This window comes from Arachis ipaensis, chromosome B8, assembly GCF_059453495.1.
Source record: "Arachis ipaensis isolate K30076 ecotype BB chromosome B8, ASM5945349v1, whole genome shotgun sequence".
In the NCBI taxonomy this organism is placed as follows: domain Eukaryota; kingdom Viridiplantae; phylum Streptophyta; class Magnoliopsida; order Fabales; family Fabaceae; genus Arachis; species Arachis ipaensis.
In genome coordinates, this window is record NC_142443.1 from 123,855,673 (window position 1) to 123,927,761 (window position 72,089).

General features: G+C 32.9%; 3 protein-coding genes, 1 long non-coding RNA gene and 1 other non-coding gene across 9 annotated transcripts; 4 read left to right on the top strand and 1 right to left on the bottom strand.

Annotated features, from left to right (window-relative positions):
• Positions 1-5,988: 5,988 nt before the first annotated feature.
• LOC107611405 (GDSL esterase/lipase At1g54790-like) lies at positions 5,989-8,415 on the top strand. Its single transcript, XM_016313333.3, has 5 exons — positions 5,989-6,226; positions 6,854-7,054; positions 7,160-7,329; positions 7,426-7,696; positions 8,168-8,415. The coding sequence occupies exons 1-5, from the start codon at positions 5,989-5,991 to the stop codon at positions 8,413-8,415; spliced, it is 1,128 nt and encodes a 375-aa protein (XP_016168819.3).
• A 5,865-nt stretch (positions 8,416-14,280) lies between these two features.
• On the top strand, positions 14,281-17,578 carry LOC107613729 (pentatricopeptide repeat-containing protein At4g21065). 5 transcript variants are annotated; one of them, XM_016315855.3, is made up of 4 exons: positions 14,299-16,349; positions 16,457-16,590; positions 17,059-17,184; positions 17,394-17,578. In XM_016315855.3, exon 1 carries the CDS (start codon positions 14,331-14,333, stop codon positions 16,083-16,085), a length of 1,755 nt encoding a protein of 584 aa, XP_016171341.1. In that variant the 5' UTR covers positions 14,299-14,330; the 3' UTR covers positions 16,086-16,349; positions 16,457-16,590; positions 17,059-17,184; positions 17,394-17,578. The 5 variants fall into 5 exon arrangements, with proteins under 5 accessions (XP_016171343.1, XP_016171339.1, XP_016171341.1 ...); XM_016315857.3 differs by lacking the exon at positions 16,457-16,590 and having other exon boundaries at positions 14,281-16,349; XM_016315853.3 differs by having other exon boundaries at positions 14,292-16,590.
• A 4,239-nt stretch (positions 17,579-21,817) lies between these two features.
• On the top strand, positions 21,818-26,647 carry LOC148549714 (uncharacterized). Its single transcript, XR_015896537.1, has 3 exons — positions 21,818-21,853; positions 26,229-26,452; positions 26,550-26,647. It is a non-coding gene; the product is annotated as an uncharacterized LOC148549714 (long non-coding RNA).
• Positions 26,648-41,807: 15,160 nt separating this feature from the next.
• LOC148549715 (small nucleolar RNA R71) lies at positions 41,808-41,916 on the bottom strand. Its single transcript, XR_015897849.1, has one exon. It is a non-coding gene; the product is annotated as a small nucleolar RNA R71 (small nucleolar RNA).
• Positions 41,917-49,577: 7,661 nt separating this feature from the next.
• Positions 49,578-52,673, top strand: LOC107611838 (uncharacterized). Its single transcript, XM_088497197.1, has 3 exons — positions 49,578-49,906; positions 51,137-51,595; positions 51,998-52,673. The coding sequence occupies exons 1-3, from the start codon at positions 49,777-49,779 to the stop codon at positions 52,537-52,539; spliced, it is 1,131 nt and encodes a 376-aa protein (XP_088353323.1). The 5' UTR covers positions 49,578-49,776; the 3' UTR covers positions 52,540-52,673.
• Positions 52,674-72,089: the final 19,416 nt, after the last annotated feature.

The following is a 72,089-nucleotide window of genomic DNA, read 5'->3' on the forward strand; positions in this document are numbered from 1 at the left end:
ATCTGCACATCTATCTTCCTCTCCCTCTCCCTTTCCACATGGCCATCACTACTGCCACCATAACCATCACACCTTCTTTTTCTCTAAATCACTATCACCCAACTACAAACTAAATTCAACAACATCAACTAAATTCAGCAAGAAATTCAACAATTTTAGCAAATTCAGCAACAACAACAACAAAATGAATCAACAGCAACAACAACAACAACAACAACATCCACAAATAAATTAACAAAAATTTCAGATTTAACAACAATTCACCAATCATCAACTACAACTTTAGATTTAAAATCAGCAACAGCAGAAATTAAAAAAAAAATTAAAAATAAAGAAATGATGGTTATGGTTATGTTCTTCAAACATAAAAAAAATAAAAAAAGGAAGAACGAATAGAGAAGGAAAAAAGTCATGGTGCGGGAAACTACTATCATCAACCTCTGGCCTCCGCCGCCCTCAGTGTGCCGATTCTATCCTCCTTCTTCCTCCCTTTCTTTTCTTCTTCCTCTTCCTTCCAACTGCCACCCACCGTCGCCCTCCGTGGAAAGCCAGTAGCCATTGCAAGCACCGCCCACCACCTTTGATTTCTGGACAAGGATGTAATTGAACGCCTCCCCATCGAACACCTGTTCTCCTATCATAATGCTTCCCACTCCAATTCCACTTCCCCTCTCACCCATCCCGACGCCATCTCGAATCAGACGGTGATAATCGCTCTGATACAGAACTACCGCAGTGCTTCGTCGTCTCCCCCAAGGAGAATGAACCAAAAACAAAAACCTTTTTCTCAGTCCTTTCTCTCGCTTATCCAAATTTCAGAGGGAAACACAAAAACAAAAATAAAAACTTTTTGCATAATCGTGCTCCAATTCAGACCCAAATTGAGTTTCTTCAGCTGATGAATCCTGTTCCATCAAAGTTACAATCTTTTATGTGTTTTTGAACCATGGAGAGTGAAGGGAAGGAAAAGTTTGGTTTTGATAATTTGGTGAGAAAATTTGGTGGAGAGCAAGAGTCTGGAAAAAGAAAGAGAGAAATAGGCTCGGTGATGACGAAAGGGGTTGGGGGTTAGTGGAGAGGCAGAAGGGTTTTTTTATGAGCAAAATCATCCAAAAAAATTTATTTATGGACAAAAGGATAATTTTATAACGTTTTGTAACGTTGACGATGATTTTAATACGAAAAAAAAATCGAGGACGATTTTGATTTTGACCCAAAATCTTAGGGACGAAAAATCCTTTTTTATTTATTAAAAAAAATCAGTTGTGTATGTGTGGCGGATACAACTCAGCATAATTAATTAAGGTGCTATGCTGCTGCCAGCTGGTTCAAGTAGTTGATGAGTAGTTGTAACTTGGAAGTTAGTTATTTACTGCCAGCTGGTTCAAGTAGTTGATGAGTAGTTGTAACTTGGAAGTTAGTTATTTAATTTGAGTCAAGTTTTATTAATAGCGAGAGTTAGAAGTTACTTGAGTAGGTTAGCTTGAGTTAGTTGTATATAAACTCTGTTTCGTAGCTTAAGTAGTGTTTGTTTTTGAAGACAAGACACAAAGACATGGACACGAGTATACATGTTCATTGTTTAATTATTAAGACACAAAATTAAGAGAGACACGGTTATACATGAATACCCATAAAATACATGTAATTTGTGTCTTTTCAAGAAGGCAAGACACAAATAAAATTATATTTTTATACTATTTTATCCTTACCTCATTTTTCTCGTTTCTTCTCCACGCACTTTCCTCCTCCATGAATAAAGACTCTTTTCTCTCTTCTTCATCTTTCTTATTACTATATATATTGACGGAGTACAAGTTACTGAAAGTAGAGTACATTTATTTTTATAATTCATAATTTTATTTTTACATTCATCTTTACAATTCATAATTTTATTTCTCTTTTTTTTTTCTCTGCTTTCTTTAATCTTCTTGATACAAACTTTAATAATATATATCTATATAAAATTTTATTTTGTTGTTTGAATTTGCTCTAAATTATGAAAATAAAATTATAAATTAATTTTGCTGAAAATACAAATCACGTTGAAGAAAGAAGATAAAAGAATAGAGATGCGGTTAATGAATTTTTTTATATATTAAAGATAAAATAGAATTTTTAAAATAATGTGTACTTTATCTATTATAATTGTCAAACATAATACTTTTTTGACTGTGTCTTTATATATGTGTGTCTGTCTCAATATTTATATCTTTATATTTATGTCTCTTTGTGAGACATGAACCAAACGGAGCCTTAATAATTCCGTGGGACTGTATGTATAGACATATATAGAGTACTGTTTTAGTTGCTGTTTCTTTACTACAAAGGGAAGCTCTCGAAGGTGCTGATGATATAAAATATAAGCACCGAGGGAGTAGATAGAATTTATGAGCAGTTTATATTTGTTGCACAAATTTATGCTATCTATGGTGTGTCATGAATCATGATGATCAACCAGTTGGAGTAAAAATTGAGAGCATCAAGTGCTAAATCGTGATCATTTATTATTATTAAATTAAATTAATGATTATAAATTTTACAAAGCCACATCCACAATAGACACTTCCTTTTTTCTTCCTGTTACTCGATTCCTTTTCTTGTATTGATGAACTATTTGTTGCTCTAACTTGTGATGCGTTTTCTCTTTCAAATTGTTGAGTGAATCTTGCTATGTATTTTTTTTCCTTTCTTAGAATCCCAAATAAGTTACTGAATACTAATTGATGCCTGTAAGTCATTGCTTTCATATATTTGTTTTGCCATTCTTCTCTTCTTATGCAAATAAACAACAATGTAGCACAACATTTCTATTTTTTTAATTTACAATACAATGAGAATGAAGCATGCTGATATCTATGAATTTGAATCCATCCGACTACACATCATCTGAGAAACAAATCTTTGCATCCTGCCATACAAGCATCAAACCAAATTGTTAAACAAATCGAATACCAAACATATATACTATAGAAAATTTAATTTTATGAATTTAATTTTTATATATTAATAATATGAATAATTATATATAGTAGCCATTGAATTATATATGTTTTTTATATATAATCGTTCGTACAATGATTGTAAAAAAAATTACTTAACTTTTACTAACATAATAATATTTATAATTAAATACATGTAAGAAACTCCATTATTCTCAAAACTAAATTCTTAATTCTATCTACACATTAAAATATTAAAGAAAATATAATGTTGTAAAGGAAGTTCATGCAACTAAGCATTATTCATCTAAATCATTGAGGAAACAATTCTCAAGCTTAGGTCCCAAACAACTCACAAGCTGAATCCATTTTAAGAAGGAAACAACTCTCCTATGTCAAAATCCGCCCAATAATCATTGCTACTTCTTTGGCAACTGTTATGAACTCCTCTTGATCTTTGCATCTTGATCCAAACGCAGCCCTTGAAATGATTGTATATGTTGTTGAAACCATTTCTTCTGTGAAGTTGATCATGCTTTGTGATGATCCTTTATTATTCGAGCTAATAATTCTTTATAAAAGTGGAAACTCTTCTACAGTCGACCTTCACATGAAGTTATTTTTGGATGGATGACTGTTACTATTAGTTTTAAAAAAATAGGTTTATTTTATACAAATAATTTAATTAAAAAGCCAATTGATATAGCTATAATGTTAAATTTTTTACTGTATTTTATTTTAAAAATAAATTGACTAATTTAAATTGAGAAATTATAGTTAATTATTTATTATATAATTTTTTTAACCAAAATTATAATTAAAAATTATTAAAAAATAAAATTATCTAGTATATTAGATTAGTTCAATGTTAATAAGATTTTTTATTTTTATTATAAAATATAAAAAAATTTAATTCTAAAAAAAATCATGTTATTGTTTAGGATTTAATTTTTTTTATTGTGTTTTCATAAAATTTACACAAAATTCACTAATCACATCGATTAAACTTATTTATTTACGTAAAGTTTGTTTATGAACTCAACAAACTTGTTTGTTTTAATACGAATTGAATTGTATTAGTATATTTTTATTTTTTAATCAATTTAATTTTATTTAAATAATTAAAATTTTAAATTATAAAATTTGTATAAGTTTATAATTTAAAATTTAAATAGATATAATTTAAATTAATAATTTATAAAATTATATGTATTCATTTTATTGTACTCATATGATTAATTATATTTATTCAATTTAAAAAAAACGGTTCTTAATTTTTAACTAACAAATAAATATATTTATATTATTTTTAAATTAAAATTTTTTAAATAAATGTACTCTTATTATTTTAATTTTTAATTTAAATAAACATATTCGTATTATTTTAAATAAAATTTAAAATTCATATAAGTAGGTTTATTTAAAATTTAAAATTTTAATATTTTAAATAAACATACTCTTGTTATTTTAAAATTTTTTAAATTTAAATAAACGTACTCATATTATTTTAAATAAGTATATTCTTTTAATTTGAAAATAATATGAATGTATTTAAATAAAAAATTAACAACCGTTATTTTTTTTAAATCGAATAAAATATGAGTACATACAATTTTATAAATCATTAATTTAAATTATATCTATTTAAATTTTAAATTACAAACTAATACAAATTTTATAATTTAAAATTCTAATTATTTAAATGAAATTAAATTGATTAAAACATAAAAATATACTAATAAAATTTAAATCGTATTAAAACATAAACAAGTTTGTTGAGTTCATGGACAAGCTTTACGTAAATAAATAAGTTTAGTCAATGTGATAAGTAAATTTTGTGCAAACTTTATGAAAACACAACAAAAAAATTAAATCCTAAAATATAACATGATTTTTTTTAGAATTAAATTTTTTTTATATTTTATAATAGAAAAAAAATTGATTAATATTGAGTTGGTCTAATATATTAGATAATTTTATTTTTTTAATAATTTTTAATTATAATTTTGGTTAAAAAATTTATATAGTAAATAATTAACTAAAATTTCTTAATTTAAATTAGTCAATTTATTTTTAAAATAAAATACGATAAAAAATTTAACATCATAACTATATATAATTGGTTTTTTAATAAAATTATTTATATAAAATAAATCAATTTTTTTAAGCCAAAATAATAATACGTATCATTCATCTAAAAACAATTTTATGTGAAAGTAAATTGTAAACCGTTTCAAAAATACGATACGAGTAAATAAGTTCAAAAAACTTAATAGGACGAAAATTCATGTCTCAATTTAGATTCATACACAATTTTCTTTTTCTTATTGATTTGACTTTATAATTTTGTTCGTTTCAATCAGTATCCATTGTATTATCATATCAATGTCTTTGCTGTGGACAGCGTATTTTTTCCTAGGAAAATCATTTTAACACATTTTATTATTATTAATTAGTTTTACTAACATCAAGTAACTCTATACAATATATGGACTATCAATTTCAGATTTTCTGTCACCACTTATGAGCAAAATGACATACAATAACACCATTATTTTATTTAACTTAATATATATTCATAATTTTTTATATGTAATATTTATAATCATGTGTTTATATTATTTAAAATTATTTATATATTTCAATAATAATTAAAGAATACAAAATAAAAAAACAAATACATTAAAAAAAACAAATTATAATTTACTTTTTTAGTTCTCAATGTTTGTAATATTGTGTAGGTTCTTGTTGCAACTTGTAACCAACAACAGAATTAAATGACTAATTCTTCTGAATTAAATAGTTGCATGTGAAGCCTACCAATGCAACTTAATTAACTATATGTGCTGGTTACATTTGTTATATACATAATAATAGCAGCTTTACAAAAGCAAGTAGTTAAATTAATTAGCATCTATCTATTTATGGCTAATTGTGGGGTTGGTTTGTTATGTACATTACATTTTATAAATACAACCAAAAAAATCGATAGGCATATTGCATTTAAGAATTGTAGATTGTAATAATCGAGTCTCAGCTACACAAGATGATGATTTCCAAGAATAATGTTGTGGCTTTCCAAGTTTTGTTATTTCTCATCTTCTGCTTGGGTGTGGTGAATTCAGCTAAGTTTAGGTACCCATCAGTTTTTAATTTCGGTGACTCGAATTCGGATACAGGTGGACAAGCAACTTTGATGGGCATGCAATTTCCGCCAGCTCCAAAAGGAAACTTCAAAGTTTCTGGAAGATGGAGTAATGGCGGTCTCATTCTTGACTTTCTAAGTAATTAACATTTTCTTGCTATCTATTTAAAACTTACATTACTACTATTAATTACTATAATCATAATAGTTACTTGGATAAGTTATAGGCATGAAAATTGAATAATGGTAAGATTTTTTTTTTTTTTTTTTGCTTTCTTGTGTTGATGAAAATAATTTCAGTCCAAATATAATAAAAATATCATATAAATGTCAAAAAATAAAGTTAAGATACTCTTACTAAACTGTCATTATTTAAAAAAAAAATCAAATAAGAAACACACACACTGTCTCTCTCCATTAAGCACATTTATACAATTTAAAATTTTTATTGATTTCTCATTGAATTCTAACTAATTGTTTATGCCAACTTGAACCCTTTTTAAAATTGACATCGAGGAGTGCTAGGGGACCAGCAAATTTTGTGTTTTGTAACCATCAATTGGCCATCAATAATATTTTTAATGGTATGAGATTAAATCTAATGGTGAGAGATCACTCACTTCTTTTTTGATGGTTAAGTGCTGGCCACAAAATACAAAAGTTACTGATCCCTGGCCTAGACTTTTCCAACAAATTATTCTAAACTTTACTCACAGTTTCTTTTACTAATAATAGTTATTTGTTTTCCTTTCATTGTTGTTTACAGTGAAAAAGATGAGGTTGCCAACCCTCAATCCATATCTATATTCATTAGGTTTGCCAAATTTCAGTAAGGGCTGCAATTTTGCAGCAGCAGGTTCAACTATCCTTAAACCCACTGATATAAATGTTACCCCCTTGAATTTAGAGACTCAAGTGTCTCAATTCCTTCTATTCAAAGCTCGAGCTCTTCAATTAGTTTCTAAAGGTACTTATTTTGATCAACTATTTGCACAACTAATGAATTTATTATTTAATTATTTGATGCATTTATTCACATTTAATTATATTTGTCTCGATAATAATGATTTAGATAAGAAACTCAAGAAGTACTTACCAAATGAGGATGCTTTCAAAAAGGGGTTGTACATGATTGACATTGGTCAAAACGATCTTTCTCTAGCATTTAAAAGCAACAAAACATTGGATCAAGTTCTTGCTTCAATTCCAAACATCATTGGATTATTTGAAACTGCAATAACGGTTTGTCTCAAACAATATCTACTAAAAACTAATTAATTCTGCTAGAGAGACGACGAAGAATCTAAACAACGTATGAAAATGGTTTGTTTGATACAGAAACTGTATGAAAATGGTGCTAGAAGTTTTTGGATACACAACACGGGTCCACTTGGATGTTTGGCTGTGAATGTTGCCAAATTTGAAAGTGATCCTTCAAAGCTTGACGAACATGGATGCGTTATTTCATATAACGAAGCTGCTACCACATTCAACCTACAACTCCGTAATCTTTGCGACAAATTCCAGCACCAATATCCCAACGCAACCGTGACACATGTTGATATCTTTGCTATAAAATTAAACCTCATCACAAACTATTCTAAACTTGGTTAGTATCTCTTTGTTCATAGCAATATTCTATAGATTATCGAATAAATCGTATTATGTGTATACTAAAAATCAATCACTAATTAAGTAAATCTAAATATAATACATATTAAAAATATAAAATATATATTACAAAATATGTAAACAATATATATATTTATACACAATATATACTCGTAAATTTAGTGTTGATTTTTAGTATATACATAATATTTTTATAAAAAATTTAAAGGTCAATTTACTATATATTCGTCAAAATTAAAATTGAATTAATTTGATAAAATTGCCTTTAAATTAACCCATTTTTTTTTTATAAATATCAAGTTCTTTTTATGATTTAAAATTTTCATAGTCACAAATAATAATTTATTTTTTATTGACTTAAAATGCGTCAAATTCAACTGCAAATATAGGGCTTTAGTAATTAATAAAAGCTAAGGTAATTTATTTTTGTGCATATATTTATTTGCAGGGTTTAAGGAACCAATAAAGAGTTGTTGTGGAAATGGAGGAAAACTGAATGTTGAAGTTAGTTGTGGTTTAGCAAAGATGTTGAACAATGGAAGCATAATGATGGGATTGCCTTGCTCTAATATGGATGACTATGTAAGCTGGGATGGTATTCATTACACTGATGCTGCAAATAAGTATGTCGCTTCACAAATTCTTAGTGGAAAATACTTTGTGCTCCTTTCTAACCCAAAAGTCTTTCTCTTTTAAAGGACAAGTTTTCATTGTCCAATTTGTATGCTACAAACCATTATTTAATTATGTATACTAATATCTAGTGAAAGAAGCAGTTGATTAATAACCTTGAATGACAGTCACGTACACTCTTACTTATTTTTATGCTTTTAAAGATTCGTTGTCAACATGTAACAAAGTATGGGTGATAATGTTCTAGGATTGGTAAGATAATTAATAATTACATTCAAGATTCATGATACCGAGTAAACCATTCACCATCTTTTATATATATCAGTGCTGGCTGAGTTAAAATTAATAAATAAACAAATAAAATAAAATATTCTCTATTCCAAATTTTTTAGTGAGCTTCGGAGGTTAGGTTGGCTCTAAGTGTAGTTCATAAAGTTGTTTATGAGGCATATAAGGTTGATGGTATGGTGAGTATAGGTTAGACTCATGTGGAGGTGTTTGGTGATATTGTGATGTGGCTTGTGAGTAAGGTTGATCATAATGTTGAGTTTGATTGGTATTGATGTGCATCAAGAGAGGAATAGTAGCTATAAGGATATAGAGGAGGTTCTTACCAAGATGGTTGGCTAGAAGCATATGACTCCTCACTTAATTGATTCCACAATTCATAATGCATTCCATCATTGAGGTTCTCATTTTCTACAACACCATAACAACTAAACTCCAAGCCAAAATGATGAGAATTCATAGAAAAAAGAGAGCAAATACAAACAAAAGCTAATAAGAGAAACTAGAACAAACTCCTAACAACTAACAAGAGCAAGCAACTAATCAACCAAAAATAAGCTATTCACAATATTCACATATGCATAATAGCCAACAATAAGTACCATTGCAACTCCCCGGTAATGGTACCAAAAACTTGATGATGACCTAAAGTGGGTTTGGAATTTCTCTCAAAATAGAATTTCTTCATTGTAAGTATAATCCAAACCCAATAATTGACCATCAATCAAAGTTTAATTCAAAGATGTCACAATCAACACAAATTAACTGGAAATTTGAAATTCCGGATCGTTCTCCTTAGGAATTGCAATGAAATGCTCAATTATTGGCTATGAGATAAAGGAATTTGAGGGCAAGAGACAAGAAATGTAAATAGTAAGGAATTAAATAAGCATGCAATAACTAAATATCAAAAGCAATCAAACTCAAGGCAATAAAGCAAAAGAAAGAAAAATTCAAGTGCTAAGAAACCTCTTGGCAAGGAGTGAGAGTTAAAGTTACCTATCCTAGCCATTGACCACAAACATATGATAATTATGAAAAGTCAATCCTACTTAGTCAACCCTAACGTCGATGATAAATCAAATAGGCATAATTAATCTCAATCCATAAGTCTTAGTTAACTCACTAATTACTTTAGTGAAAGACTAGCGTCAATGGAAACCAAATTAACTAACTACCCTAATATATCAATCCAGAATGGATATCAATGACTCAAGGTCACCAAAGTCTTCAATTCCAAGCCAAGAGTGTGAAAAACTATACTAAAACTAACCCAAGCATTTTATCAAACACTTGGTGTGCTTGAAAAATAAAAGAATATTAAATTGCAATCAAAATAAAATCTAAAGCTACCAAGTGTAAGATAATAATAATAACTCAATTAAACATTAATAACCATTAAAATATCAAATTGTATTAATAGAAATTAAAATTAATAAGAGTTCATTAAACTAAAAAGTAGCTCAAATGAGAAATTAACAAGAGAAATTAAGAGAATTAAGACAATAAAGCATAGAAACATAAATGAAACTACACTAGAACAATAATTAAAGAGAGAAATTGAAGAGAAATTAAACTAAGAAATCCTAATTTCTAGAGAGAAGGGGGGAGCTTCTCTCTCTAGAAATATCCTATAACATGATACTAATCTAAATCTAATTGCTCCCCCTTGTTTCCTCTTGAATTAGGGTTGAAATAGCTCATAAAATGAGTTGGATTGGATTCTGGAAGCCCAAAAATCACTACCAGCATTTTGCATTAAATGAGGTCACGTGCTGGCACCTGTACGTACGCCCACTTGCTGATTTTTTCACTTGTGCATACGCACAGAAAGTTGTGCGTACGCATGACTGCATGCTTCCACCTGTGCATATGCACACATAGTTGTGCATGTGCACACTTACTGAAAAGCTTCAAACTCCATTTCTTCATGGATTCTCCACTTTTACATGCTTTTTCTTCATTTCTTCAATCTAATCTTTGCCTTACAAGGCTGAAATTACTTAACAAACACATCAAGGCATCAAATGGAATCAAAGTAAATAAAATTTAGCAATTAAGGGCCTAAAAAGCATATTTTCACTTTTAAACACAATTTAGGAAGAATTTACAAAATTATGCTATTTCATTAAATAAATGCAAGAAAAGTTGATGAAATCTACCCAATTAGAACAAATAAATACCATGAAATGTGGATTCATCAATCACCTCTGCTGCTAATGAGACTCAAGGTGACAAGAAGAAGAGATCAGTAGAGAAGGAGACAAGAAACGGGATCAATGACAAGCAACAGGGGCAGGAACTTGAAATTACAGTAGAGAAGTTAAATGGAATCTACAATTTTGTTATCAATGATGTAGCAATAAAAAAACTTAAGGCATCCTTGGTAGGACACTCTCATTGTCAAGCTATTGGAAAGAAAAATATCGCTGGCAGCCCTAACTAGAAGGTTAGAAACTATGTTAAAAAAAATGGAAGTATTGAAGTTATAGGTTGGAAATAACTTCTTCATTGTTAAATTTTTTTCTCAAGACATGGATTTCGCTCTATTTGGGGGTCCATGGAGAATTCATGACCATGATCTCACTATGAGGTTCTGGAAACCAAACTTCAACCCCCTCTAAGCTACCATTGAGGTTGTTACAGCCTGGTTCAGATTATCCGGATTAGCTATAGAGTATTACGAGGAGGAAATACTGAAACAGATTGGGAATATCTTGGGAAGAACCTTGAAGGTTTACTAAGGAATATCTGAAGTATAAATATCTTAGAAATCAGTCTGGTATAAGCGAAAATAGTAAAAATTCTTTATTGGCTACCTGAAAGAACATTGTTAGTGCCTATGAGCATCTCAAGGAAAGGCTTCATTGGAATGTTGGAGATATCCACAAATCAGTTTGGTATGATGAGTGGACTCCTTTTGGTAAGCTTTGCAATCTTGTTCCTTATGTGCATATTTCTGAATCAGATTTCATAATGGCTGACCTGTGGAAAGGGGTATCTTGAGATGTTGATAGTCTTACCACGTCTATTCCGCAAGAGATTAAGCAGTTTATTCGTGGTCTGAGATATCCTAGTTCAACTGAGTTAGAGTCACAGTGAGAGTGGTAGCCTGCAGCAACAAAAAAGTATAGTGCAAGGGAGGGTTATATATGGTTATTAAAGAAAACCTTGAATTGGAATGCCAATAACAACTGAAACTGGCTGTAGAATACTAACATTCCGGAGAAGTTCAAATTCAATATGTGGCTTGGCTTACATGATGCTCTACTGATTGAGACCTTTCGATTCAAGCGGCATTTAGCTTCTTCAGATATGTGTAAGAGATGTAACAAGGCGCATGAAATAATGGAACATTGCCTTATAGACTGTGAACGATCAAAGACAATTTGGCATATGTTGGATCCTAGTATCGACAGCTGGTACTGCTCTTGAAGAGTGGTTTTGAAAGGCCTTGGCTGACAATGAGGCGTCTTTTGGTGCAGGACTTTGGTGGATATGGAGACATAGGTGCAATAAAATATTCAATGCTGACAACCCTTGGACAGACCACAAGGTTGTTGCCTTGGTCAGAATTACCGCCAAGGACTTACAGGTTTACAAGAATTGAAACTATACCTTTAAGTCTCTCCAAAATTGCCTGTGCTGGAAACTACCGGCAGATAACAGTTTTAAAGTTAATTGTGATGCAAGCTTGTATTTGAATTCAAATGTAGCGGGATTTGAGTGTATTATTAGAGATTCTAAAGAAGGTTGGATCTTGGGCTGCTCTGGAAGCATTCCTCCCTGGTCTATTATCAGATGTGAATTATTTGCTGCTTGAAGGGAGTTGGTTTTAGCTTGAAATTGCGATTTGAGGGATATTATATGTGAAATGGATTGCCTTGACACCTAGTTAGCAGAACCGGACCGGACCGGTCGGTTCGACCAAAAAATCGGTGAACCGGACCTAGTACCGGTCCGATTTGACATTTGGATCGTGCAAGGTATGAAATCGGAACGAACCGGTCAAACCCGGAGTGAACCAGTCAAACTCGGTAAGACCGGTCAGACCGAACCGTTTAAAAGTCAAAATTATCCAAAATCAGACCGAACCGTTTAAAAGTCAAAATTATCCAAAATGTGTGATATGGGGTTCGAACCCCTATCTTTTGTAAGATAGAAACCTTCCCTTGCTACTGAACTGTGTTGATTTTCAGTAATATATGTGCAAATTATAATATATATAGATATCTTTCATCAAATAGTTTACTTTTATTTAATTTATTTTAATTTTAGTTATAAACTCACTTATTTTTTCTTTTCATAATTATATAATATATTAATATTATTTTTAATAAATACATATAGCAATTTTTTATTTTACTTATATTCAATTAATTTTAATTTTAAAGTCACTCATTTTTAAATCAATTATATTTTATTTAACTATAAATTTTATTAAACTATATATATATATATATATATATATATATATATATGATAAAAAATTATTAACTATAATTTATTTTTTCTTTTTATGATTATATGATATCTATTAATATTATTTTTTCAACAAATACTTGTAGTATATAATAATAGGTAAAGACTCACATAAAATTATCTTCATATGAAATTAATAATTGAAAATCGTTAGATGATATTTAGTTAAACTTGTCAAATCATCTAACTGTTTTTAAATATCAACTTCACATGAAAATTAACTGTATATAAGTTTTTACTTATAATAATATAATAATACAATAAATATAAATTAATTAATAAAGTATTAAAATTTGAAAATGAGAATTATTTTTATAAAAACAAAATAAAAGTACTTATAATAAAGAAAAAATAATTAAATTTTACATAATTATTTAATTATACTGGGTTAACCGGTTCGACCAGTGACCCACCGGTTGAACCAGTAATCCAGTGACCCAGTAATCTCACCGGTTCGATTATGACAACTATGCCTTGACATTCTGCTCATCATGCATGATCTTACAAGTGGGTATTCATCTGATATAATAGATTTGGTTCACAAGATTCAGGAGCTTTTATTTCGACCTTGGCTTGTTTATGTTGAGTGGGTGTCCCGGGAAGCAAATATAGCTGCGAATTGGATAGTTAGATATGGTGCCAAGAGTAACTCTGATCATGTTATTTGGTTCGAATCTTGTGTTGATATCCAACAAATCATCCGTTCAGATATAAGATAGTGTTTGCTTTATTTTTTTACATGTTTACACACACAAAAAATTGATTAATTTTTTACAATTTCTTAAGATTTACTAAATAAATAGATGAATTGAATTAACTCAATTAACTAAATAAGTAGATGAAGGAATATTTGTTATTGATTTTGTTAATTTAATAATTTTTTTTTGTTTCTTGTGACTATTTTAATGAGTTTAATAGTGATATAATGATTAATGAATAATAAATTGTTAATAATTAATAAAATTAAAAGTTATATTAAATTTTAATTTATGTAGTGTTTTAAATTTAAAAAATATTTTAAAATTATATTTAAAGTATTTATTTATAATTTATTATTTTATTATAAAATAAATTTTTCTATTAAAACCACAATTAAATTGATTAAACTAATAAATTAATAAATCAATAATTAAAAGAGCGATTTTTAAAACCTTGGTCATTCCATTCGTATGAATAACGGAAAGACGAAGTGGCGTTGACTACTGAGCATGAGTGGATGCCTGGATGGTGTTGTGATGGAGCTGAGAAGCATGTCCGACGCGCTCCAATTGCACGCGCAACTCCTGAAAGGGGGCACCCAAAACGACGACGCAGCGCGCAACGTCTCCAAGCTCTTCACTTTCGCCGCCCTCTCTCCCGGCGGCAACCTCTCCTACGCTCGCCTCCTCCTCCGCTCCATCCCCCGCCCCAACTCCTATTACTACAACACCATCATCCGTGCCTATTCCCGCAGCCCCGACCCCACCCACCACTTCCACGCCCTCTCTCTCTTCCTCTCCATGATCCACTACCAACCACCCCAACCCGATAACTTCACTTACCCCTTCCTCCTTAAGTGTCTTGCCCGCTTGAAACTCACCCCACAAGGCAAACAGATCCACGCTCTCATCACTAAGACGGGTTTTGGGTCTGATCAGTATATCCAGAACACCTTGATCCATATGTATTCTGAATTCGGCGAGTTGGGGTTTGCTCGCGAGGTGTTTGATAGAATGCCTCTTAGGGATGTGGTTTCTTGGACTTCAATGATTGATGGCCTTGTCAACGCTGATCGCCACGTCGACGCCTTGGCCTTGTTTGATAGCATGCTGAAGGCTGGGATAGAGGTCAATGATGCCACGGTGATGTCTGTTTTGAGGGCCTGTGCTGAAACCGGAGCTTTAAGTGTGGGGAAGAAGGTGCACATGATTGTGAAGGAGAAGAGGATTGATTCTAAGGCGAATGTTGGCACTGCCCTTGTTGATATGTATGCTAAAAGCGGGTGCTTAGAGAGTGCACGGAACGTGTTTGACAATGTTGTGGACAAGGATGTTTTTGTTTGGACCGCCATGATCTCTGCCCTTGCTAGCCATGGAATGTGCCAGGAAGCTATTGGGATGTTTGCTGAGATGGAAACCTGTAGGATAGAACCTGATGAGAGGACAATGACAGCGGTTCTCTCGGCGTGTAGGAATTCAGGCTTGGTTAATGAAGCTTACGTGTTTTTGAATGATGTGCCAAAACGTTATGGTATAGAGCCTACAATTCAGCATTTTGGCTGTGTGGTGGACCTCCTCGCGAGAGCAGGGTGTTTGAAGGAAGCCGAGGATTTCATTAATACAATGCCTATCAAGCCTGATGCAGTTCTTTGGAGGACCATGATATGGGCCTGCAAACTTCATGGGGATACCGACAGAGCAGGGCGTCTCATGAAACACCTCAAACTACGAAAGAGAACTGCTGATGATGATAGTGGGAGTTACATACTCGCTAGCAATGTTTATGCGTCTGCTGGGAAGTGGTGTAACAAAGCAGAGGTGAGAGAGTTGATGAACAGAAGGGGATTAACTAAGCCTCCAGGGTGTAGTAGGATTGAAGTTGATGGCACTGTATGTGAATTTTCTATGGGAGATTATAATCACCCTGAAGCAGAGAAAATATATAACAAATTGGATCAGATTGTAGATGAAATTAGAAAGGAAGGGTATAATCCGAGAGTATCAGAGGTGTTGCTTGAGATGGATGATGAGGATAAAGCCATTCAGTTACTTCATCATAGTGAGAAGCTAGCTCTTGCATATGGATTAATCAGGAATAGGCAGGGTTCCGAAATCCGGATTGTGAAGAATCTAAGGTCTTGTGAGGACTGTCATGAGTTTATGAAACTAGTGTCTAAGATCTACCAAAGAGAGATCATAGTAAGGGACAGGATACGTTTCCATCATTTCAAAAATGGTGACTGCTCTTGCAAGGATTACTGGTAGCTATGGTATCTGCTTTGACCATGGAAACATTCGAATTAATGTTCAGTGACGATGTGGACATGATTGAAGATCATGAATGAAACTCATTAATCAGCAATGGCACAGTTCTGATCAGATACATGAATGTATGAAGTAAACTGATTATATTGGTCATTGATAAATAGATTGGTTGTATGAAGTTAACGGTTTGAGTAAAGGGATATGAAAGGGGGAACCACGTTTATTTTTGGAGTTAGTTGTTCACTCGATGATTTATTGTACATGGTACAGTCAAGTGATTAACTTGTTCTCCTTCCGCTGCTTAGTGCTTAATTTCTGTAAATTACATATTGTTTAGATAAGATACTGATAATATACTAATCTCTTGCCAGTTGATGTGAGGCCAGGAGGGAGGTTGGTTTGGGTACCTTTGGTTCCGATCGAACTATCTTTTCTGAAAAAATCTTTTTTGCTGCATTCCTTTTGACCTCCACTTCCGTCTCTTTATGCTGCCTCGCTTCTCTTGGTATTTGCCCAGATTTGCCCTTTTAACTCTTTTGTGTGTTGGTTTGTTCCTCTGATCATTCGGTTTTCTTGATCTTTGTTTTGGATAGCTTCTTGGTTGCATTAGGCTCTGTTATTGAGCCCTATCTTTATTGAACTTTGTTTGGCATTCCTGCTTGAACTGTGCAAATTTGGTGCTTTGTTATCTTTCATGATTGTTGCATTTTTTTGTTAGCTTTCGGTTTCATTTCTTGACGTACTGCTCTCCAAATTCTGTCTTTGCTTTTCTTTTGTATTCTCCTAATTTTTTGTATTCTTTTTTGGTTTTTTTTTGTTGCCTTTCGGTTTCAGTCGTTGATGGATAGCCCTCCAAATTCTGTCTTTGATTGTCCTTTGTTTTCTCCTAATTGTTTTTTGTTAATTTTTAAATACACGTGTTATTGACCGGTTTAGTTTTCATTCGTGAGTCTAATATGACTTCCGTTGGCAGGTTGCATCTGGTGGATGATCGGCGTTTGTCACTTTGTTAGCTGTCCAATGCGGTGTCTCTTCCTCCTTTTAATCTCATTCCTTCTTTAGTTCATTGAACTGGCATCTCCTTTAGCATGCTTGATCCGTACGTTGCCCTTTTTTTTTTTGTGGTTTTGACTACTACTTCTTTGTTTGTATATATTCTTGGCTGCATTAAGCTCTATTATTCTGTTCTAGATTCCCTGTTAATTGTTTGGTTACCTTCGATTGCCGGTTCAATTGAATTTAATCGTTTCAAGTTTCATGGTTTTTTTATTATGATATTTAGACCTCTCTTTTTACCTTCGTTTTCAGGTTTCCATGATTTTTTTTTACCGATGGGAGTAGAGTTCCTGGACTTGATGATGCTGGAGTTCATTGAACTGGTATCTCCATTAGATGCTTGATCTTTAAGTTGCTTTTATTTATTTATATTTTTGACTACTTGGTCTTTGTTTGTATACCTTATTGGCTTTATTATGCTCTATTATTCAGTTCTAGGTTCGCTGTTCTTTGTTTTGCTACCTTTGATTGCCATTCCACTTGAATTTAGTAATTTGAATTTGGAAGATTGGTGGCGGTGGTGGCGGACGAAGATCCTCAGTGATGAGGAGAAGGATGATGGTGAACACGTTAAAGAAGGAGAAAAGAAAGTTAGCCAACATAATTTTTGAAGCGATGAGAAAATGGGTGGTGGTGAATGGTGAATGGTGAATGGTGAATGATGAAATTTAGCCAAAAACATATTAATTATCCACAAAAATTCAGCAACATTTTCTTCAGGTTACCCTCACTCTTTTTTGGTAGATCCTTTTATGGTACAACAACTTTTCACAGGACAACACAAATCAATGGTATCTAACACAAGTGGCACGGTGTCACTAATTTAACAGTGGCACCACAAAATTCCAACACACAGTGATGGGACCCAGAAAATTTTAAGAGTGGGGGTAAAAATATATACACTAAAATAAATTTTATTGAACACTATTAATTATATAAAGATATAAAAATTAAAAAAAGTTAATGAATACTTTTATTTTTATAAAAAATATTTTTTTATTTCTAAAATTTGAACTTAAAATATTTTAATTAAATTATAGATAACTTGTTATCTTAACTAATTTTTTATACACATTTAATAATAAAAGACTGACTCAACTGTCACATTAACAACTAATGACACACTAGTATTTATATTTTAAAACTAGAATTATATATAAATACTAAAAAAATTAAATCTGTATATAAAAGTATGTTTATATAAAATAATATAACCTTAATTTACAATTTTTTTTTCTTTCGTTCTTTTTAAAATAATTAAGTTTGTTATATATTTTTTAATTTAATTTGATATAATGTTAGATGAAAGATTTTATTCATCTGTTTAATTATGTATTGTAATTAAAATATTTTATTTTTACTATTTTCAAAAATAAAAAATATATTCTAAATTAGTAAATTAATTAATTTATTTTAAAATTTTATATGCAACACAGGTATATATAATAGAACAAAAGATAAAAAATAAATAATAAAGATGAATAAATTGAGAATAAAATAGAATATATAAAATTATGAAGAGAAATATTAGATTAATACCTAAACTATAATTGTTTGAATTAAAATTTGTTATTGAAAATATCAAAAAGAAAAACAATGAAATTGGAAGATACATAGAGTCATAAAAAGTTATATAAAAAAATATAGAGAATTTGAAATTTACCTCTTGATGAACAGAAGATGACTACTAAACAAGGAATAGAAAAAATGTTAAAAATATAAAAATAAAAAAAGAGTTTAAGAGAATAAAAGAATAACGATATAAAAATTAAATTTAATTAGATTAAATAATAATAAAAATAATAAAAAATAAAAAAATTAATTTAAGATTTTAACCAATTGAATATAATTTATTTATAGTGAGATCATTTAAAATTTAAAATAGAGATATATTATTATATATAACTATTTTGAAAAAAAAAATGAAAAAGCAGCGGGGCAAGTGCCCCTTCATTGTCCTTACTGAGTCCATCCGTGCCTGCACACACACATATATTTGAGTCAGCTCTTGAGCCATTGAATTAAGTATATCCAATAATCTTAACTTAAGACTTAAATTCAAGTCACAAGTTTATGAACTGAGATTATCTAGTTATTAATGAGTTGAGTTCAAAATGTCTCATAAATTAACTTAACTCACTTTTAGTTTTAATTATGATGAATTATTTGTTGTATATTGAAAACAATATATTTTAAACTAAATTAGCATATTAACAAGCAATAGTAGTAAAAAGTTTATGATAATTATACTTTTAATGAAGATTTTAAGACAAATCTAAAATATAATACAATTTATTTTTTTAAGAAATAGTTATGGATATAATACTTTTAAAATAATACAAGTCTAAATGTAACGGCCTAGTTTCGGCGAAACCACGCCTTTTCTTGATCAAATGGAATTTTTTGAGAGTTCGGTAAAGCAGGCACCCCTTACTGTAGGCACTGCATCATCAAACATCTTACTAAGCACCTCTAGTGCACAAGCATTTCAAGCACTTCTACTGAATTTAAGCAGGCACGTCGACTAAGTCGCAGAAAACTGCATTTTTGAGCCACCTCGAGCTGAAATCTAAAGAATCAGGTACACAGTTAGTCTCGCTCTGACGAATCTGATTCGAATTTCGAGAGAAAAAATAATAGTATAATATTATTATTATTATATTATTATTTTATCCGTTTTGGTTAAACTAGAGATATTTGATATTGATTAGAAAAAAATTGTCAGATATCAACCTTTTTAATATTCTAAAAGATCAAGGATATAATTAAAATATCACTTTCTTTATTTTGACTAGACCCATAATTAACTTGTATTATTTTTTTCAAACAAAAAAGTAAAAACATTAACACTATTTTTCTTTTGTCTAAAATCATTCATTATATATATAGTTATTTCGAATAAATTTTAATTTAAGTCCAACAAAGACCATTATCATCTTCATCCTAATTTTTTTTTAGTATAATATAATATAATGTGATTTTTTTTGGAGTTGTATGAAGGTCCACCGCACAGACCCTATCTTTTTTTGGTAGGCGTCAGGCCAACAGATTGGCCCAGACCAAAGAAAACTGGACCCAACCCTATGGCCTGACCCGACCGAGCGATTTGGATGAGAGACCCGGAAATGCGATGAGAGAACTCTTTCATCTCCAATATGCGACTTGCCTCCTCGCCGGTTCCCATCCAACTGCTACCTGCATTTGCCTGCTTCCTCGCCTTTGCCTGGATCTTCGCCGGCGGTGATGCTGTTTTGTCCGAGGTCCATCGCCGTTTTCGGAGTCTAGTTATCACTTTCGGTTTCTCAGCGGCATCATAATTCCTCCCCTTCTGCGCCGATTCTTCTTCCTTGCTGCTGCTACCGATTTCATCTTCTCCAGGAAGCTCTGCTACGCTGCAATTTGCCGCCGCCCATGTCACAATTCATTTCCTTGTTGCCCTGTCCAAGTTGCTGGTGCTTGGAGCTCTATCGCGACCGTCACCCTTCTTCCGCTCTGGTTCGTGAAACCGGGAAGAAAGGCGCAGCAGAATCGCCACCATCTTCAGTCGTTGAAAGCTCCTCCACCTTTGACGACACTCTTATTGGATTTCACGCTAACAAGTTCGCCAGTGGGTATATCTCCACCATTATTTTGTAACAAATTCTCAAGGCCGGATTCTCCATCTTGAATGGCATATTGTTGGATCATTTCAGGAGCAAAAAGTGCTTCTGTTTTTGACTTCATATCTCCAATAATAATTTCTAATGGATTAATTTTGGCTCTTTTTCATTTCGGACGCTTTGGAGTGACCTTGGAAGACCCATCTCGCTGTCTTTGTTGTTGCCCCGTCAGAGATCGCTGCGTTGGGGAGCTTGCTTGTTATCTTCGTCGCTGACTTCGCCGGAGCTTGCTGCACAGAGGAGCTCGTTATCTGACTCCTCAGAGATTGCTGCTCAGAGGAGCTTGCTCGGCTCTTTGTCACTGACCTCGTTGGAGCTTGCTGCGCAAAGGATCCCACTCGTCGTCTTTGTTGTCGGCCTTGTCGGAGTTCGATGCGTATAGGAGATAAATGCAGATATTAGGAAGCTTAATTCATGGCCATGGAGTCTGAACTGTCTGATGTGCATCAACTGCGGCCAGTTTGGAGTCGTGACTGAGGCATTAGTTGGGGAAGTGGTTCGGGTAGTTTGGGTGTCGGGTTTGGGTTGTTGGGAATAGCCCAAGTCAAAAAAAAAAAAAAAAAGCAGTCCAAGGTCAATATTTTGTTTGTTAAAAAATCTGGTTATTTTTTAATGTAAAAGTAAAATAATCGGTTAAAATGAATCAAATTAATCAATTTTATGAATAGGGTTTGGTTCAAAAATTTGAAATTTTTTTTATGTAAAAGTAAAATAACCGATTAGAGGGACCAAAACACAAGTGAGGACACTTATTATATTTTCACGCATAATCGTTAAGAAAAATTGTTTTTGGTGTATATATGTGAGTGGTGCTCATTTTTTATTTTTTATTTTTCTTTTTCTGGAAGGTGGATTAAAACAAAATGTCGGGGCTACTGCAAGGATCAAGGAGGACCTTTCTCACCAAAGGTCGCTAGCTTGGATGTAGATGACAACCAGATCATCCAAATTTGTTGTTCCAGCTTGGTAATCAGAATGTTCGAAAGTGATGTTTGATATTGATGACTCTGGTGTAATCTCGGATGGGTTTCCTTCTACCACTAACATTGTTAGGTATGTCCTTTTCCTTGTCGAGCCAGTAAGTTTTTCCACTGCAAATCCTCCTGAAATACATTTAATTACACCTCGCGTCTGAGGTAGTTGATATTTTGCCTTCTCTTGTGCATTTATGTTTTCAGGCTGATTGACAGCTGTCCTCAGTTGTACTGGTAGTATACGGCCGTCAACATATTTGTCCAATAGGCCTTGTCTTGCTAGCCTCTCCAAAAGGGCTTTAGCAATCAAACATTCATCAGTAGTGCGGCCATATTTTTTTATGAAAAGCACAATGTTTAGATTTGTCCACGTATTTCTGGTCTTTGTAGGTCCCAGCCTTTTTTGGAGGTTTGATGATTTTAGCATTGAGTATTTCCTGGATGATGTCTTCTCTTTTGGTGTTAAACTAGGTATAGGTGTCAAACTTTGGAGTTACCTTGAAAGGCTTTTTAATATATTTGTTTTGAGGCTTGGGTTGCCATTTCTCCTCTCGGCGAGGTTGTTGTTTTTCCAAACGCCGATCCTCACGGAGTTCTTCAATCTCCATCTTCCCTGTAGCTTTTTCTCGGAATTTTGCCAGTGTCTTCGGTTTGGTTACCGCTATGATTTCCTGAAATTTTCCAAAACGAAAGCCACTTTTGAGTGCATGTAGATGGACATCTAGGCTAAGATTAGGGATCTCCATGATTGCTTTGGAAAATTGTGTCATATAATCTTTGAGGCTCTCATGTTGATCTTGCCTTTTAGTACTGAGGTAATCTGATTGTGTACGTATATTTTTGAGGCTGCAAAGTGGTTGGTGAAGGATTCTGCCAAGTCTTTGAAGCAAGAAATGGAACTTGCAGATAACTTAGAAAACCAAAGTAAAGTAGTACTATCTAGGAATGTTTGAAAAGGTCGGCAAAATAAAGGATCAGAAGCACTGTTAAAAAACATCGTAGATTGGAATTTGGTGACATGGATGTGAAGGTCTCCAAGGCCTTCGTACGGCTTCACTGTAGTCGGCAATACGAAGTTCTTTGCATATGGAACTTCATGATATCCTCCGAGAAGGGGTTATATATAGTCTTCTTCTCCTTTGGAGGTGTCACCTCCTCTGGATCCTGAGATTGCAAGTCCTTCCGGCTTGTGTTTTTGGGGTCCCCAACACTATGTTTTCCATTCCTTTCTTGATCTAGGAGCTCAGTTATTCTTCGGATCTCAGCTTGGAGTTCTGCATTTTGGGCTAACAGCTCCGATTGTGTTAATTGTGGGATTCTGTTGTCAATCATACTGGAGGTCCCTGTAAAATAAAGCGTGGAGATAATAATAAGAAATAAAGAAAGTTAAGTGGGGTTAGTCTATTCGGGCTCCACGGTGGGTGCCACTTTATTCTTTGTTGGTCAGCAGTTCAGCCGAGGTATACTCCGAACTCTACGAGCACTGGATTTCTCGGCGTAGCTGATCTTCATCTACCTCTTCTGTTTTTCCTAGCGTCGGGGATCCTGCAAGGAAAGACTCTGATGCCCAAGTCAGCGATGTTATTAAAGAATAATACTTTTCTTTAGGAAGATTTCTCTCTGTTATTTTTCTGATGGATTCATTTGATTCCTCTCTCCTTTTATAGGGGTTGGAGCTAGTTGATATGTAATCGGTTTGAACGTTGTGGTCTTGTTTGTTAGGAATGTTGGTTTTGAAATTGAAATGTTTGTTTATATGCTTGTTATCATGTGCGACTGATGCCATTAATATTGGCTTTTGGAGAATCATGATTCTATATGCTTTATCGGAGATATACTCTTTCAGTTCTGAGGTTGTAGGTATGGTCCAGTTGTCATTCTTCCAAAGTTGAAAATCAAGAAAAGGGAGCATCTTCAACAACATTTTTTCTCTTTGAAGCTGTCTTTTCTTCTCCATGCTTGCATAGAAAAAATTATTTTTTCTTTATAGTCTATTTCTTTCTATAAAGAAAAAGGCTCAGTTAATGTTTATGTGAGGAATCAAGAAAAAGTCAAGAGTAAAAAAAGTCAAGAGATATATGTTAACAAAAACAAAAATTTTGTTCTATTTTAACGATGAGTTTCGAATGTATGTACTTGATATTAGTTCATACAATTTTTCTTTTTAAGTTGGGTTAACACCGGAAAATTTGCTAACTTTAGTTTGAGTTTAGTAGTTGTCATTTTCTAAGTTTAGTAGTCTTGAACTAGTTTAAACTCTTGAATAGTAGATGAATTAAGTGATTAATTTATTGAATTGATGGCTGTAATTAATTCAAATATATTAAAACTTCTATCATATTTTATAATGAAGCCTAGATATAAATCTTATTGTACGTAGCAACTTAGTTAACATTTATGACTATGCCAATTCTCTTTTCCAGCCACCGTATTTGTATACGTATACGAAAATAAAATTAAAAAATTAAAAATCAAAGCCTCACCCTCACTCTTTATACGCGTTGAAACCTAGCTCCCTCTTTCTCCTTCCCTCACTGTCACTCTCATGCAATTCTACTTCCTCATTCCCAGTCTCAAGCGTGATTCTCCTTCCCTCTCTCTTCAGCAACACGATTCTCCTTTGCTCTCTTTCCGGTTTGACACGATTCTCCTTTGCTCTCTCTCAGCCATGGTTGCGATTCTCCTTCCTCTGTCTCAGGTGCAGTGTTCTCTGTCTCAGACGTGAACTTCTTTGACTGTATTTTCCTTGTTTGATTCTGCAAGGTAAGCTTCTACTCCTTGTGCTTTTGATTATTCATTTTGAGCTTCTTCAGCTTGATTACACAATCATGAGCAGGAACGGATGATTAATGTTTGTAGTGTTATCTTATTTTTTTCGGTTTTTGAATTCTACTTTAAAAATTTCAACTTAGCTGATAGCTCTATGTGTTCTAGTTCTCTGAAATTTTCAACACATGAGTTTACTTTCTGCATTATCTTGATTTTTTTTTGTTTTTTGTGCGTGTTATGTGAAATTTGGATATTTAGTTTGTTTTGTTTAACTTTATTGAGTAGCTTGATTTATTAAGAATCTAATAATATAGGAGGTATATTTTGGTAGAAATAATTCTGATCCTTGAGGTTGAATCATATACATGAATGAGTTCTCTGGTGATTATTCTTTTGAGTTTTTGCATGAATATGATTCTATAGATTGGTGTCTATACAAGCATTTTCAGGAGATGTGTATCCACTATCAAGCTTTAATTTGCATCTGAATCGAGATATTCATGATTGTGGAGTTAAATACTTAGCATTGCCATCGATTTTATTGCATATATTTGCATTGTGTTATCTTAGGACTTTTATTTCAAGGGTTTGGCATTTAATTTTATGATGAAACTGAAATATATACTGTCAATGTAGCTAAGTGTTCTAAGATTAGATATACAACATAGCACTTGGAAGTGTGCAGTTTGGTGATGGATTGCATAGGAATAATATGTTACATTGTAGTTATTGTAATAGGTAATGGTAATTGGTGAATTAGTAGTATCGTATATGTATACCTACCTATAAACGCTATCCATCTGTATAGTTCATTCTTTTGTGAGATTAATAATTTTTTTGAGGTTATAGGATTAACTTAAACCAGGCCTTACCAAGTGGGCCTTATACATTAACCATCTTTGAACTATGGATCACTCTTAAAATAGGAGAAAGAAAAGAAAGAACATTTTTTTTCTTTTTAATTTTCATAAGAGGAAAAAAATGAGTTGGAATTTGTTTGTGATATGAGTTACAGTATCATTTTTTTTAATTTTATTTTTAATTGATTATAATTGGATTTTTGTGATATAAGTTGGAGTCTGTTTGATTATTATATTGAATGAGTTTGATTATGCTCAGTTTTTAAAACATGATATTACAACATGTTTGATTATAGCATAGTTGATGTTACCTTTGGCATGTTTAATTATAATTGGATATTTGTAATATGATTTGAAGTCTGTTTGATTATGCTCAGGTTTTAAAATATGATATTACAACATGTTTGATTATAGCATACTTGATATTTGATTATTGAGGTAATGCCCAATTTAGTCGCTGAAATTTCCAACTCGCTTCAGATTAGTCCTCCACTTTTTAAAATGACCAAATAAGTCCTCCACTCTCAGAATCATGAATCCCCGTTGGTCCAAAAGTTAAGAGACGTTTTAACGACACTGAGGTATACAGTTAAGTGCAAAGTTGGCACTTAACTGTGGGCTGATGTGGACACACGATGAGTTCAACTCAAATTGGTGTCCCAAATTTGATTAAAACACCCAAATTGATCCATTCACACTTATAAAACCCTAACTCCCCAAATGTTCATTTTTGTTGTTTGCTTCTACTCCTCTCCTCCTCGTTGTTGTTCATCTTTGTTCTTCGTCTTCACTCTTCTCTTTCTCGTTGTTGTTCATCTTGTGAAGCTCTGAAAAGTCGCTCTTTTGGGTGAGGCATGATGGGCGGTGGTGATAGAAGTCAAGGAAGCTCAAGCAAGAACAACTCTAGTGGGAGAAACTACAATAACCGGAAAATTTGAACCAGGGGTAAGAACGGTGTATTCTGCAATTGTGGGTTACGTACGGTGATTAAGTACTCAGCGACGCCAGAGAATCCAGGAAGACGTTTTCATGGGTGTCCCAACTATGAGGTAAAATTCTCTATTTAATGGAATTTTTAAGTTGATACGGGTTTAAAATGATGATTTAGTGATTGTTAGTTTAATGTTTCTTTTTGCATTATTGTAGTTTGGAGTTCACTGTAATTTCTTTCGTTGGGCTGATGGATATGAAGAACAAGGTGTGGTTCAGGTTACACAAGAAATTTTTAATGAACTCAATTGGAGAATAGGATCTTTAAAGAGTAGTATTAGCACATTGAAGATGCTGATGTTGCTGTTGTTGTGTATTGTAATAACTATTGGGTTTGGTTTTGGTATTTGGTTGTTTTGGTTTTTAGCTAAAAAATAGCATAGTGTGAGTGTGTCCATGATCATTATGTAATGATTTATGATTATAAATGAATGAAGTTAGGTTTCTCTCAACTTTGTATCTCATTAACCTGGATTAACCTGAATGAAAGATAATATAATGACAAAATAAAGCTAATAAATACAAATCTTTAGCTAAATCAACTTGTAATATATCATTATAATTATAATAACCATGACAATGGTGTTGTCTTAACAAAAGCACATAATAGTGTCAATTATGCAATAGCATAGTGCAAAATACAAAATATAAACTAAGCCAAAAGTTTATAGTTAGGGCCATACCACTATGAACAAACACTAACAAAATACAAGTTCATACTTAATCCATCACAACGCAAATTAAAACCAAGAACATCAAATTGTTCTGACTATCATAAAGTAACAAATAAAGTCTTCATGACATCATCAAGCTTTCTTTCTTGGTGCCTTAAATCCAGGTGTTGGAACAAACTTCAACAAAGCTTCCATCTTTTCAGATGTTCCTGCACTTGCTCCTTCCATTGTCTCTCTTGAAACCACATCAGCAACACCAATATTTGACTTTGGAGAACTGGTTGCATCAATAGATGGCCTGACAATTGGAAGTTTGTTTCGCCTAGTTATCTTCCGCTTGGGCAACTGTCGATCATAACAATAGGAATCAACCACAATACTAGTATTTACAATATTAATAGTAATAATTGATCATAATACTCAATAAAATTGTTCAAATTGTGGCTTGTAAATAATTTTAGTAACATAAATTACCTTAGCAGCACCTTGAGCAACAACACCTTGAACAACAATACCTTGAGCAGCAGCATCTTCTACAACAGTACCTTGTTGGGCACTAGCTTCATCACCAACTTGAGCATTTTGTGGGGTTTCTTCACCAGCTTCATCATCAGCTTGTTCTGCAGCTGTTGCTGCCTCCTCTGCCTTTAGCTTTTTTGCAACTTTGCACCCCCTTGTAGTGTAACCAACATTGCCACAAGTTTCACAAGTGAACTTGCCATTTTGCCTCTTTAATTTTGTGGACTTTCTCTCTTGACTGCCTCCAACAGGGGCCTCATGTGCATCCTTCTTTCTTGCATAGAGCTTTGGTCTCCCACGTGGTTTTGGTCTTGCCGGGGATAAGTAGTGAGAGTACTCAGACTTGTTCCATATCTCTTCTCCTCTTACCGGGTTGATATGAAACTCATATGTCTTATTGTAAGATCCCATTGTCAACTATGCATGAACATAGTTCTCAGGCCGACCATTCATACATGCAATAGCCACGATGGCATGACGACAAGGTAATCCTAAAAGAAAGATAATTAAGTGAATATGTTGCAGTATTTAGAAAAATAAATCCAAAAAATCTACATGTCTATTACCTGATAGCTGCCATGACTTGCAACTCCATGTGTGAGTTCCTAAATCAACTACCACATTGTGAGGCTCCCCATGAACTTCAAACATGACTTCCACAGCATCACCAGACCACATAGCTGTTTGGTATCTACTGAAATATCTCTTCTTTGCAAGTCTACTTTGTTGTATGGGTGGTAAATGTCCAATATGATTGGCTAGCTTGAGTTTGTTTCTGGCCATGCTTGTCATGGCAATCCTCCTAACTTCCTCCAATAGTGTAAGTATTGGCTTTGATCTATATGGCTTGGTGGCTGAGTTGAAGACTTCACACATGTTGTTGCATATATTGTCGTTCTTTGGGGTGTCTTTGTAGTGTGCTCTGGTCTAGGATTGTCTAGGAATCTTGTCCAGATACTCCCATGCCTTCACATTAATAGTCTTGAGGGTTTGCATGCTTTTGTTAAACTCTGGAACTGTCTGTGCTCTAACACATGCCCACAACAATGATTTCATGTGCTTGTCCTTCCATCGCTTTTGGAAGTTATGCCACAAGTGCGGAATGAGTCCCTGCAATTCACAAGTGGCAATGGTAACAGTTCAGAATGGCCATGAGAATGGTACCAGTTCAGAATTCACAAGTGCCTAATGCTCAAAATATATCATGACTATACATTCATTAAATCCAAATAGTCCCTAACAGAACCATCATTAAATCTAAATAGTCCAATATATCATATATCGTGCTTCTATATAGTACATTATACGTAACTTTTGCATGTCACTCATGAAACACCAGTTATGCTCCTGATAGGAACCAATGTTTTCATGTAAAAGTTCCAAGAACCACTTCCAAGTTGTTGTGTTCTCAACAGGAACAATAGCCCATGCTATGGGGTAGATGTAATTGTTTGCATCTTGTTCCACGACACACATTAGCCATCCTCCATAGAAAGTTTTCAAAAACGCTGCATCCAAACCAATCGAGGGTCTACATCCATGCACAAACCCTTGCTTGCAACCATGAAGACACACATAAAAATTCTGAAAGATAGGGTCTCCCTTAGGTTGTGCATTTACACCTAGTTTCACAGTAGATCCTGGATTTGACCTCAACAACTCCTCTGTATAATCGCTAAACTTGGCATACAGGGATGCTTTATCACCTCTCACAATCTTCCTAGCATCTCCTAAAGATCTTGTAATGTTGGTCCTAGACAATTGAACTCTAGTTTTTCTCTTGAAATAGTCAAATACCTCACAATGCCTAAAAGTAGGTTGCTTCCTTACCTTTTTTATTAGGATTTCAGTAACCCACTTCTTAGTTGCACACCTATTTTTTATTATTCTCTCACAAGTATGGTCATCATTAAATTTCTTAATATGCCAGCATGCATGCCTTTTGTTATAAGAACAATAGACTAACCAAGGACACTCTTCATTTTTACAAACAACTCTAGCTCTAGTAGTGTCATTCTTTGAATATCTTACTCCTCTTCCCTCTTATAAAGTATAGTTTGTAACAGCTTTCTTGAAAGCTTCCCTAGTTGTAAATTCCATCCCTAATTCCAACCTGACCTGGCCAAACTTGGCAACATCATTGAAAATTGGATTCACAACTGGGTCTACCTTGTCATTAGAATTTGGTGGAGTCCTCAACTCATCTGACTTCCAAGAGTCACCCGAAAATGAACCTGCTTATCAAATTACACTAAACTAAATAAATAACTCTAAACAATAGGCTTTAGCAAACTATATATTACATTAAACTAAACTACATAAATACAATAAATAAGTCCAAACAAATATGATTTAGCAAAAGAACATAAAGTACACTAAACTAAAAAAAAATGACTCCAAACAAATATGTTTTAGCAAACCAAAGATTACATTAAACTAAAGTACATAAATACAATAAATAACTTCAAAAAAATATGATTTAGCAAAAGAACATGGAATACACTAAACTAAAAAAATAAAATGACTCCAAACAAATATGCTTTAGCAAACCAAAGATTACATTAAACTAAACTACATAAATACAATAAATAAATCTAAACAAATATGATTTAGTAAAAGAACATGGAGTACACTAAACTAAAAAAATAAAATGACTCCAAATAAATATGGTTCAGCAAACCAAAGATTACATTAAACTAAATTACATAAATATAATAAATAAATCCAAAAAAATAATTTAGCAAAAGAACATGGAGTACAATAAATTAAATAAATAAAATGATTCCAAACAAATATGTTTTAATCAACCAAAGATTACATTAAACTAAACTACATAAATACAATAAATAAGTCCAAAAAAATATGATTTAGCAAAAAAACATAGAGTACACTAAACTAAATAAATAAAATGACTCCAAACAAGTATGCTTTAAACAACCAAAGATTACATTAAACTAAACTAAATAAATACAATAAATAAGTTCAAAAAAATATGATTTAGCAAAAGAACATGGAGTACAATAAACTAATAAATAAAATGACTCCAAACAAATATGATTTAATAAACTATAGATTATATTAAATTAAACTAAATAAAATACAATAAATAAATCTAAACAAATATGATTTAGTAAAATAACATAAAGTACAACTAAATAAATTATTAAGACTCTTTTTATCTGATTCATATCCTCCATCCTTCTCAAAGTTCGAGTCATCAGGGGGATTAACTCTTCTTCTTGTACAACTTTTTCTTTTTTCTTGTTTAAAGTACTGGCAGCTTGCTTTTATTAGATGTTTCTATCTCAGATTCAGTGCTAGATTCTAAAAATTGCAGATGTGGCATGTAAAGGTTATCTTCTACAGATTCATATGAATCGAATGATTCACCATCAACCCCAATGATTGGCGTTCGAGGTGTCTTCTTGCTAGTAGATTTTGTCACAGGTTTTCTAGGTGACTTTGTTGAAGTGTTAAATTTGAAGCCACCAAATTTTTTTGTTAGTTTGGTGGTGGAATTTCTCTGAATAGTTTGTGTAGTTTTTGTGTTTGTTTTTCTCTGAGTTAGGAGAGTGGGTGTAATCGGATTTGGTTGAGACAACGGCTTAGTGCTGATGAATATTTTTTTAAGAGCAATAGGATTCGGTTGTGATAAGGGCATGCTAATAGTGGGTTGTGGTGTGGGCTGTGGTGTGGACTTGGGTGTGGGCTGCGGTGTGGGTTGGGGTGTTGGAGTCTCTTGCTCAATAGGGGCACACAATTGGCTTAGAGTTATGTTAGTTTCCTTAACACAATCATGTTGCTCTAAGTCATTCTTGTCACCTTCTCCACCAACACATCCATCATCATCAGACAGTTCCATATAATCTATAAACTCAGGGACAGAGGGACCATGTTCAAAATATATATGGATGACATTACCATTTTGGCGGCAGAGGCTAACCATATCCCTTAGATCCTGGTCCAGGTTTAACCTCCTCAAACCGTACTCTAAACCATCTTTAGGGTCCAAGTATTAGCAAGTATCAGCTTTATCATAGCCCAACTCCTTAGAGTAACTAGTTATGGCAAAAACGTCCAGGTAATCTGCATCAACTCTAAGCCATTCATCTGTGTGACTTGATGTGTATACAAATCTGCCATCAGAAACTTGGGTCTCGAACCTCCTTCCATGGTGAAAAATAAGCCTCAGCCAATCACTCATCTGAAAAAACACAACAACATATACCAGAGTTCACCATTACATTAATTTCTAATTTTCAAAAAAATGTTAAACAATCACATACTAACAAACCATTAACTAACAAACCGTTAACTATGCACTATCACGTATATTTAACTTTGCAAGCAAGAATATTACCATAAGAAATTAGCACTATGGCTAAAACAGAAACCCTAAATCCTAGAACGCAACCACAAAAAAAATGAATAACATAGAGTACATTCAAAAAAGTTAAATGCAAGTAATATAATCACAACATATCATGTTACTCACCCAACTAACATCACAACAGTAAAAAAAATAAAAATAAAAAAAACCTAAATCCTTACTGTTCACAGTAGAAAATATTTGAGGCGGATGATGTTGACAGAGATGAAGAGTTTTACTGATCAAATGAGGGGACAACGGACAAGCGCCGGTGAGCCACGACGACGCTGACTTGAGGAAGACGAAGAGGTGATAAGGGTAATGAGAATGTATTGCAATTTTAGGTGGGAAGGTAAAAGGGGGACCATTTGGGAGCTTTTTAATTGGGAGAATAGATTATGGGGGCAAACTAAACGACGTCGTTTAGTTAAGTGCCAACTTGGCACTTAACTGTACACCTCAGTGCCGTTAAAATGTCTCTTAACTTTTGGACCAACGGGGATTCACGATTCTAAGAGTAGAGGACTTATTTGGTCATTTTAAAAAGTGGAGGACTAATCTGAAGCGAGTTGGGAATTTTAGGGACCAAATTGGGCATTACTTCTTTGATTATTGCATGAGTTTTAACTTTTTTTACTTTTTGAATTTGATTGGATTTTAGTTGTTTAATTTTCTAGTTTTGAAAAATGTGAAAGAAGACTGCACCAAAAAAAATAGTAATAGAACTAGAAAACACAGACACTAAAAAAAAGAAAGGAAAAAACGTATCTAAAGAAACTTCGAAGGAGACTGAGTGGAGAAATGTATTTTGTCTTTAGTTTTTTATTTTTTATTTGGCATTGATATTTTGATTATCTTGTTTCCTATGTTGACAAAGTTCATTTTTATTAATGTAGTGTTATGTTGACATGAGATGCGCACCAAACTTGTTAGTGAGACTTTCTTCCATCTATTTGAATGATGCACAATGCAACGAGGTCCGAGCATGGGTTTTGGATCCCTCTTGGGTATTCTCAAGGGGAATTTAAACCTTGATTTGATTTTGGCCCTTGTAAACGCCTATAATCCCTCCAAGTTTCATCTTCTCACTCCAATAGAAAAAGTAAATGTTACTTAGGAATCAGTTAAAACTGTCTTGGGATTGCGTTCATACGGTAATAAGTAAAATTTCTTTAATATCCTTTGGTTTTATTAGTTAGAATTGACTGTAAAAGTTGATTTTTAATATCACTTAATTAGTATAGGAGTATAACTATATATTAAATCTGAATCTTACATTACTGATGACTTGGTTACTGAACTTTTTAATTATTGAAGTTATTAATCTTAAAAATATCGTGCTATGATGAGTTTGATTATCATGTTGAATGAGTTTGATTATACTCAGATTTTAAAACATGTTATTACAGTATGTTGACTATAATCAAATGTAATATCTCATGCTTCTTTGTGATAATTTGGAAGGAACTTGATTCTCTTCTCGATTTTTGCTTCTTGAGTTTATTTTTCTGGACTTTTGAATTTGATTATTCTAACGTGTTTGATTATACCCGTAGCAATGTTTAATTATAATTTGGTTATGAATTTGATTTATAGTTTAGTTTAATTTGTTGTGAAAGTAGTCATTGTTAGTGTCTCATTGCACTTGAGCACCACATGCTTGTGAAAAGGCTTAAACGAAAATATGCCTTACTTCAATTTTCAAGACTGTGGGGGCAAAGGAGCATGAAAATTTAATCACTTATCACAAATAATCTTAAAACCAAGTAAAAAAAAAACTACATTTAATACCACTTACTTGGTTTATAATTTTCTTTATGGTTTATTTGGAGCTAGTTTCTTTTAATGGTTATAATCTCTAATTTTCTATGTGTTTGATTAACATGAGTTTGAAATTTTATTTAAGTCTTGGTATTTGATCATGGTTGGATTTTTAGATAGGTATCCAGTGATTATGTTCCTTTGAATATTTTTTCATCATTTGTTTGAATTTTGTGAGTTGTATTCAGGTATAAAGGAATTATTTTATGAGTGCTGAAATGATAAATTTAGAGGTTGTGAATCAATACTGTTGTTGCGTTAAAGTACCATAAATCATTGAATAAGTATGCTTTTCCAAAATCAATTTAAAGAAAATTGAAGGATATGTTGATATTATTGAAAAAGAATCACAGAAGAATTGTTGAATATTTAAATAAACCAATGTAAAACTCTATCGAATATTTTATGACATCATGTTAATCTTTATTCAATTAACAATATTTTCTCTTTGTTGCTTGCAGGTGTGTGATACTTTGATCAAGTTCTTTTCCATGAGGAAGCTCATGTATAATGTTGAACAGCCAGACTCTTTACAATTTGACATTGTTTAAAAGTTCTATGCTGTTTCATAGTTGTACAATAGAACTAGTATTTGGATCGGGTAAATGCGTGTGTTATGAGATTTGCTTAAGATATTGATTAGCTTAATGATCTTTGTATTAATTTAGGATTGTGGTTGCCAGTGTCTGTCCAGAAGGCTAGAGAGCTTAAAAGTCAATATTGTGAAAGCATATTTATTTCTACTTTGTAACTTGTAATTTCATCATCTCATTAGAAATATAAGTGATGGACCCCCCCAAAGCTTGTCATTTGTAGGTTGCAATTAGAATTATCAACTATGAGATGATTTTCAATTTTTGTTCAATGATAATGATTAGTATATTGGTCTTATCAATAAGAGTATCTTATGAGAACAAAAGTGCATGTTTATGTGTTTTTTTTTTGTTATGATAACGTGAGATTTGAGAAAGAGATGCTAAACATTAGTAGAAGTTACATGTTATTTTCTATCTGATTTATTAGTGTTATTTTTTCACACACACACACACACACACACACACACACACACACACATATATATATATATATATAAACTTAAATTTTGATTTAGATTCTAAAATTTGATTATTACTTTTGATGTATTTGATTATATCCAGATTTTTAAAGTTTGATTTTAAGTGTGTTTGATTATAACATGAGTTTGAACTTTGATATGTATTTTTCAAGTTTGATTATTACTTTGGACATGTTTGATTATAATCTAATTATAACGTGAATTTAAAATTTGATTTGCATCCTTAAATTTGATTATTACTTTGGCCGTGTTTGATTATAACCAGGTTTTGTAAAATAACTTGGAGCTAGTTTGATTATCTGATTATAGCATCAAAATAAACAAGAAAAATTTTCATATTTAAAAGTTCGTTAGATATATTCATTTTTAGTGGTTTTGATAGAAAGCTAATTTATCTTATAATAATATTTTTGTAATATCGTGTTATGTGCTGAGTTTGATTATCATGTCGAATGAGTTTGATTATACTCAGGTTTTAAAATAGGTTATTTCAGCATGTTTGATTATATACTATGAATGAAGAACTTGCTATTTCTATTTTTCATGAATGAACTAATAATAACTCAGAATCTCAAATAACTCATAACGTTAAGCACCAACCACATGTAAAATCAAAATTAAAACTATTACAAAGGAAAAAAATATAAGAGTTCCATTGCAACATGTAACAAATCTATTACAAAAGGAATAAAACTATTGTTCTTCCAAATGGTGGCTTTGTTGCATTGAGTTCAATAAGAATACAAAACCATATGGTCGGTTAGAGTTAACGCTCAACTCCGAAGGTAAGTACACATGTGGCTAAAGAAAAACAATCAATAAAGTGATATTAAAGCATTTTAATAATAATAATAAAATTAATCAAACACCTCTTACTTCAAATTGAATAGCCGCAACTTGAAAAAAAATCAACAACAAAAGCAAAGGAAAAAAAAAGAAATCAACAGGTTAACATATTTTTTAAGCAACGTACAAGAAGAAACTGAATGTGGTCAGGTCAACACAAATGCAACATAATGAGATTTTTCAGAATCGCATGAGCCAGTAGCAACAACATAGTGGTCTGTCCACTTCGGATATACCCCTGAACTTCACCATAAAAGCCTTAATAAATAGTAATACCTGAGCAATGTTGGCTTTGTTGCATTGAGTTCAACAAGGATACAAAGCCATATGGTTGGTTAGAGCTAATGCTCAACTCCGAAGTTATTTTCACAAGTGGCTAAAAAAAAAAATAGCAATCAATAAAATGATAATAAAGCATTTTAGCAATAATAATAAAACTAATCAAACCCCTCTTACTTCCAATCGAATAGCCACTGCTTGAAAAAAAAATCAACAACAAACACAAAGGAAGAAAAGAAATCAACATGTTGACATATTTTATTAGCAACGTACAAGAAGAAACTGAAGGTGGTTAGGTCAACACAAATGCAACATAACATGAGATTTTCAGAATCGCATGAGCCAGTAGCAACAACATAGTGGTCTATCCACATTTGGATTCAAGTATACCCCTAAACTTCACCATGAAAGCATTAATAAATAGTAATACCTGAGCAATGTACTTTGCAGAGATCAATTCAACTATGAAAAATGATGCATGCCACCCTTACTTTAAACCAAATATTTTTAAAAGGCCATTAGCGACATCTTCAACAAAGTCTCTCTGGAAGAAGAAAAACAAAGTCTTTTCATAAAATGACCCTTAAATTTTGAAAAAGTACAGGTAACATTCTTATTAAGCTTATATTAAGATATGGGTCAGAACAGCATTGTTGAGTGGACACATAATCACCAAAGCACAAGAAATAAAAATATCATATGGGTTTATATGATGGAATTTTTTTCCCTTTGTTTTTGTGGTGGTAAGGGAGGAATTATTCACATTGCTAACAATGACAAGGCTAAGACAATATAAACTTGTACACCCTAATGACCTAACCTTATATTAAGGTGTTAGGCAACACAAATACAATACCTTTTTCAATATTCTGGTTTGAGTTTACCCCATGGGTTTCTTCCACTTCCATAGCTATGAAGATTTAGTGCAACTATTATTCTTACATTGAAAGGAACTAATGTAACCTTATCATGCAAAATGAACAAATAAAAAACAACAAAGAGAGATTGCTACTTCAAATAATTTAGAATTCTATGAATTGAAATGGGAATTCAGAACTTCGATGAAGAAAAATGTAGTGTAGCAACAACTAAAATGTGGTGAAATACAATGATGTCTTCAAAATATTTTGGAAGCACTAACAAAAATTATACTACATGTATGAATATGAAGAAATGCACCTTGAAAGGATTGGAACTTACTCCCACTCTGAGCAATTGACCTTTTTGATATACTTGGAATAACCTAAAATATGGATAATCAAAAACTTAAAATCAAATCAAGAATAAAAAATAGATAATAAAAAAATTAAAATCAAACCAGGAATAAAAAATTAACATACGAAGCAAATAAAACACAAACTTCATCATTCGAGCTTGTGAATTCCGTTGAATCAATAAGCAGCAACCTTTCTTAAAATATAATCAGAATCCTAAGATAATAAGAACCATAATTAAACGACGTTGAGAAGAGTTTTTGTTAAGTGTGCGATCGAAGCAGAGGAGAGGGAAGTGCGGAGTGAGGTGCATGCAGTGGAACTCCTTTGCCGAGAAGAGAAGAAATCACAATCAAATAAGAAGGGAGCAGTGACGCAGTGAAGAAGCTCTTAGAGTGGCTAAAATCGCGATCGAAGAAGAGAACCCCTTTTGTATTATCTTTGTATCCGTGTATACGTTTATTTTCATATCCGTATCTCTCTACTATATCTCTATGGAGTGGCTGAAATTGGTGGCTGAAAATGATGTACAAATAACATTTTTCAATCTATTTTATTATACTTATAGTAAAAATGGATAAAATTCTTAAACCACCTTGATTTAAACTATTTTCAAAACCATCACAATGTAATATATAAGAAATTATATTATATTATGTTTTAAGTGTGTGATATTTCTTATTTTATTGATTTAATAAACTTTTAGATTTGACTACTTTAATGATTAACAAATCCCAAAATAATTCCAATACAAAACTTTCTTTTATTGTTACGAAAACAAAAGATAAAAAGCTTGTTGCATATATATATATCGGCTCTGCTAGGTAGACCATAGAAAATCTGAACAATGTGAACAACGGATTAGAAATTTGGTCCAATAAAATTAAAAAATACTCCACCCAAATTACCCAACCAATTATATCTAACTAAACTCATTTAATCATCCGCATACCTAGTAAATTGAACATCTAACATATTTTAGTTATATCTAACTAAACTCATTCCAATCAAATAACCATCCACATAAGAATTAAAATAACCATCCGCATACCTGCTAAAATGACCATTTGGCTAAGAATTAAAATAACAATTTCTCTAGGTAGACAACGAAAACTATGAACAACGTGAACAATGGGCTGCACTCCCGACCCACAGAAGGTGAAAAAAAAAAACACAATCCATCACAAATTATACTCCGAAAACCCTACTTTTACCTTTTACACTTTAATCATCAACCTTCTAACCCTTTTACTGCCGCATACCCCCTTCCCAAACCCTCATTGCGCCATCCGTCCCCCCCTCACCAGCTAGCCTTAACGCTGTCGAGCTTCTTCTCCATCAAGCCATCGGTTTAGAATGAAAATAACCATCTACATACCTAGTAAAACAAACATTTAGCAAATTTCATTGTATCTACTTAATCCAATCCAAATTAAATAAATATCTACCTTAGAATGAAAATAACCATCCACGTACCTAGTAAAATAAACATCCACATCCGAAAAAGGGGAAGGAGAGGAGGAAGAGGAGAACCACGGGGCAGAGGGAGGACGATGATGAGACAGCAGCATCACCACCCAAGGATCACAAGGCAGCAGTAGTGACGTCCAGTGGAACGCGAGACAATTGCAGTGGCATGTAGGGAACGCGCGCGATGGCATCACTCGCGTGGTAACAGCCGACAACGACAACCTGGATGACGGGATGAACGGAGTGATGGCTCTATTGATGATTCACTCTCCAGCGGATTTTACCGGGAGACAAACCGGCATGATGCAGTGGCACCACAGCAACGCCGCCAGGGAAGAGTGACGCGAAAACAGCGGCAGCAGCGTGAGAAAGTAGCAGCGGCACAAGACAACTTCAACAATTGGCAAGGGGGCTCTGCAGGAGGGGGGAGGTGATGCGTGAGCATCTTTCCTATCTTTTCCTAGTGAATTTGCATTCAATTTGTTGAGTTTAATCAAGAATTAATTATCTTTTAACCACTATGGATGCTACTTTGAGTCGTGTGCAATTCTGTTTATTTTAGGTAGCATTCGGTTGGATTTGATGGAGTTTTCGTAGAAAAAGAGAAGGCGAATGATGTTGGCAACCATGACCTCTCTACACTCAAACCTAAATAACTCGAGCTATAGAGGTCCAATGGACATGTTCCTAGTGGCTTTAGAAAGCTAACTTCCAGAACTTTCCAACAATGTATAATAGTCCATACTTCTTTTCCAAACATACTGCCAAGGCTGCGCCTAACTTGAGAAATCTCAAGTTAGGCGCAAGACATCAACAAGCACGCACAAGGAGTAGGTTGCATTTCAAGTTAGGCGCATCCTATCTTCAAGTAAGGCACAAAACTCAACATTCTACGCCACTCCTCACTGCAACCTTTGAGTTAGGCGCAGCCCATTCTCAAATTAGGCGTGAGTTATTAATGAATCACATGTTGCCCACCCCTATGCACAAACCATGCGAGATCTTCTATTTATTCTGACTAAACTTTAATTTTTATTTAAAAATAGGAAAAGATATTATTTAGTTTTAGAAATTATATTTTACATTAATTATGATTAGATATAAAAGGGAAAAGAATTAGCCTTTCGGGCTCTTCTCGGCTCTTCTACCTCATTCCGTAATTTATAGTTTACATGAATCCTAGTTTTTCTCTCTGAACCATGAGCAACTAAACCTCCACTGTTAAGGATAGGAGCTCTGTCTATTGTATGAATTGATACTATTATTTTTCTATTTTAATTCATGTACTAATTTATATTTCAAGAATTGTTTTCATTCTTTACCTTATGAATTTGGGTAGAACGGAAGTATGACCCTTTTTCTAATTGAGTTCTTGTATAACTTGGAAAAGTTCTTTACTTGAACAACAGCTTGAAAACATATTCTCCTAAATTTCTAATTATCTGGACTTAACGGGATACGTGACATATAATCCTCTTATATTTGGGTAATTAGGATTTTTGTGGCATATAAACTATAATTAAACTTCACTCTCTAATACGAATTAAGTGACCAAGGAATTGGCGGTTGATGAATTTTAGAGGAGACTAAAAAGGTCTAAGCCATTAGGGTTTAGTCACATATAGTTTGTCATGAATTAAATCTTACATGATTAAAATAATTAGTAAGAAAAGTCAATCTGAAAAATAGATAACTCTAAAACCTTAACTGTTTCTCTATATATTATTCACAACTTGTTTACTGTTTGCTTTCTAATATTCTAAATTTACTGTTAATACTTTTGAACATTCAAACACTCTTTTCTGTTTGTCTAACTAAGTAAATCACTTAACCGTTGTTGCTTAATCCATCAATCCTCGTGAGATCGACCCTCACTCACCTGAGGTATTACTTGGTACGACCCGGTGCACTTGTCAGTTAGTTTGTGGGTTGTAAATTCCGCACCAAGTTTTTGACGCCATTACCGGGGATTGACTGTAATTAACAACTTTTAGTTGTTTGATTGCTTAAATTAGATAATTTTTACTTTAGTTAAAATTTTTTTTAGCATTATTCATTTTCAATTTTTAATTGTTCTTTTTCTTTATTTCTTTATTTCTTTCTTTATTCTCGTTCACCCCCAACCCCGTTTTCTTTTTATTTTCTTTTTTAATTTTTTTTATTTCACTTTCCTATTGTTTCTTTCATTATTTTTTTTATTTTATTAATTTTATTTGATCCATTTTTTTTATTTCTTTTCAAACTTTCTTTCGTTCTTTTTTATTTACTTTATTTTATTTCATTTTCATTTTCTTTCTTTATATATTCATTTTTGTTATTTTTATTTTTCTATTTTATTAGTCTTATTTAAATTTTAGGTTTAACTCTTGAATTTTTGCTCAATTATTTTTTTTATTTCCTGAAATTATATTTGGTGTCGCCTAGTAAATTTATTTTAATTTACCTATTTATATTTTTTATAAAAAAATAAAAAATTAAAAATATTTCGAAGGTTTTAATTTTTTTATTTAGTTGCTTTATTTTATTTCTTTTACACAGGTTACCTCACTGGAAATTTTTTACACTCTGACGTAGAGAATCCCATCTTTTCTTGTCTTTTGTCTATTTATGAGCAGGAACAGGGACAAGGAACCTCTAAACGCCTTTGATCCTAAACTTGAAAGGACTTTGAGGTGGCGTTTGCAACACGCAAGACTTTACAAGGCTGCAGAGTCCACTATGGATCATAATAATGCTGCTAATGCCAATATGAAAAATCCGAATGGGAATGAGCAACCTAGAAGAGTGCTTGGCTCTTACACTGCTCCTAATGCAGACCTTTATGAAAAAAGTATTGTGGTGCCTCCTATAGCTGCAAATAACTTTGAACTGAAGCCACAGCTAGTTACTCTTGTGCAACAGAATTGTCAATATCATGGACTCCCTCAGAAAGATCCAAATCATTTTATTTCTGATTTTCTGCAGATTTGTGACACTGTAAAGACTAATGGAGTGATTCCTGAGGTATACAAACTCATGCTCTTCCCATTTGCTGTGAAGGATAGAGCAAAACTGTGGTTAGATTCTCAACCCAAGGAGAGTCTGGATACTTGGGACAAGGTTGTCATTGGATTTTTGACTAAATTTTTCTCACCTCAAAAGCTTACTAAGCTAAGGGTGGAGGTTCAGACTTTCAGATAGAAGGATGGTGAGACCCTTTATGAAGCTTGGGAGAGATTCAAGCTACTGACTAGGAAATGCCCTCCAGACATATTTTCTAGATGGACTCAGCTGGATATTTTTTATGAGGGCTTATGTGAAATGTCCAAGATGTGCTTAGATAATTCTGCAGGTGGTTCTTTGCACATGAAGAAGATACCAGAGGAGACTATTGAGCTTATTGAGTTGGTTGCTAACAACCAATACTTATATTCTTCAACAGAAATCCTTTGCACTCTGAGACCTTTCAGAAGAGAGGCGTGTTGGAAGTGGAAGCTGTTAATGCTCTTCTTACTCAGAACAAGCTTATGTCTCAGCAAATAAATTTACTTACTCAACAGTTGAGTGGAATGCAAGTTTCAGCTGTCAACACTCAGAATGCACCTCAAGAGGTCCCTTATGACATGACAGGTAATTTTATGCCAAATGAGAATTATAATTATGCTCAATCTTCTATTGAACATGTCAATTACATGGGGAATGCTCCTAGAAACCCCAATAATAATTCCTATTCTAAGACCTACAATCAGGAGGTGAAGAAATCACCCAAATTTTAGGTGGAGAGAGCAACCTCAGAGGCCACAAAATTTTAATTATAATTCTCAGGGTGGTTTCCAACAGAATAATTTTAATAACCACCAGTTTCAGTCATCTCAGCAAGCAACATCTCAGCCCCAGCAGAACAATGATTTGGAAACAATATTAGCAAGTTTTAGACAGGAAACTAGAGCATCAATTAAGAACTTGGAGATTTAGATGGGTCAATTAGCCACAAAAGTTAATGAAATTGATCAGAGAATGACTAATAGCCTTCTTGGTAACACAATTCCAAATCCAAGAGAGGAGTGCAAGGCTATCACCTTGATAAGTGGACAAGTGGCACGTATGGAAGCACAAGTTAATGAGGAGCCAGTTGAAAAAGAAGCTCCAGAGGAGAAGAAGGAAGACGTAGAGCACGTCCCTCCAAAGTGTGCGGACAACCCATTCCTAGACTCTCTTGACATTTATCCTACATTGCCAAAGGCTCCTGAGTACAAGCCTAAAATGCCATATCCTCACAGACTTCAAAAGGAGACCAAGGACAAGCAGTTTTCAAAGTTCTTGGAAGTCTTTAGAAAGTTGCAAATCAATATTCCTTTTGCTGAGGTTTTGGAGCAAATGCCTCTCTATGTCAAATTCATGAAGGAGTTGTTGTCAAAGAAGAAGCCTTTAAAGGGAGATGAGATAGTGGTCCTAACTAAGGAATGTAGTGCCATAATTCAGAATAACTTGCCAAGGAAGATGTCGGACCCAGGGAGCTTTCAAATCCCATATACCATTGGGAGCACCACCTTTGAGAAAGTATTATGTGATTTGGGAGCAAGTATCAATTTAATGCCCTTGTCTGTGATGAAGAAGTTGCAAATCCAAGAGTCACAACCCACAAGGATAGCATTACAGATGACAAACAAATCTATAAAGCCTGCATATGGATTGGTGGAGAATGTCTTGGTCAAAGTGGGTAAGTTCTTCCTCCCAGCAGATTTTGTGATTCTTGACACGGGAAAGGATGAGAATGCCTTTATAATCCTAGGAAGACCATTCCTAACCACTGGGAGAGCTCTAATTGATGTGGAAGAAGGTGAATTAGTGCTTAGAGTGCATAATGAGCAACTGGTTTTTAATGTCTTCAAAGATATACATTCAGCAGGTGAAGAAGAGAGGTGCATGCAGACTGAGCTTATTGATCCAAACCTTCAAGAACCCCCTGATGACGGACAGCAGAATCTGCAGCTCAAACCTCCTTTGGTGACAATCAATAAAATTTCTCCTGATATCAAACCTAAGTTTGGTGTCAGGAATGCATCATTCACCAAGGAGGAGGTTCCCAAAAAGAAGAAAATACCCAGGGGATGGAGAAACAAGAAGATCCCCACTGAAGGTTTCTCCCCAGGAATGAAGGTGGTGTTGACTAGCAATCCAGTGAGGACTTATACAGTAAACAGAATCCTCTCTCTGGAGCATATTGAGCTACTTTATGGAGACACAGGAAAGAAGTTCAAGGTGAGGGATGAAGAACTGAGCCCCTATGATCCTCCTCCTTAGAGGAGCTGACCGTCAAGCTAGTGACGGTAAAGAAGCGCTTGTCGGGAGGCAACCCGATGCTTTCATATCCTTAGTTTAATTTCCGTTTCTTTGATTTTATTATTTATTTGAATTTCATTGAGTTTCTACTGTTTTTTCTTTGTTTTACGTGTATTTTGATCATGCAGAAAAAAAAACAAAACAGAAACAGGCTCCTAAATACAGAATTTTGAACACTCGGGAGGATATTGATTCAGATTTAGGTGATGCCTAACTTGAAAATTTCAAATCAAGCGCCACATACTACACGCAGAGAAGAATTTTGCACTGGAGGGTCTGCGCCTAATTTGAAAATTTTCAAGTTAGACGCCGCATATTACGCACAAGGGAACAATTCTCTTTGAAGGGTCTGCGCCTAACTTGAGAATTTTCAAATTAGACGCAAGCTGTGAAGACACACCTCAAGTTAGGCGCAACCGAATTCAAGTTAGGCGCAGCAGGTGTTTGAACACTCGGGAGGCTTCAAGTAAGGCGCAGCGAAAGAAAGTGTGCCTCACGTTAGGCGCATCACAACTTGGAGTTAGGCGCAGCCTAACTACCCCAGCCCCTTTCCCTTTTCACCCCACCTTATTACCCTCAATACTTCCAACCACAATTAGCCTATTCCTGCACCAAATCTTATTTAATTCCGTCCCACCCCTCAACTCAATCACCAGATCCTTTCCTTTTTTCCATGCTCCATCCATACCCCTCCACCCCTACTCTCTCTCTCTCTCTCTCTCTCTCTCTATATATATATATATATATATATATATATAAATTAAAAATAAAAATAAAGAAAAAAACATAGATATATATTTTAATTATTTTAATCTCTCTTGTTCTTTTATCTTTTTATTCTTCTTTTGTAATAATATTTATTTTTTTCTTCTATATGTATTTTTATGTTCCTCCCTGTTTTCAGATTTTTTTTGCTTGAGGACAAGCAATCTTTTAAGTTTGGTGTTGTCGCTTCGCTTTTGGCTTTTCTGTTTATTTTAATAGCACCAAAGGGAGGCAAAAACGGAGGAGAACAACCTGAAGAATGAGACGGCCACTAGGATAACTGAGGTGGTTGAGTTCCTTTCATTCTATATTTCCTTCCGTTCTTATTATGTTATATTCCTGTTTTCTGCTGTTTTACTTGAATGTCTGCATGATCCTTTGTTATTTCAATTCCTAGGTTCTAGTTTATTTTGCTATTTTTATTCTGTTATTTGTTTTTAATTCTGAAAAGTGCCTCATGTATTGCTCACTGAGCTTGAATCCAAAAGAAAAAGAAGTGATGTATTGTATGAGAAATTGAGTTTATATTAAAGATTAGTCTTATTTACTTAAATGTGGTGGTGTTATCTGTGATTTTGAATGCATGATATGAATAGTGCATATTTGAATTTGAATAAAAGGATGTTGATGCATGAGGAACAAAAATTTAGAGAACTATTACAAATTCTCTGAATTAAACAAAAGCTTAATCCTTGAAGCAAAAGAAACAGCAAAAAGAAAAGCAAGGTCCAAGGATCTGAGTATCAATGGCTAGAAAGGTCAAATATGATTAAAAGCTCAAAGAGTTATTTTCCTAGCCATATGCTTGTGGTGTAATTGTGTCAAGTAATCATTGAGACAGAGCACTAAGAGTCGACATCAAGTGCATTTAACAGAGTATGCCAAAGGTTTTGAGCACCACTGTATGGGAGTAGCTGAAAGAAAAATCAGAACTTAAAGAGAGTTCCCCAATTAAGTGCTTGTGGTGTTTTTGTGTCAAGTGAAACTTGGGATAAAACATTTAAAGTCACGGGTAGGCTCAAGGTGCAAAGCACCAAAGAAAAGAGAATTAAAGAGAATTTGTTGCATTCAAAGATTAAACTGAAGAATAAAGGATTAGAGAATTCATAATATTATCCGGATTCTAATTCCGAATGACAGTGACATCCTTCTGATTCAAAGGAGAGTGAGATGCTAAAACTATTCAAGATTGTATTGTAAACCCCACTTCAAGAACAGACATGAGCTTAATTAAACTCTCACTCTCATGCAAATTCACATCCTAAGCCTATGTTAGTTTTGGTTGCTTGAGGACAAGTGGTAGCACAAATTGCGAATCACACTTTTCACAACTCGTACCACTAACCAGCAAGTGCACTAGGTCGTCCAAGTAATACCTTACGTGAGTAAGGGTCGAATCCCACAGAGATTGTTGGTTTGAAGCAATCTATGGTTATCTTGTAAATCTTAGTCAGGAAGTCAATTATGTTTATCAGTTGAATTATGAATAACCAGTAGAGCATAAATTAAAAGTTACTTGTTGTGTAGTAATGGAGAATATGTTGGAGTTTTGGAGATGCTTTGTCTTTTGAATCTCTGCTTTCCTCTGTCTTCTGATTCACGCACGCACGTCCTCCTATGGCAAGCTGTGTGTTGGTGGATCACCGTTGTCAATGGCTACCTTCCATCCTTCCAGTGAAAACTACGCTCACGCGCTCTGTCACAGCACGGCTAATCACCGGTTGGTTCTCGATCCGGTTGGAATAGGATTTACTATCCTTTTGCATCTGTCACTAACGCCCAGCCTTCAGGAGTTTGAAGCTCGTCACAGTCATTCAATCCTTGAATCCTACTCGGAATGCCACAGACAAGGCTTAGACTTTCCGGATTCTCATGAATGCCGCCATCAGTTCTAGCTTATACCACGGAGATTCTGATTAAAGAATCTAAGAGACACTCATTCAATCGGATATAGAACGGAGGTGGTTGTCAGGCACACGTTCGTGGGTTGAGGAAGGTGATGAATGTCACAGATCATCACCTTCATCACAGTTAAGCGCGAATGAACATCTTAGATAGGAACAAGCGTGTTTGAATGGAAAACAGAAATACTTGCATTAATTCATTGAGACACAGCAGAGCTCCTCACCCCCAACAATGGGGTTTAGAGACTCATGCCGTCAGAGAATACAAAGTTTAGATCTGAAATGTCATGAGATACAAAATAAGTCTCTAAAAGTTGTTTAAATACTAAACTAGTAGCCTAGGGTTACAAAATATGAGTGGACTATGATGGATGATGCAGAGATCCACTTCTGGGGCCCACTTGGTGTGCTGGGGCCCACTTGGTGTGTGCTGGGGCTGAGACTTTAAGCAATCCACGTGCAGAGGCCATTTGTGGAGTTGAACGCCAGTTTTTGTGCCAGTTTGGGCGTTCAACTCCAGTTTTTGATCCTTTTCTGGCGCTGGACGCCAGAATTGGGCAGAAGGCTGGCGTTGAACGCCAGTTTACGTCGTCAATTCTTGTACAAAGTATGGAATATTATATATTGCTGGAAAGCCCTGGATGTCTACTTTTCAACGCAATTGGAAGCATGCCATTTCGAGTTCTGTAGCTCCAGAAAATCCACTTTGAGTGCAGGGAGGTCAGAATCCAATAGCATCAGCAGTCCTTTTTCAGCCTGAATCAGATTTTTGCTCAGCTCCTTCAATTTCAGCCAGAAAAATACCTGAAATTACAGAAAAACACACAACTCATAGTAAAGTCCAGAAATATGAATTTTTCCTAAAAACTACTAGAAATAGACTAAAAACTAACTAAAACATACTCAAAACTATATGAAATTATCCCCAAAAAGCGTATAAAATATCCGCTCATCAACAAGCAACAATTCAAGTTTGGTGTTGTGATGCGTGAGCATCTTTCCTATCTTTTCCTAGTGAATTTGCATTCAATTTGTTGAGTTTAATCAAGAATTAATTATCTTTTAACCACTATGGATGCTACTTTGAGTCGTGTACAATTCTGTTTATTTTAGGTAGCATTCGACTGGATTTGATGGAGTTTTTGCAGAAAAGAGAAGGCGAATGATGTTGTCAACCATGACCTCTCTGTGCTCAAACCTAAATAACTCGAGCTATAGAGGTCTAATGGACATGTTCCTAGTGGCGTTGGAAAGATAACTTCTAGAGCTTTCCAACGATGTATAATAGTTCATACTTCTTCTCCAACCATACTGCCAAGGCTGTGCCTAACTTGAGAAATCTCAAATTAGGCGCAAGATATCAACAAGCACGCACAAGGAGTAGGTTGCATTTCAAGTTAGGCGCAACCTATCTTCAAGTAAGGCACAACACTCAACATTCCACGCCACTCCTCACTGCAACCTTTGAGTTAGGCGCAGCCCATTCTCAAGTTAGGCGTGAGTTATTAATGAATCACATGTTGCCCACGCCTATGCACAAACCATGCGAGATCTTCTATTTATTCTGACTAAACTTTAATTTTTATTTTAAAATAGGAAAAGATATTATTTAGTTTTAGAAATTATATTTTACATTAATTAGGATTAGATATAAAAGGGAAAAGAATTAGCCCTTCGGGCTCTTCTCGGCTCTTCTACCTCATTCCGCAATTTACAGTTTACATGAATCCTAGTTTTTCTCTCTGAACCACGAGCAACTAAACCTCCACTGTTAAGGATAGGAGCTCTGTCTATTGTATGGATTGATACTATTATTTTTCTATTTTAATTCATGTACTAATTTATATTTCAAGAATTGTTTTCATTCTTTACCTTATGAATTTGGGTAGAACGGAAGTATGACCCTTTTTCTAATTGAGTTCTTGTATAACTTGGAAAAGCTCTTTACTTGAACAACAGCTTGAAAACATATTCTCCTAAATTTCTAATTATCTGGACTTAACGAGATACGTGACATATAATCCTCTTATATTTGGGTAATTAGGATTTTTGTGGCATATAAACTATAATTAAACTTCACTCTCTAATACGAATTAAGTGACCAAGGAATTGGCGGTTGATGAATTTTAGAGGAGACTAAAAAGGTCTAAGCCATTAGGGTTTAGTCACATATAGTTTGTCATGAATTAAATCTTACATGATTAAAATAATTAGTAAGAAAAGTCAATCTGAAAAATAGATAACTCTAAAGGCTTAACTGTTTCTCTATATATTATTCACAACTTGTTTACTGCTTGCTTTCTAATATTCTAAATTTACTGTTAATGCTTTTGAACACTCAAACACTCTTTTCTGTTTGTCTAACTAAGTAAATCACTTAACCGTTGTTGCTTAATCCATCAATCCTCGTGAGATCGACCCTCACTCACTTGAGGTATTACTTGATACGACCCGGTACACTTGTCAGTTAGTTTGTGAGTTGTAAATTCCGCACCAGGAGGCGCATCGGGCTGAGAGGCAGAGGGGGAGGAGTGTCGGACTGAACGGTAGTGTGAGTGGTGGAAGAGGAGGACAGTTGGGATGGAATATAGACATACTGTGACGGTATGTTGGAAGGAAGTTACGTTGCTTAATCCTAATAATTCAAATTTAAAAATTAATTATTCTAATTAAGTGAAAATATGATTTTATAATTAATTTAAAATTAATTAAGTTTTTAGGTTGTTGTCTACGTTGTTTAGTTTTTGTATTCTCTCCTATGCTTTCTGTACTTAATAATAGCTATTGCAAGTGTGTGGGCAAAACAAAGAACAATTTACTTTTCGGACAAACAAGCTATACTTAATATGTAATTGTATGTTGCTCTGCAAAGGAAGCTAAGTGGCCGGGGAAAACCCAACCCATAGCAAAAATAAACCATAGCGTACAAGAACGAATAGTCTCTATGACAAGAAACCCATTTAACCCTAAAAATCTCCGGAGCTTCAATTGGTTCATATATATATATATATACACAGGTACAACGAAACAAAATATTCAACTAGTCCAATTCGAAAGGCTTTATTAAATCACAATAATTTTGTAAATTAGAAAACAAAATATATACTGCATATATAGCTAGAGCTATGGCTATGAGGCCAAGAACACCAACTTTCCGTACACACCAATCTGTTCGTCGTATCTATGAGACTTTGCAGCCCAAATCAGAAACGAAAGAAACACCGGAAGCTTTCCTTCTCCATGTTTATCTTCCAGGTCCGTGTATATATATATATATATATAACCAATACTAGACATACATAAAATATCAGTCATTAAATTAATTATTAATATAAAATATATAATAAATATTTGGCTTGATCTTCAAACTTTTTTTAAATATTTTGGTTCTTAACAAATTTTTATATTCCAAAAATTTTTAAAAATTACTTTTGTAAGACAGATTGATCTCTATATTATTTTAAAGAAAGATTAATTTATCTTAAAATATATTTTTTGATACTTAATTATTTTATAATAAAACTTATTAAAAATTTATTTGTCTAACATATATATTAAAAATTTAATTGAAAACAATAGAAAAACCAATTTATCTGACAAAAATAATTTTTAAAAATTTTTAGAGAATAAAAATTAATTAGAGACCCAAGCATTCAATCTAAAATTCTTTAGGATTTAATTTAGGTATTTATTTTAAAATATACATTAAAATACAATATACTAATTAAAAATAACCTAAGTTATTTTAACTTTTAATCTAACCTAAATTTTGTTAATCTAATTAAGTAATCATGATGTAACTTTTTTTAAGTTATTATAAAAATTATTAAAAAAAGTTTAATTTTCAAATTTTTTTAAATTATATATTTGTTAATAAATTTCAATCACAAAATAAAAAATCTCAAAAGACAAAAAAATATATTCAAAAGCTAAGGCACAAAAAATTTAAAATTTTCAAATTTTTTTCTTTCTTGCTTTCTTAAATTTTTTTAAAAAAATCTTCATTGTTCTAAGAGAGAATTATTATGAAAGTATTTTGAGAATTTTAAATTTTATGTGTCTTTGATGTTTTGTATTTGTTCTTTTATAGATTTTTTTATTTAGTGGTTGGAATTAATTAATAGATATGTGATTTAAAAAAAATTATAAAATAAAACTTTTCTAGTAATTTTTATAATTTGTAAAAAGGTTATATCATAGTTCTTTAATTAGGTTAATAAAATTTAAGTTAGATTAAGAATTTAACCATAATAAGTCACTCTATTTTATCCAATAATAATAAGATATATCACAAAAAAATAATTTATCCTTTATTTTAGAGATAGTTGAATAGAATTTATCATTAAACAACGTATAAATATATAGATACATAATAATTAATTTATTGTGTACCCATAACATTTTTGTTAAACAATTACCAGCAACACAAGAAAAATTACATGTAACAAGATTATTATCTTTATTCTGACGCTCTTGCATGCTCAGGTTATACAAAAGAACGCATTAAAATTACATTCGTGGGGTCTTCAAGAAAGGTGAAGGTTTCAGGAGAAAGACCAATTCAAGGCAATAAATGGAGCAGATTTGAGCAGACATATCCTGTTCCTGAGAATTGTAACCCAGAGGCACTTGAAGCCAAGTTTGAAGTTGGCACTCTCGTTCTTACGATGCCAAAGAACTTATCGGTTCCACAAGAGGCGCTTAACACACCACAAGGAAAAACAAGGCCCACTCCTAATAAAGCTGAAGATGCAAAATTGGAAGAACCATTAATGGGAAACAAGAAGCCACAGAAGGGTACTGAGGAAGCCACGTCATCATCATCCTCCTATAGACCTATTGAGAGCCCAAAGCTTGAAAATGAGAGTAGGTTAAAAGCGTTGTTCCCTCCATCAGAAGCCAATAGGGTTCAAGACCAAATTATTAAAAGACCGCCACTATCAGGTAATAAGCTTAGACCCCCTTTTATTTTTTTTCTAGTAAAAAAAAGTTTAAGACAAAATATTTATTAATTCTTTTTAAATTTAATAAAAGTCTTTACTATTCATCCGATTTTATGCTAGTATTGTGCACGAAAAAATTCAGAATATATAACAAAATTATATGTTTTTAGTAATAAAAATAAAAAGTATATTGCTTAACTGTAAAAAATACATATAACACATTTCTTATATAATTTTCATTATTTATTAAATTTAACCCATACTAAAACAAAAATTAAGTCTAGTCACTATAATGATTTGGACATGCTCGCTTTTTCCATTTATCTTACAGTCTTATAAAATCTCTTGATGGCTGGGTTTGAGTCAAAACCAAACCTAACAATTAGAATTGAATCCCAAACAGATGAGAAGCCTTCAAAGCGTCAAAAGGAGGACGAGGCAAAGGCGACACTAACAGCGGTTGCAAGAGATTCATCGCCGGCCGAAAAGCGTGAAGATGAAGCTAGGCTCAAGACAAGACTAGCAGCTGTGAGAAAGCAATTAGAGGAAAAAGAAGAAGATGAAAGGCTCCAAAAGAAGGAAAAAGAGGTTAACGAAGAATATGGGAAGACTTCTGAGCCAAGAAAGGTAATTTCGAATGATGATGATGTGGGAAAGGGTGTGTTAAAAGAGAAAGAAATCAGGATGAGAAAAGTGTCACCAAAGTTAGGTACTGGTGAAGTGTCTGCTCAAACGGCGGCTTCAGATAAGAGCAAACAGGATATGATTGATACTGTTGGGAATGGAATCAGAGAACTTGTTGCTTCTGCTTCTCTTGTTGTCACAAGAATCAAAGAAGGGAAATGGAATGAGGAAGAGAAAGATTTAGTGGTAAATATGGCTGCTGCTGTTGCGGTTATTGCTGGATTGGGAGCTTATGTGTCTTATAGGTTTGTCTCATCCTAGACAACCTAAATTTAGTTCTACTTAACAGAAATTGTATATTATGTAATAATATCACTTGTGTTTATTATCACGGCCTATAAAAAAAAATAGTCCTCTTATACCTTCAAGCTTTTTTAGTTTTTAGCAAATAAGTTCAAACAAGTTAATTTTAATAATCCAACAAAATTCACTTACATAACACATAACACACACGTAAAATTACGATATTCCTTCTCCAATGTTTGTATCTCGCGTTCCTCCCCATCCTCCTCCTTCTTCTCATTTTTCTTTGCGTTCCTTCTCTTTTTTCTTCTCGTTCCTTCTTTTTTTTTCTTTGTGTGTTTTATTTTCTTTGTCATTCTTTTTGTTACTGCTGTTGTTGTTGTATTTTTTTCCTCCTCCTATTTCTATTGATTTTGCAACATTATGTATTTTTTTCTTTGTTTAATTTTTCCTCCAAAGAAAAAATTATGAGAAAATAAAATAAGAAGCAGACGATGAGGAGGAGGAAGAGAAAGAATTTTGAATTATGCAAAATTTATCAGTATAAATACACCGAAAATTCTTAACAATATACATAAATGTCTTAGTTTTACACCGAAATTTGCTACAAATATACAAAAATATTTTCTTTAATGTTGTATTTTTTTCTTTTTTTTTTCTTATTTCTTTCTTTCTTTTAGTTGAATGAATGTAGGTTCATCCTCTTTAAAATAATTTTGTAGCATTATATGTTTCTTCTTCTTCTTTGTTTAATTTTTTTTGTTTTTATTCTTGTTAAGAGAGTAAAACAAGAAGAAATTTTAGAAGGTAAAACAAGAAGAAAAAGATGAATAAAAAAAAGATAATGATGATAATGATGATGATGATGATGAATCACAAATCCTAGTGGGTAAGGTAAGAAATCACTAAATCCTTGTGGTTAGTTAAATTTGATAAACCCTAGAGTTTAATTTTGGTACAATGCATGAATCTAGATTGAATGTATGTTTATTAGAGTTAAGTTGGTGATTTGGAGTGCTTGATATGGATCTTGTGTGGCTGAACTTAAAAGCTTGTGAGGATCGGAAGAGGTCAGTTTTGGTGGTTTTGAGCTTGAAGAAAAATCGGCTAAGGTATGGTTTAAGTTTTTGGTGTGGAATTTAAAGTCCACAAACTAACTGACAAGTGCACTGTGTCGTATCAAGTAATATCTTAGGTGAGTGAGGGTCAATCCCACGAGGATTGATGGACCAAACAACAATGGTTGATTGATTCACTTAGTTAGATAAGCAAAAAATGGTGTTTGAGGTCATAATTGCATAAAACAGTAATTCAGAGAATTAAGAAAGTAAGCAATAAGCGGGTTGTGAAATATATGAGAAAACTGTTGAGGTTTAGAGTTGTTTATCTTTCGGATTTCTATTTCTTACCAACTATTTTAATCATGCAAGATTCAATTCATGGCAAACTATATGTGACTAAACCCTAATTTCTTAGCAATTTATTAGTCTCTTCTAACCTAGTTAATCGCTAATTCCTTGGTCACTTAATTTCAATTAAAGGTTTAAGTCCAATTCTAGTTTATGTACCACAAAAATCCTAATTACCCAAATATAAGAGGATTATATGTCACGTATCCCATTAATTCCAGATAATTAGTGATTTAGGAGAAATTATTTTCAAGCTATTGTTCAAGTAAATTGCTTTTCCAAGGTTCACAAGAATTCAAATAGAATAAGGGTTATTCTTCCGATCTACCCAAATCCGTAAGATGAAGAACGAAAATAAATTCTTAAAATTGAAATCAATATATACATGAATTAAAATAGAAGAGTAATAGTATTAATCCATAGAATAAACAGAGCTCCTAACCTTAACAATGGAGGTTTAATTGCTCATGGTTCAAAGAGAAAATTAGGATTCAGAAAAATTGTAAACTGTAGAATGAGGTGCGAAAAAGAGAAGCGAGCTGAATCATTTCCCTTTTATATCTAATCCTAATTCATGTAAAATATATTTTCTAAAACTAAATAATATCTTTTTTTATTGTAAAATAAAATAAAGCTTAATCAAAATTAATTAAGAGATCTCGTGCTGGCTCGTTGAGGCGTGGGGACCACTTCAAGTTGCTGAACCTGGCCCAGCTTGGGCCAAGTTTGGCGCCACTCCACCCGTGTAATTATTGTGGCTTTCCTTGCTCTTGGCACCAAACTTGGAGAATCCCAAGTTTGGCGCCACCATGCTAGAAATGAAGATGGACGCCTTGTGATGATCATGGCGCCAAACTTGGTGGCGTTTGGCGTCATGATTCCAGAACAAAAGTATAAACTATTATATATCGTTGGAAAGCTCTGGAAGTTATCTTTTCAATCCCACTGAGATTGCATCAATTGGACCTTCATAGCTCAAGTTATCCTTGTTGGAGTGCGAGGAGATCAGGGTTGACAGCATCATCCACTTTCTTCCTTTTCTCCTACAGAAATTCTGTCAAATCCGTCCGAATGCTACCTGAAATAAACCAAATTTCACACAAATCAAAGTAGAATTAATAGTGGCTTAAAATACTTAAATCATGATTAAACTTAACAAATTCAAATGCAAATTAACTAGAAAAAGATAAGAAAGATGCTCACGCATCAGTTTTATTTAAATACCATGTAATGTGACATGAAATCCTATGTTAGGTGCCCCTAGGAGTAAGATTGAATTGTATGATTGGATGGAATTAAACTGTTGAAATGGATGAAGTGTTAAATTTGACTTTGATTTGGTGATTAGTTGTTATGAGTTGTGGGAACGTGGTATGAGTCTGTTGATAGAAATTGATGAATTGAGATGTGAGTACTTATATGAGAATATGGTATGAATTGATGACTAAAAATTTGAATTTTTAAATTATTGAGTTGATTGAATTAGTGAACTTTGGGTCGGAGGCCATGAAAGGTAAGATTGGTAATAAGTGTGATGGAGTGAAATAATGAGAACTTGATATGGATCTTGATTGAGTTGGAAATCATTAAATTGATTGTTGATGAAAAGTGAATTTGATGATTTTGTAAATGGAAATTGTTGAATGAATTGATAAATTGAAAACTTAATAGTTAGGTGTTGAAGGGTTGAGGAGTATTTGATAATGTATATGAATGATTAGGACTGAAGTTTAGTATGGTTGGTTTGGTTTGAATTGAGAGTTTTGAAAACAAGAGGATTTTGGTAAAAGCCTATTTTTAACTAACTTAAGGGTCATAATTTAGTTTTCGGACCCTTAAATTTTGTGAAACTGGTTTCAAACGAAAGTTGGGTCTGTAAAGTTTACGACATTTGAAGAACGGAAGAAAATGATTTTTAGCAAAAAAGTTATGCGCGTTTGAAGTTTTGTGTAAAAACTGCATTTTCTAGACTTATCAGCATTTTGGAAAAACTCGCATTTGTGCGTACGCGGGAATGTCATGCATACGCGAGTCTATGGCTTTTCCCATTACTCTCGCGTATGCGGAGGGCATGCGTACGCGAAAATGACAATTTTTGAAATCTCGCGTACACGGAGGTGGCTCACGTGCGCGACATGTGAAAATTTTACATCTTGCGTACGCAAGGGGTGGCAAGTGTTAAATGAGACCGAAAGTGAATTGTAGAGCTATAGTTAGATTGGGACTTGGATACCTTAGAGAGCTTTACCAAATTTGTGGTTTATTTGAATCTTAAGTTTAAATCTGAGTGTCGAAGTTCTAGGATTGCCTCTGCCTTTTTTTCGGAACCTTTTATATTAACTATGTGGGCACCTTTACCATGCTGAGAACCCCCGTTCTCATTCCATACACCTATTATTGTTTTTCTATGCAGGACGCGAGCACTGTACCGAGCATTCTGAAGACTCTCAAAAGCGAAGAATTATCTTGGGACTCGGTGTTTGTATTCTGTTTATGTTTATATGTGTAATAGATTCTCCCCCTTGATGTATTTTGTATTTTGTCCACCCCTAGAGGTTGACTTAGAGAAATAGGAAATGTTTCTCTTTTGGTTTATTCTTGAGTTATATATATATATATATATATATATATATATATATATATATATATATATATATATATATTCTAGTCGACCTTTACTTCGTAGGTCGAGTCTAGGTCTTGATTATATAACTTTCTTTTGGAACTCTACTTTTATATATCTATCTCTTGGTTTTCTGTATAAGCTTTCTATCCTTCTATTTCTCGTGAGCGTTGTACCTTTGATTTTGTTTTCTTCGTGCCCCTTTTCTTTCAAGGATGCTGATATATTATCTTTGTTATATATACATATATATTTTTACTTTTAGGGGTTGTAGTGCCTCGCCACCTCTGTTTTACATCCTAAGTGTAAAGCTCTGTCTGGTAGAGTGTTACATTATGGTATCAGAGCAGTTCGTTTCCGTAGAGCCTGGGAATTGAACTGACTATACTTCTGAGCATACTCTGGCTATGTGTACATGCTATTTAGGATGTTTGCTTGATATATATAGTATAAATGTTCATGAGCATGCTTCTGAAGATTCGAAGCACTAGACTTGAGATATTAAGACTGATCACCTTAATACCGAATGTTCGGTGTGGACAAGATCCAAAGAGCATCTCATGGATGCAAACGAGGTGAATGGATGCGAGCGAGGTGTTATGGAAATAAGGAGGAGCTGTTCTTGCTTACTTTTCGTAAAGCGATCAAAATATTCGAGGGAGAAAATTTTTATTAGAGGGGTAGAATGTAAACCCGTGGTGATTAATAAATAATTAACCAATAAATTAATTTTTATTTAAAAAAATTAAGAAATTAAATTTGATAATTTAAAAATGTAGAAATAATTAACATGAATTTTAATACTAATTTTAAAAATTTTAATCTAAAATTGGGTCAACGAACTGAGCCGGTTAGGCTGAGCCTAAAACGAGCCCAAAGGCCCAATATATATATACCAAGAATCAACCTTCTTCCCCAAATTATGACCATTCACACTGCTGAGAAGAGAGGTTAAGTTAAATACCCTAACCCTCACCCCAAAAAATTCAATCATCCGTAACTTTCAATCTGGAGCTCTGATTGACGAGTCGTCAGCGGCCACACGTTCATCTCAGAATTATCTACAAGACTTACCCAACAATTTGGTAAGAAATTTGAAATTTTGTTCCAGATTGTTTGTTTGCCCCTTTTCCACGAATTTGAATTTTGATTTTGAGAGATTTTGTGATTTTGATGGTTTAGAGATACTTTAGCGGTGGATAATTGATGGGTTTTTTGTCTAAATATTCTGTGGGTAAGGTAAGAAAACTTTAAACCTTGTGGTTATCCAAATATGTGAACCCTAGTTATTAATTTGGTGAATTTCATGGAATTAGATTGAGTTTATATTAAATTGGAGATTTAATCGGTGAATTGGAGCACTTGAAATCAAGCTTTGGTGGCTGGACATTATAGCACTTGATTTGGAACCTTGGAGGCTTGAATTGAGGGGTTTGAGCTTGGAAAATAATCGGCCAAGGTATAGTTTTGGTTTCTCGTAATTAATGTTTAATGTCTTGCAGGGACGGATGTATTCATAGTTGAGTGGGGGCAAGTGCCCCCAGTAGAGTTTGACAAATTACTAATAAGCACTCAGTAAAAAAATAGGCGCCTCCACTACCAAAAACAATTTGACCCCACCTCAAAAATTGAAATTCCAAAAATAATTTGACCCCACCCTAAACCCCACTCCCAATAACAATTTGACCCCACCCCCAAAATTGAAATCCCTAAGCCCGTAACACCCTTCTCCTTTTTCCCTTTCTTAATTTTGTCTCTGCTCTCCTTCTCCCCCTCGCATAACTGATGCACAGCTTGCCGCCACCTTCTCACCTGTCTGCAGTTTGCATCACTGTCGCAGAGTCATCGACACTGCTGGCTTGTTGCTGGCTCGCTGTCTCGGTGTCTGCTGACCTGTCCTGCTCGCCTGCTTGCTTGCTCTTTATTTTTGCGTTCACTATCTCCTGCTAGCTCGTTGCTCATTGCTTAGTTCATCACTGGCTCATTGCTCTGTCATCATCTCTCACGGTATTGCACTCTCGCCATTCCGTCTGTCCGTCTATCTCGCCACTCTATCGTCTCTATTGCTTTCTACCTCTGCGTCTATGACTCTCTCGCAGTCTCACCTCTCCATTCTCCAGTAAGAATTGATTTTATCAATTTAGAAATAAGAATTTGATGCTGTTTAAAATTTGAATAATTGATATAAATTAGGATATTGATGTGAAACTACAAATTTGAATATTTGATGATACTTGAATAATTGGATTATTAGATGATTTATGTTTGTGTATATTGATGTATAAATGAATTAAGATATTGCATTTTGTTGCTAAAAATTAATTAGAATTTACAATGAATCTCTTTATTGGAATTGTTAATTATTTTTACAGTGAATCTTGTTATTGAAAGATGCTATAAGATGAGGAATAATATTGTGGGGTAGTCAATTTTTAGATTCGGTGGTTTGCGCCTTGGTGGCTTACTGACTTATTATCGCTGCAGTTGTATTGTGCAACATCTATATTTTTATATTTTTTTTACTATATACATTTTTAATTTGAAGTTATATTATTGTGTATTTTTCTTATTCTTTGGTTTATGTTTTGTATTTGTAATTTTATATTGTACTTTTCAATTTGTATGGAATTGTAAATTATTTTTATTAATTAATTAACTTAGGTTTATAAATGTATTCTTTTAGTAATGGAGAAATATTTCAAAAGAACATCGTCATTGGAGATTGGATCCTAAAATAATTCATCGACCTCTTCTTACAAAAGGAGGTTTTTAGAATTTAAAGTAGAGAGTCTTATAGCAAATCCAGGACAATGACCAAAGATTATAAGTTATCATCTGAATGACAGAGATAAAGTTTGATGTGCATATTTGCAAAAAGGTCCTTATCAACCAAAGACTCATGATTTCCTGCACACTGCTTATGGTTCTTCTTTTCGAAGATTTAATCCTAATTGGTTTGATGACTATGGCAACTGGTTAGAGTATAGTATATCAAAAGATGTTTTTCATATTTGTTGTTATCTTATGAAACCCGAGACTGAAGGTGGTGATGCTTTTACAACTAATAGCTTTTCAAATTGGAAAAAAGGAGAGACCGCAAGCTCATGTTAGGATTCATGATAGCGTTCATAATCAAGTTTGGAGAAAATGTGAAGCACTTATGAGACCAAAACGACACATCATTGCTGCTATTGAAAAAAAAATCTTAGCAAGCTAAAAAGAATTATCAAATTCACTTGACAGCAACAATTGATTGTATTAGATTTTTTTGCGACAAGGATTGGTCTTTCATGGTGATGATGAGACAGATAATTTTGTTAACCAAGAAAATTTTTTGGAACTTCTAAACTTTCTTGCACAACATAATGAAGAGATTGGTCGTGCTTTCAAACATGCTCGTAGGAATCTTAAACTAATAGCACCCTTAATCCAAAAACACATTGTAAAAGCTGTTGTAAGTGAAATGACAAAAGTTATTGTTGATGATTTTGGGGATGAATTATCTGCCATTCTGGTTGATGAAGCCCACGACATTTCTATTAAGGAGCAAATGTCAATTTGCTTAAGGTATGTGAACAAAAATGGACAAAGTTAGGGGGCATTTTCCTGGTCTTATTCATGTTTCTAATACCAATGCGTTATCTCTAAAATTAGCATTGGAGTCATTATTAGAAACATATAATTTACGTTTATCAAGAGTACGTGAACAAGAATATGATGGTGCAAGTAACATGCAAGGAGAATTTGAAAGTTTGAAAACTCTAATATTGAAAGAAAATTCTTATGCTTTCTATGTACATTGCTTTGCCCACCAACTTCAATTAGCTCTTGTAACAGTTGCAAAAAAAATACGTTGAAATTGCTTTGCTTTTTTTTTTTTAATTTGTTAACCAATTTGTGCAATGTTGTTGGAGCTTCGTGTAAATGAAGAGATATGCTTCGTGATAATTAGATGACTAAGACAATTGAAGCATTAAAAACTAGAGAAATATTTAGTGGACGTGGTTTGAATCAAGAAATAGCTTTAAAAAGAGCTAGAGACACTAGATGGGGTTCACACTATGGAACTATACTTAGATTAATTTCTTTATTTCCTTCCATGGTAATATTCTTGAATATGTTGAGGAAGATGGAAATAATTCAGAACAAAGAGCTGAAGCATGTCATTTATTGAATGTCATTCAATCCTTTGAATTTATTTTCAACTTGCACTTGATGAAAAATATATTGGGAATTACTAATGAGTTATCTCAAGTGTTACAAAGGAATGATCAAGACATTGTAAATGCTATGGCATTAGCCAAAGTGTCTAAACAACGGTTGCAAAATATAAGAGATGATGATTAGTCTCTTTTACTTGACGAAGTCTTACTGTTTTGTGACAAACATAATATTATTGTTCCAATCATGGATGATATATTTGTGTCACAAGGAAGATCAAAATTCAAAGCTTAAAAGATATTAAATTTACATCATTTTCAAGTTGAGATATTCCATCAAGTAGTTGATAGACAACTTCAAGAACTTAATAATTGTTTTACAGAGGTGAATACTTAATTGCTTCTTTGCATAGCTTGTCTGAATTCAAGACACTCATTTTTTGCATTTGATAAGGAAAAGTTGATCCAGTTAGCTCAATTCTATCTATTAGAATTTTCTTCCACTCAACTTTTGGCACTTGACAGTCAACTTGAGAACTTTATACTAGATGTTCGTTTGGATGATCAATTCTCGGACTTAAATAGAATTGGTGCTCTTTCTCATAAATTGGTTGAGACTCGAAAAAATATTGTTTATCCATTAGTGTTTTTTCTTTTGAAGTTAGCTTTAGTTTTGTCTGTAGCAACTGCATCAATTGAAATAACTTTTTTTGCTATTGACATCATAAAGAGTCGACTTCGTAACCGTATGGGAGATGGATTTTTAAATGATTGTTTATTGACATATATAGAAAGAGAGACATTTGATTGTATTGACAATGAAAAGATTATTCAATCTTTTCAAAATATGAAACCTAGAAGAATGGAATTCTAAATTATTTGTTATTATTTTCAATTATTATTTTATTGTGTTTAATTTGTGGATAATTTAAAGAGTAATTATATTTTATAACATTATAGTATAATTATAGAATTATTATTATACTATATATATTTTGCCCCCACTAACAAAATTTTTTGGATCCGTCACTGGCTACACCATTTCAATTCCTCAGAGTCGTGTATAAAAAATGTTGGTTATGAATGAATTAAGTGACCATAAAAAAATAACTCATCCACTTACATGACTAACAAATCTGCTTGGCTTGATCCAGAATGGCACATACATCTCTACCAATTCCCCTCCGCTCAAACCAAGCATAACGTCTTCCTACACCATAGGATTCATTTATCACACGTTTGGATGATGATTTGGATAGTAAAAGTGATTGTTAACGCGAGTTCAGTACTCACAGCAAAGCTTAGAGGCAGACACCAAAAGCTTGTATTTTTCACATGCTGAATTGAGCATGCATTACGCATGGCAACCATCTCCACAACAGTCCCATGTATAGGGCGTCTAAAAATGAGACTATGGATGTCCCACCTTGCCAATAGATACTCATAAATCCACACAAGTGTCTCATTTATTGAAACAAAAAGGAAAAAACTAAGCAAAATCATGCATAAGGACCGAAAACTATATAACTGACCCACTTATTGCACTTCATTTACTCCAACGGATGGCCATCCGAGAATAGGTAATTGAACAACAACATATTTGCCTGATTGAAGTCCATGCCAAAATTTGCCTTGAATTTTGGCTTCAATGGCTTTTGCATCATAGTCTCACGTTAGCAACATCGAAAGACAAAAAAAAAAAAGAAATAAGAAACTCAGCAAGGCAAACAATCATGGAAACTAATGTGTGGGTTGTTTGCAGCAGTGGCCCTTGCCTTGGCCTTTGGTCATTTTGCATTGCTAGTTGAAGCTGCCCAGGGAGTATGAAAAAGCCTCCGTGCCTTAACGATGAATTGTCACAGGTTCGTCCTCTTTAGTGTCTGCAACAAAAATGTTGGGAGCAATGTGCTGGCAATCGTCACCTTCAGTCCACTCCATTGACACATTGCCTTCCAAGGGAGTGTCAAGGATGTAGTCGCAGATATCCTGCCCTGCTGTGACGAAAAAAGAATAAACGGCTCCTCAACTCCAACATTTGATCCCGCCCTGCCTTTAACCATGGCATCCCTAATATAATTGAAAATAATGTTAGCGGACATTGCTCAGTTAACAAAAATAACAATCATTATATGGATAGGTAACATATGAATCTCGTGCCAATAACATACCCTCTCAAAAATAAACAATAATAACACATGCTAATGAAGGATAAGAAAAAAGATTAACTAAATTTTACCATTACCAGCATCAACAAACATATTTCTATAGTACTAGCAACAACATCAGTAATCAGCTTCACATTCTTGCACTCACATTGACATGTTAACTGAATTTAATTTACCAACCTACTTAATGACCCAAAATCCAGGGAAAGAACTAAAGCAACAGTTCACAAAACCAAATTCTTCATTAAAAGTTTAAGACATACATCAAACATATAATAACTTCATACTCACTACAACTGAATTCAGATAACCCCAAACTTAATTCAAGGGGATAGGCCTTCGATACGAGTGTTCACAACGGCCTCATAACTGGCCAAATGCTTCTCATAAGCATCCTCCAACTGGCCTACTGACAAACCCCATTTGTAGGGTTTATCTTGTATTGATTTTTGGGGATTTTATCACCTTTTACCCATATTTATTCAAGAAATAGCATGGTTTTGTATATTCTCCTTTAATTGTGCTTGAATGTGAAAACATGCTTTTCAGGACTCAAAATAGCTAAATTTAATTCACCTTGATTCTATTAGATGCCTTGATATGTTTGTTAAGTGATTTAAGGTTTAGGAGGCAAAGATTGGATCAAGGGAATGAAGAAAGAAAGCATGAAAAGTTGGAGAACTCATGAAGAAATGGAAGAACCGGAAAGCTGTCAAGCCGACCTCTTCGCACTTAATCGGCCATAACTTGAGCTACAGAGGTCCAAATGATGCGGTTCCAGTTGGGTTGGAAAGCTAACATCCGGGGCTTCGAAACGATATAAGATTTGCTATAGTTGAACCACGCATGGTGATGCGTACGCGCATAGTACGCGCACGCGCCGTTGCTGCCACCTGGTTCACTTAAAACAAAACGTGGCCAGCGAATTCTAAAGCCTTGTGGGCCCAATCTAACTCATTTCTGATGCTATTTAAGCCAAGGATTGAAGGGGGAATGAGGATACTTTTCATACTTGAGGTGTTAGTTACCATTAGTTTAGAATTAGCTTAGTTTAGTAGTGAGAGTTAGTTTCTAGAGAGAGAAGCTCTCACTTCTCTCTAGAATTAGGATTAGGTTTAGTTCAATAATCTTAGATCTAGGTTTTAATTCATGCTTTCATCTCCTTCTATCTCTCAATTCTTTGTTGCTACATTCATCTTCTTCTATTCTTTTATTGTAATTTCCTTTATGTTGTTCTTGCATTTTGTTGTAGATCTACTTTTGTTCCTCCCTTTCTCTTTCAATTCAATTCAAGGTAAATCATAATAATTGTGTTCATTTGATTTGTTGTTGTTTAATTCCTTGCAAATTGAGTAGTGTAGATTTACTTTTCTTGCAATCTTACTATGCTTTCCTTTTATGCCTTCCAAGTGTTTGATGAAATGCTTGGTTGGATTTTAGAGTAGAGTTTTATGTTCTTGGCTTGGAAAGGTAACTTAGGAACTCTTGAGTTACTAATGTCCAAGTAATTGATGATTGGGATTCATTGACTCTAGTTCTCACTAATTGAATTAGTGGAGAGTTAGGACTTATGGACTAGGATTGATATAGCTCATTTGACTTTTCTTTACTACTAGTTAGAGGATGATTTAATGAGATTAATCCTTGCCAATTCTCATATTGTGGTTAGTGATTAGGATAGAGATCCTTGACCACCAACCCTTGCCAAGACCTTTTTAGCCATTAGTTTACTTTCTTACCATTTATCTTTCATGCTTCATATCAAAACCCCAAATATAACTCACAACCGATAACAAGACACTTCATTACAATTCCTAGGGAGAACGACCCGAGGTTTGAATACTTCGGTTTATAAATTTTAGGGGTTTGTACTAGTGACAAACAACTTTTTGTATGAAAGGATTAGTGATTGGTTTAGAAGCTATACTTGCAACGAGAATTCATTTATGAAATTCTAAACCGTCAAAAATCCATTCGTCACCTACCTTCGCTCGGAGTGTTGTATTAGTGTCTCGAAGAAGCTTCACTCTTGAGTAGTAATAATCTTTAATTTCCTTATCAGTAATTTCCAGTACTCGACCAAGCATCTCTTGGGCCACATCTTCATGAGGCGCCTTTTCTACCATAGAAAACCGACCCTTCGCACTGAGTTCAACCTCGTACGGCTCACCTAGAACCACCATGGTAAATCTGAAGAATGGACCTTTGTCTCTGAGATATCTTTCCTACTTGAAGAAACACGGCCCAGGAATATCAAATTTGTGGCATGATGACACGTCATCTTAAGCAAATTTTAGGATTCTTTTTTATTATTTTCTTATATTTTTAATCTTATATTTTCTAATAGAATTTAATAAATAATCAAATATTTGAAGTTGGAATAGTATTTTTATGTTTTCAAGAATTTTTGGCTAAAAAACAAGCAAAATCAAAGAAAAAACTCAAAAACAACAAAGTGTGGCCTAAGGAATCAAAAGCGTGCCCTAAAGGAAGGAAGTCACACACGCCTGGTGGAAGGACTCCATGCCTAGCAGATATGCAGCATTCTCGGCGATCCCTCCTTGTTCCATACACATGCCCGGCGTAAACCCCTCCTGAAAGGTGTAATTTTTGCCCAATTTTTCACTAAGACAAGCCCAAATTAAAGATAAATACCACTTTCAACTCTCAGGATTCAAAAAATTAAGGCCCAAATGTAATTATCTACATCATTAGAAGCCTTAATCACATCCAAAATATTGAAGACTCTAGAAGATTAGTTATCAAGTCTTTCTAGAAACATAACAGATTAGGTTATTAGATTATTGATTTGAATTCTTGCTTTGAATTTATAAGTTAGTAAGTAATTAGCTTATCTTTTTATCCGAAAGATAAGATTAGGATAGTTTTAAAGTTGAATTATCTTATCTTTTTGAGCTTTCTATCCAAAAGATAATATTAGTTTAGTTTGGATTTGAATTCTAGAATTTAGGATATAAACAAGTAAACCTTGTTCACAAGAGGAAACACATCTAGAAGGAGAATTTTCGGATCCAAATCCAGAATTTAGCTCCTCCGTACTATTTTCTTCTCTTTGTTTTCTTACTTCTCCATGGGTAACTAATCCTTTGTCAAAGGGTTAGGAGCTCTGTTTATATTTTCTATGGGTTATCAATTTAATTTTATTTTATTTTAAAGTTTTGCATTGATCTATTTCATAATTGAGTTATTCGTTCTTCATTCAGATTAGTGTTATTGAAAGGTAAGCTAATCTCTTTTGAATTCTTTTATTATAATTGAGAAATTTGATATTTGAATTAAAACTTGAAAACTCTTTCACATGACTTTTTGAATTCGACTAGGGATAGTGGTTCAATTAGTGTGCGACACCTACATGATTTTTATTCACTCTAAGTTTGAATAAGTGACATATAATTCGGATTAGAATATTTTTTGAAAATTGTGTTTTCTTCTAAGATTTAACTGGATAGGACTAACTTGAATACGTAACATATAATTCGACCTAATGACCAAGGTTGTCAAACTCGCGAGTCTAGGAAAACTCGTGGAGCTGACCTAGACTCGACTCATAGACTCGTATGAGTTTATCTATTATAATTTTTTTGTAAAAAATATATATATCCTGTATAATATATATGTTTACTCAAATATAGGCATTAAAACTCAACAATTTCAACGTAAAAAAAATAATAAATTAACATAATACTACAATTATAACAAGTACTCTAGAACACACATTCAAATCCTTCAATTATTACATAGTTATCCACTAATAGTTGCAAAGTTATCCACTATCAAAGTTGGTAAATTCATATTTGAGATTTCAGAGTTTTAGACATTCAGATTCAATAACAAGTAACAATTAACTAACACTAACAAGTAACAACTACAAATTACAAGAAGTAGCAATTAAGAATAAACTAAACTAACACTAACAAATAACAACTGCAACATGTAGCAATTCAGTAACTATTTTTTTTAAACATACCTGAATCTGAATGGCTGAATAGAGTAGGCTCGGTTGAGGAACCAGACATTGCTGTGCTGTGCAAGCAGACAAGAACGAACGGCAACAGAGTACACGACGAACCGGCAGAGGACGCGACGACCGAAAGAGGATGCGATGAATGACGGTAGCGTAGCGACGGCAGAGGCTCCACGAGTTCACGAGATTTGATGTATAACAGAGTCAACAGAGAGCAGAATGAGAGAGTGAGAATGAGAGAATAGCGGAGAGAGACAGAGACAGTGACGAGCTATTTGGGGAATGGCAAATGGCGAATGGCGGTGAGGGAGAGACGAAATGCAAAGAGGGATTGGAGAAGAGAGTGACTGAGTGAGTGCGGCGAGCAAAGTGAGGGATTAAGCTGTTTAGGGTTACGTTCATACGTTGCTCCCTTTTTCCCTCTTTTTTTGGGGCCAAAATGGCTCCGTTTTTGCGAAAAAGACCAAACAAAGCAAACTCGCTGACTCGCCCGTAAACTCGCGAGTTTGACCGAGTTTATGCGAGTTTACCCGAGTCTACCCGAGTCTACCCAGAAACGATTTCGTGTCCGAGTTAACTCGAGAGTTTGACAACAATGCTAATGACTACTTTTTAATCTTATTCGAATCTAAAATCAATTTTTGTGCTTAATCTCTTAATTAATTAATTGGCAACTAATTAATGCTTGAGAAACTGAAGAACCAAGGGATTAAAATTCAGTTACTAAAGATTTGTCGTGAAAGATTTTTGCAAACTTCAAGATAAGTAAACAAGGTTTGATTTCTCTAAAAGTATAAACATCTCTGAAACCTTGACTCTCACCATCACTGCCTTCTCAATTCAACAATCAAGATTTACTGTCCGTAAGCATTCAAAGTATTCAAAGTTCTCAAGATCTCGGCAAGATACAAGTTTCACCCTCATCAATCCAAGTTTTATTAATCTAATTAGGATTTTAATCTGATATTTGCTTGTTCAATCTTTTAATCCTTGTGGGAACGAGATCCAATCACTGTGGTATTACTTGAGCTATCCGGTACACGTGCCAGTATCTGTAAGCTTCGATTTTCGCTCATCATGGCACACCTTCACCAGCTAGTCTTTCATGCTATTCACTATGGCGAATTCACCATTAAGCTCTTCTTCAGGGATCACTTGAAGCTTTGCATCAGCAATCACTTCCAAAATTATTTTTCTACGGTTGAAATAACCCAAATATATACATTATACAATAACTCAAATGACCAAAACATCATAAGAATAACTTCGATTAAGCATATTCATTGAAACTCAAACTTACAGGATACCACGGGTCACAGCCAACTGCTCCGAGATGACATACTTCCTTTCCGAACACCACTTCCTTCGTCGCTAGAACCAATCATCTTCAGCGTCGCAGCTGTCTCGACGACAATACATCGAAATCTTGAGTTGAATTCCAATACAACTTGTTGGTAGCTATTAAACCCGTGAAATTCAAGAAACAGGTAGATACAAACTTGCTCCCTCGCGTCTTCCCAAATAGTATACACACCCGTCCGCGTCCCCTTTGTCACTGCAAAGAACCTATCCTCCATCTTTCAAAATCGGTGCCTCAATGGAGCCAAGCCAACAGACCCTCTAATCCTCTATTGTGCTTATTTGTTGGTCCTGTGTCTCTTTATATTCATAACCTAAGCCCTGATAGTCTATGGATGGACATAAAAATAACTTTATTCAATGTGTCAACTCTTCTTTTTCCATTTCACAACAATCTAACCAGTAATTCATTCCAATATTATAAACAATGATTCCCATATTATAAACATACATCGATTACTAATTATAACGTTAAATCCTCTAAATTAACTTCATAACTTATAAACAATTATTTTTTCAAAATTAACAATTTATTGACACACTTTTTTTTGGACGAGTATTGGCACACTTATTTCCTCAGTTTTGGATTGATTTAAATTAAGCTAGTACTTTTTTTGGGCCCAAAATCAAAATTATTCTTGGGAAAAGTCCAAAATCAACATGTATACAACCATAAAAAAAAATATACTAGCACCGCTTCATAATTATACACAAAAACTAATATCACACCTTTACAAATTTATAAACATAACCCACTCCAACTACTTCACTGTCCATTCACGGCCCAAATGAAGGCAAATATTTAATGGTAGTTAAGTTTTTATTATTAATTATATTTTTAATTTTTATTTTTCAATAGATATAAAACTTAAGATTTTGAGTTTATGATTTAAAATAAAAAATAATTTTAAAAATTAGTTGATATTAGCTAAAAATAATTTTTTAATTAAACTCTTAATTAATATCTAACTTTTAAGAAATATAATTTTATATTTTAAAATTTTAAACTACTTTGTTTTTTAACAATATTTATCAAATTTTTTCAAGTAATTTTTTAAATTAAAATATAAGTTTCATATTACCAATATATTATTCGATAGTAAATTTTATTTTTTAAATAATTATAAATATTTTTCAATTAAATTTAACATATGTGATAAATGTTAGCTAATATAATTTTCTTGAAAATTATTTAAAGAAGTGGACAATTACTAGTTACATTTTCTTTAATAATTAACATATTTCTGTATTACTTACATTGTTAAACGTACCTCCACATCACCACTTAATTACACATATATATCTTTGTATCATCAAATAATCAATTACTCTTATCTCCACATCATTATATAAGTACATTTTTAGTCATTCATCAGTTTTAGAATCAAAACATCTAATTTTTAAATACCTAAACTTCTTTAATATTTAATTAAGGTAAAATTCATTTTCTTAACAAACCGAACTCAATTCATAATTAAAAACAAAGCCTTTTGTCAATAAACTGAACTTAAAACATAATATTTTTCTTAGTAAATGACCTCAAAACAAAATACTTTTCTCCATAATTCAAAATCATAGCATAATTTATTCCCTTCTTAACAAATCGAAATCAAATAATATAGTTCTTAAATTAAGCTTTTTTTTTAAATAACACTTTAAACAAAACCTCGAAGTTTTATAAAAAATTTTGCAGCATTTCTCCTAAAATCCTGGCTTGGCCACCCTTCAAGGGTCCCAATCAAATCATTTCTCAAACTCTTTCCAACCATTTTCAAGTATCAAATCATTTTCAATAATCACATCGTTCAAAATATTAAATAAATTCTCAATAATCAAATTGTTTTCTATAAAACTAAACCTCTTTCTATTTCAATAAAATTCAACCTTCTTTCAAATCTTTTGCTATTAAAACCAGTGAAAAAAAAAGTCGCACGTTCATTCAAACTTTACAAAACTTCTCAACCATATTCTTTTTACATTTAGCATTAACCAAAATCACCTTTTTGTTTATTTTTACAAGAATTCGGACAAAATTCCTTCTCAAAATTCGACTTCACTACCTTTACGAGCTCCCTCAATTTTATAATTTCTCGACAGTTTACCAACCTTTCATCACACCTAATTACCATCATACCAACACTAGAATCAATTCATTCACTTCTACAACCATAAATTTCAGCATCAATCATAATTTCAGTTCAAATTCAATTCATATTTCAATTTAACAAGCAACACTAAATTTATCAACATTCACAATCATAACACAACTAATTCTCATTAATTAAGTATATAAAATACGTATAAATTATTTGTAATTATTCAATAAATTTTTAGACATTTTTAAATTAAAAATTGTTAATTTTAAAATGAAATCTCTACTTTTATACGAAATCAAAATTAACAAAAATATTGAAAAAATTTTTTGATCGAGTTGTTAAAAAAAAAAACGTCAAAAATTATCTATATCTCTTAAAATTTTAATTAGCCAAACTAAAAAAAAAAAAGATATATTACCATTAATTTTTATCGAACAAAAATAATATTAATTTATAAAAAAATGATATAAACATTTTTATCAGATTAAATTTTTTATTAAAATTACAGATGTTAAGAAATTGAAATTAGAAACATGGAGGTTCCACGGTTTCTCTTCCTCACTCTCGGTCACTCTTGCTTTCTTTTCTTTCACTTTTGATTCGGTTTCAAGAGAGGAAAATGAAGATTAGGCGGTGATGATAAGTATAATGAAAAATTGTTAGGTGTCATGGTTATAGATAAGCCACGTTAACACTTTCTTTTTCCTTTTATTTTGTATGATTCGGTGGTGATAATGATGAATGATTAATAAACTTGTTTATTTAATAAGTGAACGTTTTATATATATATATATATTGTTTTTCATATTTTTTTCGTTGTATATATATTATATAATATAAAATAATATATAATATAATTAAAAATATAAAAATTTTTATATTTTAATCAGAAAAATTTTAATATAATAATCAAAGAAAAATTTTTTAAATTAATAAATAATTTAAATAATAATAAATAAAAAATTTATTCATAATTTATCTATAAAAAATTGAATTATCAGGATAAATTTAACCATATATTTATATCTTTAAATTAATTGAATTTATATAAAATAAAGAATTCTCAATTTATATACAGAATGAATTTTAAAAAATAATTATCAATTCGATATATATATAATGTGTGTATGCATTTGTACATAAGCCATGTTTTGGCTTTCTTTTCTTTAGTTCCTTAAGGCTTCGGCCAAGGAAAATAAATACATAATAATATAACACAGTAATGATAATAAGTAAGAAAATTAAGTAATTATATAATAATAATAATAATAATAATAATAATAATAATAATAATATAATAATAATAACAGTAATAACAATAATAAGGATAATAGTATAATAATAATAATAATGATAATAATAATTAATAATAATAATAATAATAATAATAATAATAATAATAATAACAATAAAAGTCAATTTAATTTTTGTCATATCAAAATATTTTTTGATAAATAATTTAAATTTAATAAAATAAATTATAATTAAATTAAATTTTAATAATTATAAAATTTTATTTAATTATTTTTGTTAAAAATAATTTTTTTAAAAATAAAATTTTAATAAATATAATAACTCACAAATAACTAATTATTTAATTTTTAAAAATTCAGAATGAACAATTCAAACTCTACAAATTCACTTTTATTGAGGTCTAATCTCCGCTAAAATAGTACCGATAAAAAAATAGATAATATATCAAAATAACTATTTATTCATTAGAATTAATTTGTGAATCAAACTATTCTTATAGTTATTTTCTTTCAATATA

What these genes read in the sequence shown, in the direction of transcription:
- LOC107613729 (XM_016315857.3), top strand. Translation starts at nt 14,331, where the DNA reads ATGAGTGGATGCCTGGATGGTGTTGTGATGGAGCTGAGAAGCATGTCC.
- LOC107611838 (XM_088497197.1), top strand. Translation starts at nt 49,777, where the DNA reads ATGGCTATGAGGCCAAGAACACCAACTTTCCGTACACACCAATCTGTT. An exon ending in TCTCCATGTTTATCTTCCAG is followed by an intron (nt 49,907 to 51,136) that starts GTCCGTGTATAT and finishes TTGCATGCTCAG; the next exon opens with GTTATACAAAAGAACGCATT. An exon ending in TAAAAGACCGCCACTATCAG is followed by an intron (nt 51,596 to 51,997) that starts GTAATAAGCTTA and finishes AATCCCAAACAG; the next exon opens with ATGAGAAGCCTTCAAAGCGT.
- LOC107611405 (XM_016313333.3), top strand. Translation starts at nt 5,989, where the DNA reads ATGATGATTTCCAAGAATAATGTTGTGGCTTTCCAAGTTTTGTTATTT. An exon ending in TCTTCAATTAGTTTCTAAAG is followed by an intron (nt 7,055 to 7,159) that starts GTACTTATTTTG and finishes ATAATGATTTAG; the next exon opens with ATAAGAAACTCAAGAAGTAC. An exon ending in TATTTGAAACTGCAATAACG is followed by an intron (nt 7,330 to 7,425) that starts GTTTGTCTCAAA and finishes TGTTTGATACAG; the next exon opens with AAACTGTATGAAAATGGTGC.